At 46.9% G+C, this 66455-nt stretch overlaps 1 protein-coding gene and 2 long non-coding RNA genes across 4 annotated transcripts; 1 reads left to right on the forward strand and 2 right to left on the reverse strand.

Moving 5' to 3' along the window:
- Positions 1 to 21022: 21022 nt before the first annotated feature.
- Positions 21023 to 25567, reverse strand: LOC129059734 (uncharacterized). Its single transcript, XM_063724440.1, has 2 exons — positions 25098 to 25567; positions 21023 to 23225 (listed from the first exon to the last, which is right to left on the reverse strand). The coding sequence occupies exon 2, from the start codon at positions 22450 to 22452 to the stop codon at positions 21670 to 21672; it is 783 nt and encodes a 260-aa protein (XP_063580510.1). The 5' UTR covers positions 22453 to 23225; positions 25098 to 25567; the 3' UTR covers positions 21023 to 21669.
- Positions 25568 to 29188: 3621 nt separating this feature from the next.
- On the forward strand, positions 29189 to 40344 carry LOC129059733 (uncharacterized). 2 transcript variants are annotated; one of them, XR_010140092.1, is made up of 7 exons: positions 29189 to 30331; positions 33883 to 33920; positions 34282 to 34407; positions 34496 to 34601; positions 36089 to 37811; positions 39696 to 39861; positions 39977 to 40344. It is a non-coding gene; the product is annotated as an uncharacterized LOC129059733 (long non-coding RNA). The 2 variants fall into 2 exon arrangements; XR_010140093.1 differs by lacking the exon at positions 29189 to 30331 and having other exon boundaries at positions 31660 to 33920; positions 34340 to 34407; positions 36089 to 39861.
- Positions 37795 to 41837, reverse strand: LOC129059735 (uncharacterized). The gene is made up of 3 exons (XR_008525781.2): positions 41727 to 41837; positions 40599 to 40730; positions 37795 to 37908 (listed from the first exon to the last, which is right to left on the reverse strand). It is a non-coding gene; the product is annotated as an uncharacterized LOC129059735 (long non-coding RNA).
- Between the last annotated feature and the right edge of the window lie 24618 nt (positions 41838 to 66455).

Raw genomic sequence — 66455 nt, forward strand, 5'->3', positions numbered from 1 at the left:
ACTTGTCCTTGACTAGATATTTTACTAACAGGTGCCATCCTAGTTATTCCACATCCTTAGAGTCATCGTAGATATAGAAAGATCTGGAAGTAGTTCTGTGGAGACCAGGTGGAATGCTCAGAGGACAAAATAGGAAATACAGTAGGATGGAAAAGAGGTTTGGCCAGGAAAAGAGGAAACAGGAGGAGTTTGGAGAGCTGAGCCTGCAATATTTGGAAGGAGTGCAAACAGCTTGTTTGGTTTCTATTGAGGTCCAGGTAAGAGTAAACAGGTTAAATTAAATTCAACCAATGTAAAGCTAGATCATCAGAGGCAGAGTGTCAGATCTCAGGCTATCAGTCCCTCAAAGAATTGAGTTTATTAAAGGTGGATGATGGAACGGTCAGGTTGAGGAGCATTTTATGCTTTTGTGAAACTGATTAAGGCAAGGTCTGCCTTGCCTCTCTCAAGTTCTTTTATAAGGACCCATGATAAATTTCCACCAGTGTATAGTTCCAGAGGAGAAAATAATGTGGTTCCCACAGAAAGCTATGTATGCCTTCCATGTCAGAAGATAAAAACTGTGCACATGGGTATCTTTTTTTTTTCTTAGCTGTTAGAGAATTCAGAGACAGATCTTTGGGTGTTTACATCTGCTCAGTTATGGTGCCTGAAAGGTGCTATTTCTGATTCTTGTAGTAGATGAACTCGTTTCAGGCCATTGATAATATTAATATGTCTTGTTTTTCAGCCTGCCATTCATCTCACATCTTTTCGGAAGTGAGTAGGCTCAAATCCCATATACTCAAGATGAAATGGAATAAAAACGAAAATTATTGATTGAAAGAAACATGAGGTTCTAGGATAGATGATTTCTATCACTTGAGATGACCAATAATGGAGGGCCAGTCATCTGACTCCACATTCTTGGCCATCATTAGTCACTGCTGCTGGTGTTGTGCTGTGTTGGAGCCTCTATATTGTCCACTCCTTGCACAATCTGTGGTTTTACTTTCCATGGTTTGTTACTTGGAGTCAGTTGTGGTCCAAAAATATTAAATGGAAAATCCACAGATAAATAATTCAAAGTTTTAAATTGTGCACTGTTCCGAGTCACGTGATGAAATCCTACTTTCTCCACCTGGGATGTGAATCATCCCTTTGTCCAGGAGGGAAGGGAGCAAGATTGGAAATGCAGGACAGTTAGGAGGCTACTGCTGTAGTGTAAGGGAGATGGGATGGTGGACTGAGCTGGGGTGGAGAGAAAAGGAGAGAATCTGGCCGTATGTTATAGGTTCAGTCAGAAAGAACTTGGGCAAGAGTTGGCTGTGGCCAGAGAAAGTGGTAAAGATGTCAAAGGTTCCCACAGAGGCAGCTGGAAAGTTGGGGAGGATGGAGGTGCCATTTCCCAAGAGAAAGAAGAGAAGCAGATTTGGGGTGAGCAAAGACGTGAAGGTGAAGAATGCCAGCCGAGCGTCTTGAGTTTGAGATGCCTGCAGACATTCACCTGGAGTTGACGTGAAGAATTCCAGCTGAGCATCTTGAGTTTGAGATGCCTGCAAACATCCACCTGGAGTTGACGTGAAGGTGAAGAATTCCAGCCGAGCATCTTGAGTTTGAGTTGCCTGCAGACATTCACCTGGAGTTGACGTGAAGGTGAAGAATTCCAGCCGAGCATCTTGAGTTTGAGATGCCTGCAGACATTCACCTGGAGTTGACGTGAAGAATTCCACCTGAGCATCCTGAGTTTGAGATGCCTGCAAACATCCACCTGGAGTTGTCAGACAGGTCGTTGTGTCTATCGCTCCATCTGCAAGGATGGGCTGAAAGCCTCATCTGTGTCACGCCCTGTGGTGGGTGTGAGAGATAGAGATTAGACGAGATTCCTAACCCCTAGGAACTTACTGTCTATTGCTTGAAATGACCTATTGGAAAATACAGCAACAAAAAGTAGGGAATGATAAAAACCATTAGAGAAGGAAATAAGACCTACCATAGGAGTTAAAAGGGGAAGAAAGCACTTTCTTTTGAGATGGCAAATGTCAAGGTAGACGTCAAAATGAGAAAGCATATTGAGGCCAGACTGGGGATGAGGCAGAATTCTCCTCGCCTGGAACAGAGAAAGCCTTAGCTGCCCTGTTCCTGCCTGGCTGTATTCTGCAAATACCCCTAGGCCAGGTGCAGGATGGGAAGTGGAAGGGTAAGGGTGGAAGCTCTAGCTGGGCCAAGGCCAAAGGTGGGAGAATTGACATTTTGATGCTTAAGTGGGGCTTTGGGGCTGCCTTTACAGTTACAGCTCCCATCCCTGAAATATCCACTGGGTTCCTTCGGAATATATGTATCAGGAAACAACACCTTCCACCCCTCTGCTCTGTGTTCATTAGGTGCTGTCAGCAAAAGAGAGATTGGGAGGGTCTGAGGATGCTCTTCACAATGGTGCCTTTTTAAAGTGGTCCAGGTGGAGTGGGTATCAGTTTATGTCCATGAACTGATGAGATGGATGATGACAGATTCCCTATTTTCTCTAAATCAAATTAAATCCAACCCACAGCAGCCCTGACCTGACTTGGCTGGCATTGACAGGAACTGAATCTCACCTTCGATTAGGCCTCCATCCCTCCCTGCTCCCTCCCGATCCAGAGAGTCATACAAAAGTCCCTGGGGACCTATGCTTAGCAGTGCATTCATGGTGACTCCTCTGGTCTTAGGCCTGTTGTGGTCACTGCTCATAGGTTCATCATACAATTGTGCATATCCCTTAGAGCTGGAGGCTTTGCTGGTTTGGTAGTGCTGGGCCCAGGGACCAGCCATCATAGGGACACTTACACAGCCATTCCTCTCCGGGGCACATCAAGGCAGGAGTTACTGATCTTTGCTACCCAGAATCTTAACTCACCCCGTCACCCAGTCTTGGGAGTCTCTTTTCACCCTTTCTTTGCCTCAGTTTCTGCCTCTTCCTCCCTACCAGCAGCATTTGCCTCTCTTCCTTCCCCCTTGCATCATTCACTCACTAGAGATGCTCTTTAAGGCTGTGGCTCTTACCCTTGAGCACCCAGCAGAGTCCCCGGGAAGGCTGGTTAAACATAGACCAGTGGGTCTGCCCCCAGATGCTCCGATTCAGTGGGTGTGGGGTGGAGCCTGAGAATGTGCATTTCAAACAAGCTGCCAGCTGCTGCTCCAGGGCCGACACAGAGAACCACTGCTCCAAGGGGAGGAAACAAAAGCCCTACCCCCATGGAAGTGGCAGGATAAGGGGAGGGAGAAGGGGGAGGAGAATTACAGGAAGGTTGAGTTACAAATAAATATTTCCACCAGCTTCCCTGCCATCCACCACCTCCTGTTGAATGATGAAATTCTACTGACCAAAACATGATTCAGATGCGGATTTGGGGGAACTCGTCTGTGTGCAGAGGAAGACCCAGGGGAATTACATTCTTTACTTTATCCCCGGTGACCCATATGCCTTTTCTTAGCCTGGATTTCAGGACTTCTGGTTTGGGACTCCCAGACTCTGGCCCACATCAGGCAGTTTCCAGAAAGTTGCTCCACCCCCATCCCCAAGCTCAGACTATAAATTTCTGTTGCCCCGGCCTGTCATCGAGAAGATTGGAATTATCTGCAGAATGTATGTGCAAGTAAAATGTTGAAGCAGCAGGAGAGAGGCCTGGGAGGGGGCAGCTAGATGCAGTGAACTGTGTCAGACAAGTGGCCCGTGGGAGCTGGCGGCCCTCTGGCCGGCTCTTCTGCTGGGAATAGAAATCCCGCATCCCTGCCTGCAGGGCTTCCTTTTTCCCCTTTTCTCAGTGCCCGGAGACAGGGCCGTGGTCAAAGTTGGTAAGCCAAAAGTCAGCCCTTCTGCCTCATCTCCCAGCAGCCAGTACTGCTGAGTGGTCAGGCTGGAACTGTCCTGACTTCAAATCTTACTGGTGCCATGTACTAGCTGAGTGTGGTTTCAGATGAGCTGCTTCTCTCCTGTGAGCCAAAATGTTCTCATTTGTAAAAGGTGGATAATAATGGCATCTACTTCCCAATGTTGCTTGGAGGATTCAAAGGAGAACTGTTTATAAATTGCTTAGCTAGTATGTGGCACATGGACATGTGCCAGTAAAGGTGGGTCTCCATCGCTCATGACTATTATTCTGTTGGATATTGGCATTCATATCTTAGTTTTCCTCATGGACCATGAGCTGCTTGAGAGGAGGAGCCAGGCTTGATTCCCTTTTGAATCAATTCAATCACCAAACACCTGTTGAAGCCCTACTGTGTGCCACTTACTGAGCGAGGGGCCCATCATCCATTGCTGCACAGTGTGTAAGTGTTACTTGATGGTTAATGAGTGAAAGGGGAGAATTGTGGAGAAGGCTTACGAGAGATACATTTTATTGAATACCTACTGTGTGCTACAACAGTGCTTCTTAAACTTCCGGGCCTAATACCACCTGCAGATCTTAGAATCAGATTGATTCTTCAGCTGTGGGCTGGGGCTTGCGATTCTCCAGTTCTAAGAAGCTCCCAGATGATGCTAATGCTGCTGGCCCACAGGCCACACTTTTGAGTAGCAAGATAGAGACTGCCGTGCGTTATGTTACTTATTGCTTGCAAAACCTTATGGGATGAACTTAGAAATGAGAGCTGATAGAGATTAAATAGCGTGCTTAAGATCACACAGCTGGTTAGTGTTGGAGTCAGGTTAGCATGCCTCAATTTTGTCTACTGAGCTCACTCACCCTTAAGAACAGTGGCTCCCAATGTTGCCACATGTGAAGATCACCCAGGGAGCATGAAACGTCGCCACGTCAGGAGAGCTGGGTGGCAGATAGTTCTAATGTGCAGCGGAGTTTTAGGACTATGGCCTCAGCACCCAACCTCATCCAAGGAACAAGAAAGGGAGATTAATTTTGACATCTAATTTCGGGTACCAATTTGTAGACTTTCAGAATTTGGAGGTCTAGGTCTCTTTATGATGTTATAGATGAGGAAACTGAGGCCTATAGTGGTTAAAAAGTTCACCCAAAATCACTTAACTCATTGATGGCAAAGTTAAGACTAGAACTCAGGCCTCTGGGCTCTCACTTTTGACATGGTTCCTGTGCTGGAGGAGGAATCCAGGAACAGAATATCCAATGGAAAGGCATCTCCATGCTCCTCCACCAGCTGGGACCTTGGAAACTCAGAGGAGACCTAGGATGAATCAGGGAAACATTCACTGACCTCAGAAGAGCTGGAAAGTTTCCTTTGCAATATTCTGCCAATCTTGAAATGGCAGTGTGCAACAGAACATACTTTGAAGTTCTAAGGCCTTAAAAATTCCAAGATGAAATATATAATCCCATTATGGTAGGAACATAATTGGTGGCTTGATTTAGTGCAATTAAGGATTTATTGTTTTAATCATAACGTAATGTACATTGGTTGTGTTGGGGTGATCAGACCCAACACCAGGTCGTGGGGGTGACGAAGTCTGGCGAAGTCAAAGGATTGAGAAAAAGACAGTTTGAGAGACGGTGAGACCAGGGTGCCGTCGCGGGCACGGAGGCTGCGGAGGCCCGGAGCTCTGGAACGCCAGACTATTTATTGGTGATGAAACAAAGAAACAGGTGGTGAAAGTGTGGGGGTTGAAAGGGCAAGTGCATGATCTACAGCTGTGGCAGTTTAAGGTTTATATGGAACATGTTCTGCTGCTGGAGATAATGGGAATACGATCGATCTAGGAGCTTAGGAGGGCAAAAAGCAAGGAGCCAGCAAGTCCAGACGCATTCCAAAGGCCACGAGGGGTTTTATGCTCTGAGCCTTGGATTCTTACATGAGCCCTGCCTCAGCTTCTCTCAATACTCATCAGCTTTTTCCCAACAGGTTAGTTGCTTCATTACAAAGATATAATGGGCTGCAAATGTGTACAAAAAGTTTTTTTTGGGGGGGGTCAAGGGAATGGCATGACTCAGAATCTAAGAGCCCCAAATCTTAGCTATGCCTGTGTAGCTTTACCATATAACCCATTGATAACTTAGCTCTGTGATGTGCTGGAATGCTTAAGTGTAACCATTTATTGAGCACTTAACTCTGAGCAGAATGGCATTATCCACTTAAGGAATGTAATCACATTTAATCTATATACGATCACCATGAAGTCAGCATTACTTACAGAGGCCTGCACAGCAGTAATTGGAGGAGCTGTGGGTGAATTCAAATCACCACACTCAGCATCGGAGCTGGCTCCATACCCTTATATTACAGGTGAGGACGAGATAGGAAAAGCAACCCATCCTGGGACACAGGAACAGCAGGTGGCAGGACAGAGCCGAGACTGTGGTCTCCGTACTCTGGGACCAGTGTTGTTTCTTACTGCGTCCATGGAAAATCAGGCCAGAAAGAATGGCCGGGACTCCACAAGGTGTTCCCCTTCCTACTCAGGCTCAAGCCATCATGCAATGAGGAAGTTACTTTCCATACAGACCAGACTTTGTCTAATTTTTTTGAGGAACCTATTTGATTAAAGAGAGCCCTTCACCAATCCATGTCCCATCAAATTGGACTTAAATGAACACATGCTGCGTAGATACACTTTCACGGTGTATGTCCCACTGATTTTTCCATCTGAGATCATATTATATATCCATTCATTGAGCAAGTAATGGTGAAGTACTTCCTGTGTGCCAGGCACTGTGCTAGGTGCTGGGGATAAAGAGATAAGGAGAAAGTAGGACACTGAGCCAGTCTCTGCCTTCCCAGTCCTGAGGTCGACAGAGATAAGGTGAGTTCCTGAAAACTGCCATCAGTGCCGTGAAAGTGATATGCACAGGGACATGAGAGCTCAGAGGAGGGCCCCGATCCCTGCTAGGGGTGGCGGAAATCCCAGAAGCCTTTCCAGATGAAGTGATTTCAAATACGGGACCTGAAGTTCAGTAGAGGTGATTAGGTCAGTTGTTAAAAGGTAGGTAGATATGTATGTTGGCTCAGATGCTGAACAGTGCTTCTGGTAGAGGGAACAGCATGTGGTCAGGCTGTCAGAGGTGATCAGAATATGATGTGGATGTGCAAGTTGGAGGGGAATTAGTATAAGTTCTGTTTGGCCAGATAGTAAAGGTTAAAGGGAAGAGTGGAAGAAATGAGGCTGAAAGGGAAGAGGGGCCAGGCCATGCAGGGCATTAACACCATGCTAAGAGGGTTGAATTTTGACTCTATGAGTAAGTGGGATCCATTTAAGTAGGAGTGAGACTTAGTCTCATTTCCATTGTAGAGAGCTCACACTGACTGCAACAGGGAGAACTGATTAGAGGGGCCAGAGTGGGAGGCAGGGGATACATTCAGGAGGCTACTGCAATAATCCAGGTAGTCATGACAGTGGTGTCCGTGCAGCAAGAGTGTGGGGAGAGAAATGAACAAATTCAAGATTTTTTTTAAATTTCAAGACAAATTTCTAAATCCCCAGGGCTTGGTGATTTATTGAATGTGGGAGGAGCGAAAGAAAGGGTGGAACAAATGACTATGGCTGGACTGCTGCCCCAGCCAAGGTGGCTGGTTCTGAGAAGGAGCACAGAGGAATGAGGAAGAAAGGACTGAGAGGAAGGATCATGTTGACATGTTAATATGAGCTGCCCATGGGGTGGAAATGTCCAGGAGGAAGTTAGATGCTGGATGCACACGTCTGAAGCTTTAAGGAGAGAAAACCTTCCTAGAATTCTCTTTACTTATCAGAAAAGACCCCAAAGCTAACAACACTTTGTAATCTCATGATCTCATGAGAAATGGCCAAAAGAATTAGAGCTTGACCCCAATTGTAGACTGGTTGTTTCAGCTTGTAATATGGCTCAGGGCACTCGGCTAAACTTCAGCGCCCCTGTGAGCACTGGGACAGCTGAGAAGACCTTTGTCCTTTAAAACCACAGCAAATGAGGCAGTCCTCTTAACCTGTTTGATGGGAGTCCAGCCACTCCCCTCCTTGGGATATTTTTACTGAGTGCTTTCTATGTTCCAGGCATTGAGGATACAGGATTGGGAAGAAGGTTGCTGCCCTTGAGTATCTCCAGGGCCAGTGGGGGCAGACACATGAACATATGATTAAGGTACCACGTTGCAGGCAGAAGAAACACTGGAGGGTCAGTGTTCAGTGGGTCCAAGTGTTCTTCGACTTCGGCATGGTAAATGTCGCTGTGGAGTTGGTGCAGATACTTGTGGGATGGTTTTCATTTTTCATTTTGATAGATGTGCAAAGCTCATAACTGCAGAGAGAGTGAGACGTCAACTTAAGCGTCGAAATCTTCACATTTTTCAATTTTATCACAATTTTGATTCCCTGTAGTTATGAGGAAGGGTGCTCCCTGGGTTAGCTCACTTGATGCTGTGTTAATGGTGATGAGCAAAGTAAAAGGAGGAAGAACTGAGTGTGGTTAGAACACAGAGACAGACTGCCCTGTTCTACCTGGTACCGGGAGAATAGAGAAGGATCCCCAGGGGAAGAAATGGCACTTGTGTGGGTCTTTAAAAATGAATTACGCACTTTAGGAGGCCAAGGCAGGATAATCACTTGAGTCCAGGAGTTTGAGACTACTCTGGATAACATAGCGAGACTGTATCTCTACAAAAGATTTTTAAAAATAGCCTGATATGGTAGCATGTGCCTGTGGTCCTAGCTTCTCTGGAGGCTGAGATGAGAGGATTGCTTGAGCCCAGCAAGTCAGGGCTACAGTGAGCCATGATCATGCCACTGCACTCACCCTGGATATCAGAGTAAGGCTGTGTTTCAGAAAAGAAAAAATGGCCGGGAGACGGTGGCTCACGCCTGTAATCGCAGCACTTTGGGAGGCTGAGGCGGGTGGATCACCTGAGGTCAGGAGCTCAAGACCAGCCTGGGCAACATGGTGAAACGTCATCTCTACTAAAAATACAAAAATCAGCTGGACGTGGTGTCGGGTGCTTGTAATCCCAGCTACTTGGGAGGCTGAGGCAGGAGATTCACTTGAACCCAGAAGGTGGAGGTTGCAGCGAGCTGAGATTGCACCACTGCACTCCAGCCTGGGTGGGTGACAGAGTCAGACCCCATCTCAAAAAAACAAAAAATGGACTTCGTTTGTGTCAGCATCCATGGCTTTTGCAAATGCCAAGGAGTGAAGAGAAGTTGAGAGTAGGTGGTATGTAGGACAGTGGGGAGAATTCACAGAGTGGACAGCTTTGCATGTCTTTCTGCAGAGGCATTCTCCAGAGGGGAATGGGGGAGGCTATTGGGAAGAGGTCACACGTGCAGTACCCACAGGGTCCAGGCAGATAACATCAGTGAGAGAACTAGGTGGGGTGACCAACTGTCCTGTTCACCTAGGACTGAGGGGTTTCCCAGGAAAAGTCCCCCAGCAGACTAAGATGAGTTGATCACCCTAGAATGAGGCCAGGCCTTGCCTGCCTAGAAAGGGCCTGTTCTCTTCAGGGGGCGTCTCCTCGGAAAGACTGGGATTGCTGGATCTTCCAAATGTCCAAGAGAAACTGAATATCCAAAATTTAATGCAAATTCTTCTGGTTTTTAAATGTTGACAACAAATTCAAATGTTTTAGAAACATGATGCCGGCCAAACCAAACATTTCTGTGGGCGCATGAGGCCTGTAGGCTGCCCCTTTTGAGGGTCTTTGGCTACAGTGATGTAAGTGAAGCCTCCCACGTGCCGTGAAAGCCGTGTTCAGACCATCGTGAAAGCCGTGTTCAGACGATTTTCGTTACGCAGAGTGACTTCAGTGATCAGTCGTTTGGTTTTTAATTTGATGTTCCTAACCAGATTTGGGTGCTGTGCACAGAATGTAATGGACAAAGCGGCAATGAATAGTGGTAATAGGGACATGCGTTTCATTTTTTTTGAAAGATAAAGTAATTGCTGAACGGCTTGTTCTGCCCCACATCTGGAAACCTATTTGGTCAGAAAAATAAGAATGTATTTTTCAAATATCAGCCTTAAGGTGCATTTATCTTGGGCACCTGGACAGCCCCCTGGCGAAATAAGGCTGGGAAAGAACAATCACTTTGTGGGAAACTTGGAGGTTCAGGGGACTGCTGTTTGAAGGTGGTGGAGGGTGATAGAGTTAACACTGTGATCATGTGACTGGGTTGTAATGTGACTATAGGGAAACCACCCAATCTCTCTGGTCCATGGTTTCCCCATCTGTGCTGCAGGGCAGCTGGCTTGCAGGATAGTTCCCAAGAAGCATCCTCCCCATCAGCTCTCTAACTCTAAGCTTTAACTTTGATTAGACTTTTGCTGGGATTTCTCTGGCCCTGCCAGGGTGACAGAGTCAGGGGAGATTTTGAAGAATGAATCAGTCCAGACAACTGTGACATCTTTTATTTTCTAGATGGCATTATTAGATATGGGGCTTTAATAAGTTGATCTGATATCTGGGCTCCACCAGGCCAGCTTTCTGAATGGCATTTTTCACTCTGTCACTTGATTTTTCTTTAATTGAATGTGGATCAGAATATAGATATGGGAGCTGGGTGCAGGAAGAAACCTTCAAAGGCAGGGGTTTTGCAGTCAGGGAACTATACTCTCCAAGAGATGGGAGGGTAGGGCATGTCGGGGAGGACCTGCATTCATGCCAAGCTGCAGTGTCACCTTTATTAATGATGACGGAGAGGGAATCAGCAGGCAGCTAGTGTGGACTGCCAAGGGTGGTAATCGGGAGGTGTTACTACTTTTCCAAAGGACAGGGAAGTGGGACAAATGGAAATTTAAGAGGCGAGAAGTGAACAGAGGGAGAGAAAGGCAAAAAAAAAAAAAAAAAGAGTATGATGTCATCTGGAAAATTGCAAACAAGTGAATCAATGAAGTATCATTCCCAAAGCAGGGAGGCTTCCAGAGAAGGAGCCAACCTGGCGGGGAGCTGGGGCCTGAAAGGAAGCACAAGCTGGGTTGGCTATGCAGTGCTCTAGCCAGAGATAAACCACAGCCGGCACGTGAGCCCCAGGAATGGACTTCCACTTTGTTCCACTTTCTTCTGCCCCTTTCTGCCCAGAGACCCCCCCTTTTTTTTTTCCCCATGAAAGACATCAGACGGAATGCTCTATCTAAAAGGGCTTTACAAGAGCTCATTAATGTGAAGCATTGGAGTCAGCTTTTTAAACAGTTATCTCTGATTTCAGCTTCATAGGATTTTTCTCATCATGGGGATCAGCTTCATAAAAGCCAGAGCATGATGATTCTGCCAATTTTTGCTGTTAACAGATGAAATAGTACTCCCTTAAAAAAATAAAGTGCAACGACTTCGCGTAGCTTTTTTTCCAGGCATTCACGTCCATCCTCATCATGATCAGTTTCAGTGTTCCAAGCTGTCCTCCTGAGGCCAGCGTGGTGGTTCACTGCTGCTTCTACTGGGCCCAGCCCAGGTTTTCCCAGCTTCCCTCACTGAGACCAGCGCAGGTGTTCACAGCTTTCTTCATTGGGCCCAGGCCATGGGTTCATAGCCATCTTCATCAGAGAAAGCCAAGGTGTTCACAGCCGTCCTTTCCGTGTCCAGCTGAAGTCGCCCTCACGTGGGCCCAGCCCAGGTTTTCCCAGCTTCCCTCACTGAGACCAGCGCAGGTGTTCACAGCTTTCTTCATTGGGCCCAGGCCATGGGTTCATAGCCATCTTCATCAGAGAAAGCCAAGGTGTTCACAGCCGTCCTTTCCGTGTCCAGCTGAAGTCGCCCTCACGTGGGCCCAGCCCAGGTGTTAATGGTCATCCTCAGTGGGATTAGCCCAGTTGTTCACAGCATCTTTCTCGGGGTGAGTTTAGGTGTCGAGAGCCATTCATCTTGGGCCCCGCCAGCTGTTTGTAGGCATCCTCGTGGGGGCAGGCCCAAGCACTCACAGTGGCGCTCACTGAAACCAGGGCAGGTGTTTTTGGCTGTCTTCATTGGGCCCAGCCTAGACATTCACAGCTATGCTCATGGCAACCAGCCACGGTGTTTACAGCTTTCTTCATGACACTGATCCCTGGTGCCACAGCTGTCATTATTGGTATAGCCCAAATGTTCTCATCTGTTCTCTTTGGACCCAGGCCAGGTTTTCATAGCTGGACTCACTTGGCCCAACTCAGGGGTTCACAGCTGTTTTCTCTGGGCCAAGCCCAAACACTCCAAGCTGTCCTTATAGGGCCCAGCCAAGTTGTTCACAGCTGTCCTCATTGGTTGCTAGCCCAGGTGTTAGTACTTGTCCTCACTGGGCCCAGGCTAGGTGTTCACAGCCATTCCCATCCAGGTCAGCCCAGGTGTTCACAGCCTCCCTCGTTTGTATGAGCTTAGCTCTTTATAGCAACAGATTTTTATAGCTATCAATATCAAGGTAAGCCCAGGAATTCACGCTTCCTCTCAGTGACACAAAGCCCAGGGTAAGAGCCGTTTTCATTGGCCCCAGGCCACCTCTTCATAGCCGTCTTCATTATGTCCAGCCCAGGGCTTCCCCGCTGTTTTCATCCAGGCCTGCACCGGTGTTCACAGTGATCCTCATCTAAGCCAGCCAAGGAGTTCTCTGTCATCCACGTGACAGCCAGCCCAGATGTCCACAACTGTCCTCATTGAGGCCAGCTGGTTTGTTCACACGTGTACTAATTGGTTCCAGCCACCCTTATAGAGGCCATCCCAGGTAATGACAGGCATCCACACTGGACCCAGCCTAGGTGTCCACACCTGTCCCCATTGGGCCTAGCCCTGGTGTTCATGACTTTCCTCGCAGGACTTCTCCTCGTTGGTTCCAGCAGTTTCCATGGTCCCAGGCCAGGGCTTCCCAGATGTCCTCCACAGGGACAGCCCATCTGTTCACTGTTGTCTTAATTAGGCCAGTGCAGATGTTCATGGCTGTCCTCATTTGGCTCAGCCAAAATGAAGAGAAAGGTGTTCCTGAGCGCACACCAGGTGTTTCTAGCTGTCCACATTGGGGTCGGCCCAGGTGTTGATAGCCGTAGATTCTGGGCCCATCCCAGTTATTCCAGGCTGTCCCCTTGGCCCCAGCCCAGGTGTTCACAGCCATCCTCATTGGTCCCGGCACAGGTGTTCACAGCTATCCTCCTTGGCCCCAGGCCAGATGTTCACCCTCAGTCTCACTGGGCCCAGCCCAGGTATGCAATGCTTTAATTACTGGGAATAGCTCATGCTTTCACACCTTTCTTCATTGGTGACTACCAAATTTGTCAAAGCTGTCGTTGGCCAAACCCCATTGTACATATTCATCTCCATTGAGCAGAGCACAAGTGTTCACAACTATCCTCATTGGACTGAGCCCAGTTGTTCGTTGCAGTCGTTACTTGGGGAAGTCCAGGTTTTCTCTCATGTCCTAATTGGGGACCAGCCCAGAAGTTAATAGCCCTTTTTATCTGGGCCAGCCCAAGCATTCACAGCTATCCTTGTCATGATCGGTCCATTGGTTCCAAGCTGTCCTCCTGGGCCCAGCCTAGCAGCAGTTTTCACTGGGCCCAGGCCGTGTGTTCATAGCCATCTTCTGAGAACACCCAAGTTTTCACCGACATCTTCATTTGTGTCCAGCTGAAGTCGTCCCCAGGGGGGCCCAGCCCAGGTGTTAATCATCCTCAGTGGGATTAGTCCAGTTGTTCCAGCGGTCTTCATTGGGGTGAGTCCAGGTGTCTGTCAAGAGCCATCCATATTGGGGTCAGTGAGGTGTTTGTTCATAGCCGTCCTCACGAGGGCAAGCCCAGACTTTCAAAGGGGCCTTCATTGGCCCCAGGCTAGCTGTTCACTGATGTCTTCATTGGGCCCAGCCTAGACATTGTTAGCTGCGCTCATGGAGGCAGCCCACATGTTTACAGCAGTCTTCATTGCACTCAGCCATGGTGACACAGCTGTCCTTATTGGCTCATCCCAAGTGTTCTCAGCTGTTCTCTTTGGACCCAGGCCAGGTGTTCACAGCTGTCCTCACTGGCCCAGCTTAGGTTTTCATAGCTGTCCTCACTAGGCTCAGCTAAGGTTTTCACAGCTGTTTACTTTGGGATTAGCCCAGATACTCCAAGCTCTCCTCATAGGGCTTATCCAAGGCATTCACAGCTGTCCCCATTGGTAGCTAGCCCAGGTGTTAGTACTTGTCCTCACTGGGCCCAGAACAGTGTTCACAGACATCCTCATTAAGCCAATCCAGGTGTTCAATGCTGAGCTCAATGGGCCCTGCCTAGCTCTTCATAGCTGTCCTCACTGGGCCCAGGCCAGATGTTCACAGCCATCCTCATCAAGGTCAGGCCAGGGGTTCACAGCCGTCCTCATTCATATGAGCTCAGTTTTTCATAGCAGTCAATATCAGAGCAGCCCAGGTGTTCACCCATTTCCTTGACGGCATCAAGCTTAGGGATTAAGAGCCATTTTTACTGGCCCCAGACCACCTGTTCATAGCTGTCTTCATTGTGCCCAGCCCAGGCGTTCACAGCTGTCTTCATCCAGGCCTGCACAGGTTTTCAGTCATCATCACCTAAGCCAGTCAAGGAGTTCTCTGTCATCCGCATGACAGCCAGCTCAGATGTCCATAGCAGTCCTCATTGAGGCCAGCGAATCTGTTTACACCCGTGCTAATTGGGGCCAGCCACTCTCAAGAGGCCATCCCAGGTACTGACAGCCATCCTCACTGGGGCCAGCTCATGTGTCCACAGCTGTCCTCAGTGGGCCTAGCCCAGGTGTTCAAAGCTTTCCTCATTGGACTTAATCTAGGTGTTCTTAGCAGTTCCCATGGTCCCAGGCCAGGTGTTCACCAGTGTCCTCAATGGGGATAGCCCAGGTGTTCACAGCTGTTTTAATGGGGCCAGGTGCAGATATCCACAGCTGTCCTCATTGGATGCAGCCAAAATGACACAGCTGTCCTCCTGAGCCCAGCCCAGGTCTTTATAGCTATCCACACTGGGGTCAGCCCAGGTGTTCATAGCCGTATGTTTTGGGCCCAGCACAGTTATTCCAAGCTGTTCTCCTAGGGCCCAGCCCGGGTATTCATAGCCATCCTCATTTGTCCCAGAACAGGTGTTCACAGCAGTAGGTCAGATGTTCACATCCAATCTCACTGGGCCTAGCCCAGGTATGCAAAGTTGCCTTTACTGGGAGCAGCCTATGCTTTCACAGCCATACTCGCTGGTGCCAGCCACGTTTTTCAAAGCTGTCATTTGGCTGACCATGGTATACATAGCCATCCCCATTGCACACAGCTCAGATATCCATAGTCACCCTTCTGGGGCCAGCTCAGGTGTTCCCAACCATCCTTATTTGTCTCAGCACAGGTGTTCACGGCCGTTCTCATTGGCTGAGCTCAGTTGTTCATTGCTGTCATTACGTGGGCATGACCAGGTATTCACGGCTGTTCTAACTGGGTGTAAGCTCAGGAGTTAATAGTGCTCCTCATCTGGGCCAGCCCAGGCCTCCACAGCCGTCCTCATGATGATGGTCAGTGTCAGTGTTCAAAGCTGTCCTGCGGCCAGCCTGGGTGTTCACTGCTGCTTTTACTGGACCCGGCCCAGGTTTTCCCAGCTTTCCTCATTGGGCCCAGGTCAGGGGTTCATAGCCATCTTCATCAGAAGCAAAGGTGTTCATACCCAGGCCAGGGGCTCATAGCCGTCTTCGTCAGAAGCCAAGGTGTTCACAGCCATCCTTTCCGGGTCCAGCTGAAGTCGCCCCTACTTGGGCCCAGCCCAGGTGTTAATAGTGGCCCTCAGTGGGATTAGCCCAGCTGTTCACACCGTCTTTCTCGGCGTGAGTTTAGATGTTGAGAGCCATTCACCTTGGGTCCAGCCAGGTGTTTATAGCCATCTTCATTGCGGCAAGCCCAGGCGCTCACAATGGCTTTCGTTGACCCCACACCAGGTGTTCTTGGCTGTTTTCATTGGGCCCAGCCTAGCCATTCACAGCTATGCTAGTAGAGACCAGCCAAAGTGTTTACATCTGTTTTCATGGCAATCAGCTCCGATGCCACAGCTGTTCTTACTGGCTTAGCTGAAGTGTTCTCAGCTGTTCTCGTTGGACTCAGGCCAGGTGTTCACAGCTGCACTCACTGGGCCATACCTACGTTTTCATAGCTGCCTCCACAGGACCCAGGTTAGGTGTTCACATCTGTCCACACCGTGTCCAGCCCAGGTATTTAAAGCTTTACTCATGGGGCCCAGCCAAGGCGTTCACAGTTGGTAGTGAGCTCAGGTGTTAACACTTGTCCTCCTCAGCCTAGACCAGTGTTCACAGCCATCCTCATCGGGTCAATCCAGGTGTTCTAAGCTGTTCTCTTTGGGTCCAGGCCAGGTGTTCACAACCTTCCTCATTGGGGAAAACCCAGTTGTTAAATTTTTTTTAGTGGGTGCAGCCCAGTGTTCACAGCCGTTTGCATCTGACCCATCTCAGGTGTTCGTAGCTGTCTTCACTGGGACCAGCCCCACTGCTAACAGCTTCCCTCATCTCAGCCTCCCCAGTTGTCCATAGCCGTCTTCTTTGTTTCTAGCCAAGTTCTTCACAGCTGTCCTCACTAGGCGCAGCCCACTTTATCACAGTCATCCTCTTGAGGGCCAGCCAGTGTGTTCACCCCCATGCTCACTGGGCCAGCCAAGATATTATAGCCACCTTTATCCAAGCCAATCCCCGTGTTTATAGCTGTCCTGTTTCGGCCCCCTCAGGTTTTCACAGCTGTCAACATTGAGTCCAGCCCAGTTGTTGACAGTCATTCTCATTTGGGTGATCTAAGGTGTTCATAACAATCAATAAGGCAGCCAGCCCAGGTGTTCAGGCTGCTTGTTCATGGGGGGCCCACCCAGGGCTTAAGAGCTGTTTTCCTTGAGCTCAACCCACCTTTTCATAGCTGTCTTCATTGTGCACAGCCCAGGTGTTCACAGCTGTCCTCATGGAGTCCTGTATAGTTATTCCCTGTGGTTCTCATCTAAGTCGGCTAAGATGTTCTGTCACTCACATTAGAGCCAGCTCCAATGTTCATAGCAGTCCTCATGGAGGTCTGCCGATTTGTTCACATCCATGCTAATTGAGGCCAGCCATTGTGGACTGAAAAGCTTTCCCAAAGCTTTGCACTAATTCAAATGTTAATCTCACCCAGAGCCCCCTCTTGCATACCCAGCATAACGTTTGGTCAAATGTCTGTCCTCTGTGGGCCAGTCAGACAGACATGTGAAATTAACCTCAATGCAGGCTTTTAGGTTCCAGGCCCAGGAGGCCAGCATCCTCCAGCTTCCACTGATGTGTCCCGGGGGTTGCTGGGGACATGTTCTGCCTGGCTGCCTTGAGCTGTGACCTTGGTCTTTTCCAGGCTTTGGACTTGAACCTAAGCACAGGCTCTGTGGGTCTTGAGCGCCCAGCCTTCAGACTGGGGTGAACTCCATCAGCTCTTTCGGGGTTCCAGCTGGCCAGTCGCAGATCTGGGGACTGCTTCATCTCCAGGGGATGTCATGCCCTGATGCCTTACTGAGCATCCCTAGTAGAATAAAATCAACATTCAGGGGTAGGGGGTCAACCTCAACCACCCACCACATTTACTGCCAAACCTGTAGGTTTTTAAAAATTCATTTCTTAATTTGCATAGAATAAAACACTCTTTTAGCTTATACTGTGGGTTTTGATAAATGCATAATTTGAAAACAGTTGGCATCTTCTTAGAGAGTTATGTACACTCTCTCTGTACAACCTTGCAATCGCACCCCTAGGCATTGGACCCCAAGAGAAATGAAACATATGTTTTGGGATTCTGGCTTAACAAGACCTTTTCAAGGGGCCCTGGATTATTCAACTGGGAAAGGAAGCTGTAAGAGTTATCTAGTCCAGGTGATTCAAAGGGTACCTGTGAAGTCTCTTTCGGGGCCATGAAGTGGGGCTGGGGCTCTGGGGATTCTACCGTAACCCACCTGTTAACTTGTGAAAGACGCCTTCTGACCAATGATCACAAGATAAAAAACTTGGAAAGGCTCAAGAGAGTCTACATTACCCAAATAGATGTCAACTACCCAGTAAGTTTACATGGCCCTAATTAGACCCTCCAAGGGAGGGCAGCACAAGAGTGTGGACCCGGCGGTGGGTGTGAAGCTCTCCCCTGCTCCCTGCCCCTCACTACATTTCTTCCTCGCTCACTCCCCATGCGGGTGGCTCCAGGACTTGGCTCGTTGTCTGTTTCCCTTAAGGAGAACGCAGCTTCTTGCGGGCAGGGCATTCTCTGTTACTGCAGGCTATGTCCCCATCACCTGTCCTGTGGCAGCATCGGCATAGCTCACAGCAGGTGCTGAATAAATGCTCGTGAACTTTGGAAACTTGTCACCATGCAGGATGAGAAAGGGCCATCCTCTCCCAGAGACATGCATTTTCCTGTGTCACGGGGCCATGCGGTGATACACGGAAGGCTGGCTTCTGCAGGAGCGGGGAATCAACCTAAATGCCCATAATAACTGACTGGATCAAGAAAATGTAGTTCATATGCTCCATGGAATACCATGCGGCCATAAAAAAGGAGATCACATCTTATTCAGAAACATGGACAGACCTGGAGACCACTATCCTAAGTGAACTCACTCAGGAACAGAAAAGCAAATACTGCACATAGTCACCTGTAAGTGGGAGCTAAATGATGAGAACACATGGACACAAAGAAGGGAACAACAGACACTGGGGCCTACTTTGGGGTGGAGAGTGGGAGGAGGGAGAGGAGCAGAAGAGATAACTATTGGATGCTGGGCTCAGTACCTGGGTGATGAAATAATCTCTGTAACAAACCCCCATGACATGAGTTTACCTATATGATAAACCTGTACATGCACCCCTGAACCTAAGATAAAAGTTAAAAAAAAGGTTTTGCGCTAAGGAAAAGCTTGTTTTTCCATTCCCCTCCAGCTGTTAACTCATGGGGAGGCCCTCTTTCAGGGAAGCACAGAGGAAAATTAAGGGCTTCCTAGCGACAAGGCAGTTTGTCAGAAAGTCATGAGTGAGCATGGCAGGGCTGCACGGGAAGTGTGGGACAATATGATACACTGGCTTCTCACTCTGCTGCCTCTCTGATCAATAACACGTTTCCAGAAAGCCTTGTTTTCATGTATACAATGGAGTATAATTACTGCAAAGGTCCTCTGAGACTTTTTTTTTTTTTTTTTGGAGACAGAGTCTCGCTCAGTCTCCCAGGCTGGAGTGCAGTGGCGCGATCTCGGCTCACCGCAAGCTCTGCCTCCCGGGTTCACGCCATTCTCCTGCCTCAGCCTCCCAAGTAGCTGGGACTACAGTCACCCGCCACCATGCCCGGCTAATTTTTTGTATTTTTAGTAGAGACGGGGTTTCACCGCGTTAGCCAGGATGATCTTGATCTCCTGACCTCATGATCTGCCTGCCTCAGCCTCCCAAAGTGCTGGGATTACAGGTGTGAGCCACCGCGCCCGGCCCGAGACCTGTTTTTAAAAGTGCATTTGTAAGAAGCTGAGGATGTCCACATTACAAAGCAGATGATGAAACTGTCTAAAAAGCATTCAGGCCGTATCTGCTGGACACACAGGCCGAACAGGCTGGCCCAAGCTACCTGTTCTCCACGTTGCACAGGATCCAGAACTGGCCTTCTCCAGGGCTCCAGAAGAGGCACCCAGTGAGGCACAGGCAGGCCAGAGACCCGGTCGCACACTAACCAACCTCTGACCAGCGGTACCCTCGGGCTGGGGCCATCTCATGTGAGCAAAGTTCCCAGGAGCTTGGGTGGACACAGGCATGAATCAACCCACCACTCTGAATGTGTCATTACATGGTCAGAGGAGCAGTCCTCTGTAGCAAAGGGGGCACTGGGGTCCTGGGCTCGCTCGCTCTCCAGCCCTAAGAAGGCTGTGGGTTCCCTGGGGAGAACTAGAAGGCTGTGGCTGAGCCAGGACACACAAGACAGATGTGGGCTTTGACAGGCCAGTCTTATGTTTGGCCACCAGCCCCACACAGCACACAGGTGCGTGCTGTCACCTGTGCAGATGGGAAGCCCAGGCTGTTTGGGTCTAGGGCCCCCTGACCTTCTGTGCCACCTTCACACTGTACATTGGCCGCTTGGGCCTCATGGCCTCAGCTCCTCCAGCTGACGGGAGAGAGGCTGGCGACAGGGCAGATGGGCCCTGAAGGGGTCACAGAGCTGAGCCAGGCAGTCAGCCTGTCTGGTGTCAGCCAAGGTCTGGCCAGAGTGGCCCCTGGGAGGTGTGGGGAGGGGGCTATTCAGGCCCACCCCTTCCCTCTTCATTCCCCTGGGGACAATCACAGGAGCTTGTTTGCAGTCCAAAGTCCCCCAGGCAGCCCCTTCCTACCTGCCGAGTCCCTTCTCTGGGCATAGGCCTGAGTGTGCAGCCTGGGTAGCTGCTAGCACCAGAGATGGGGCTTGTCTGCACCCAAGGGAGTCCCCTGTGGTCATCTCCAGTTCCGGAAATCCTGGCGTGGGGGGTGGCAGGCAGCAGAGGGCCCAGTAGCTTAGGATACCTCTCTTGGGCTGGCTGCCCACACCACCTACCCCTCAGCAGGCCGGCTCTGGACACAGCAGTTGGCCAAGTCCCAGCTATCCTGTCTTGGCAACTCCTCCTCCTGCCTGCCAGGGTGACTTCACTTTTTTGGATCTGCTGAGTGATGGGCAGATCACTGATGCAGCCTGGGCTCAGCCAGGACACAGGAGAAAGAGGAGGGGCTGGCCCTGTGGCACCCCAGGCCCGGCTTCCTGGGCCCTCCCACCCCAAGGCCCCGTGGGCTTCCCTTCCTGCATCTCTCTGGCTGGGTGCAGGCCAGACCTCAGGAGGCAGCTGGGGGATGGGGAGAGAACAGAGACTTTCCCCACGGAGGCCCAGAACCCACATCCAACCTCACCCCAGGGCCCCCCAGCACAGGTCCATAGCTTCCCCTTGTTAGAGGTGGATGTGATCCTGGGCATCATTTCTTTGGGGGAAAATTGGGTTCTCTGGGGCTCCAGTTCCTCTCTGCTGCTGGCTCTCCTAGGCTGCCAGTCCCACATCTCCACGTTCTCCGAGGCACCCCCTCCACACTCCCCCCATGAGGCCGAAAGCAGCCAAATTCTCCCATAGAAGTTTACTGCTTCTTTGAATAAACATAAAAATTGATCCTCCCAGTCTTAAAGTTACATTTGTTTTATTGGAGTTGGTTTCTCCCCACACGCCAAGTGGAGTGTGGAGTGGCCCACACCCACGTCAACCAGTGGCCCTGAATTGTTGATGAGCAACACCGCCAAGGTGCTGACGGCCACTCTGTGTCCTAGTTCCCACTGAGGGTCCCCTGGAGGGCCTCGCTGGTGTCCTCCTAGTTCCCAGTGAGGATGCCCTGGAGGGCCTTGCCGGTGTCCTAGTTCCCACTGAGGGTCCCCTGAAGGGCCTCATCAGTGAACTCAGATGAGGATGCCCATGGAATTTGAAGGTCAGGCCACCTGCTTTTATCTGAGAGAAAGTTACTTTCTTAGCTTTACCTTCTTGAATTAAAATATGAGAATCTGTCTGTATATATCATAGGTGACTTAACACAGTGTGCTTGGTGAGGGGAATTCTGAATGAGAGCTTGTTCCCCACTGAGGCTTGATTTTAGGCAGCAGGAAAAAATGATAGCATCAGCCACACACTGTGTGGCAGTGAGCTTTTTCCTTAGCAGCTTGATTCTTTCCTTGGAACAAAATTATTAATTGCCAAGCCACGTGGACTTGGAGGAAACATACTTCAAGGAAATTCTGTCTGTAGCATGAGGTGGTTTCTCCTGTTCTTTTGTGTTCCCTTAACTTGAACACAGTTTTTCATCTGGTTTTCTAATGTCACCAAGTGAAAAAAAGACCTGCGCACACAGGACACAGCATGGCCTGTTGCTCCCAGCAATATGTTTTCTGCTATTACAGGAAGCTTCAGGAGTCAAGGAGAATGGTATGTGTGGGGCAATCCCTCCAGTGTGGACGAATAATCCAGATGATGAGGAATGTGGCACTGTCTCGCTGGCTTTCCCGTAGACAGGCAGCCGGAGTTGAGCTTCCTGTTGTGAATGAGGACCTAGGCTGTGATGGGAGAAGTGGTTGCTCCAGATAAGGAGAGACGGGCACATTCTGCAGTTTCTGGGAGCAGCTGCATTCTCTTTGTGGGGTGGAGTTGTGTGCATGGGGCTGGTGTGTGTTGGCCGAGGTTGGTCTATCCCACAATCCCATTTAACTGGAGGGAGCCTCACAGCTCCTGGCCAGGGCAGCTGCTTCACACTAGTTGCAGCAGAGGTGGGAGGGGAGCCAGTTCCAGTGCGGGATGAGCTAAGCAAAGGGCGGGGCTGCCCCAGAGTCCAGATGTTCCTCACAAATCTGCCCTGTGACCCATAAGACATCACTGCTTGTTTCTCTGAGATAGGCTTGGAATCATCAGTCCCAAAGTCTGTGACCTGCCACCCATGGGTGGAGGGATCCTGGTCATGGCTGGTCACTGTGAGGACAGAGGTCGTGTCCTTGTTCCTCCTCATGCCAGAGCTCGGCCCTGGGCAGCCCATCCTGGGGGGTCCCAGTGATGTTCTAGTGCACACAGCCATGCGCTGAGATAGACCAGAAGTGTGAAAAGGCTTCCTGCTCACCCTCTGCAGTCTGCTGAGTCCCACACATTTCTAGGTTCCTGTGTGGATTCTGATTCAGGGTCAGGGAGAAGTGTGTGGACTCCCCTCTGTGTTTGCTGTTATGGTCCTGTCTGCTCCTGAATTATGAAATTAAGGATTAAAATAGTAAATATTGTGTATAGCTCACCATATTTTAAAGTCCAATAAGATAACTGCAGTTGGAGCATAGGTATTTTTAGGAAAGTTAAATGACATAGTAACATTTTTACAAAAAACAGGATATTTACCAGGCCTCTTTCTGTGAGGAGACCCTGTCCTGGAGTGATGTCGTGCATTTGTGTGCTGCCTGTGTGAACACTGCCTACTTCACAGTGATGAGGGTGGCTTAGCCAGAGACCCGAGGCTGTGTCTCCCAGGGCTCTCCTGATGGTGTCCTTTGCCTGCCTTCACCACCCAGGAGGGTGGCCCAGCAGCAGCTCCGCCCGTGCTCTCACCCACCTTCTCCACACACGCCAGCCCTGCGTGCTCAGCACCCCAGGCTGCCAGAGGTCCTTCAGCAGCTCCCACGGCTGACAGTGACTCTATGTTTCCTATGCTTCTTCTACCACCAGGAGTCGGAGTTTCCGTCGCTGGATTCTTGGGACCTGATCCGGGCAGCACACTCGGTAAAGTCTTCTTTCTTTGTCTGAGATGGGAATTTTATCTCTCTTGGTTTCTTTCCATTTCATTTGAATTATGATATGGACACGTTACTACGAAACAGAGGAACAAAAGAATTTCTTGGTGGGGCAAATGTAAGAGTCCATTACCAACTAAGAACTGATTCAAGATGGCACCATAGGTGACAGCTTCAGGGACAGACTGCATGGCAGAGAGCATTTTCCTCATGAGAAGTGCTGGCTTTTAAAAAGAATGCAGAATTTGCAACCAAAAGACACTGGTCTAGATAGAAGCAGCTGGACCCCATAGTGTGACACGCGTTCATTTGAACATTCTACGGTGACCTGTCACTGAGGTCATCTGAAGATGGAGCCCTTGTCTACGGCTGTAGCACCCTGAATGCCCCCGATCTCATCGTAGGATGAAGGTCTTGCCTCCGTCCCAGCTGCCACTCTGTGAACTGCCATTTCACACTGTGCGGAGCTAGGAGACCAGTGATCAAGATGGGAGGCAACCTTTGCTGCTGTTGTAAAGGTATGTTCATTTCTATCTTCTCACTGCAGTTTCTTCAGATCAGCCACTTGTACTTAAAGTATCTCCCTGATTTTTTTTTTTTTTTTTTTTTTGAGACGGAGTCTCGCTCAGTCGCCCAGGCTGGAGTGCAGTGGTGCCATCTCAACTCACTGCAAGCTCCGCCTCCCGGGTCTACGCCATTCTCCTGCCTCAGCCTCCTGAGTAGCTGAGACTACAGTCGCCTGCCACCACACCCAGCTAATTTTATTTTTTATTTTTTATTTTTAGTAGAGACGGGGGTTTCACCATGTTAGCTAGGATGGTCTTGATCTCCTGACCTCGTGATCCGCCCACCTTGGCCTCCCAAAGTGCTGGGATTACAGGCGTGAGCCACCACGCCTGGCCTGTCTCCCTGATTTTTTTATTTCCCCAACTCCAGTTTGTCTATGTATGTACAAATTTTACAGTTTTACGACTCAATTTGTATTCTTGATTTTTCTATCAAGATTTTTGCCTTAAATATTTTCCTCTATTTAGAAAAATGTCCCATTTCCCATGCCAGTTTTATGCACACTTTTCCATAGAATAGATCCAGAAGGAACACAGCAACACTGCCTTCACCAGATCGGGAGAATCTTGATGCCAAGTGTGGGGTGAGACAGCCCATGAGAGGGGGATTACAGGCCGAAGTCTTCTGAATAGAGACATCCAAACCTGAAACCAAATATTAGAGCAAACTAAATGCAGAGATTGCTGAAAACAATAATGAGTTATTTCATGATTTGAAACAGAATTTTGCCTAGTTTAAAGGTTTTGGGGATTGTTTTAAAGAAAAATTTAAAAGATAAATGCAACTGAATGAATGTAAACAGTTATAAAATAGAGAAAGGTTATAAAAGACTTATGAAACATAAATGTTTTACAACCTCATAATTTCTAATCCCAATCAAAACTGAGATAGATTTGTTTATAAGGTCTTATTAAAACTAGCTACAATATTAAACATACGCTAATATCAAACCAAAGTTAAAAAGTAAGCTGTTCTTAAGATATCAATTTGTTTTCAATGAGAATACAAGAGGTAACAATTTTTCATTCTGAAATCTATTTCTTTCTTTCTTTTTTTTTTTTTTTTGAGACAGGGTCTCCCTCTTCTCTCTGTTGCCCAGGCTGTAGTGCAATGGCACAATCTCGGCTCAGCGCAACCTCCACCTCCTTCAAATTTTCATCAGCTCCGTCAGCTTCCCCCAGGTTCTAACTCTGTCACTGTAATACCAAAATGCTTGCCTTAAAGGTCTAAAAAGCCAACATCTGTCTCAGCTGTCACATGGTTTTGTGCTCTTGGCTTTTGATCTATCTGGGTTGTCTCCTGCGAGCAGGCGAGGGAGCTCGCTTCCTGCTCGCGGTCCTCTTCCTCAGGGCACCTGCTCATGGCCCGGGGCACACTTTACCTGTTTCTCATTAACCTCGAGGGCCCTGCCCATCAGGGTGGCTTCCAGGTCATTCGGTGGCCTTCATCGAGGCGCTGCCTGCTCTCAGGTAGCTGCTCAGGTCAGCCGTCAGCAAGATGGATGGGTCATAGATTGAATTCATCAAACCACTGATGCACCAGCCCCGATGGCCACGTTTTCAGTTAACTTCCGTTAACTGCTCGTGCAGGGTTGGTCAGTTGAAGGAAAGTTTTTTCCTGGCACAGCCGTTAAGTGGCAGTTGGCTTGGAATGTCCTGAGTTCTGAGCCAGCCTGGGGGCCAGACAGACCCCTGGTCCCTTGGGATGGTCACTGGTCATGTGCTCACCACAAAGCAGGGTCAGGGGCCGGAGTTTTCTGTTTGAACGATTGAAGCTCTTCTCTGGACTCAGCCACCTCCAGGCATCCACCTTCCTGAAGAGACCTGGGGCAGGAGGATCGAGAAAGGGAGTGAAAAGAGTTCCTGGTTCAGGGTCCAGACCATGATTTGGAGGTCTCAGGCGTTCAGGGACCTCTGTCCTCAGAAAACCAACTACATTCTTGTCCCAGATCCATCACTCCTGAGTGCTGTGACTCTGGGCAGGTCACTTCAAATCCCTCATTTCACTTCCCTGAGCTGTCAGCTCTGGGTGGCAGCCCCTGCCCTGCTTATCCCTCCAGGCTGATGTGGGTGTCACAGGAAAGAACAGAAACTCTCCCCATGGCTCTGAAGCATCAGGCCCATCTGAAGGAGGAAGAACATCCCGTCCCCCACTGCCCTGGAGCCCCCCGAGCAGCTTCTCTATATTCACCACCACCAAGAGCCTGATCTCTTTCTTTTCTTTTTGCTTTTTTGAGAGGAAGTCTCGCTTTTGTCACTCAGGCTGGAGTGCAATGGAATGATCTCGGCTCACTGCAACCCCTGCCTCCAGGTCCAAGCGATTCTCCTGCTTCAGCCTCCCAAGTACCTGGGGTTACAGGTGCCCACCACCACCATGCCCAACTAATCGTATTTTTAGTAGCGACAGGGTTTCACCACGTTGGCCAGGCTGGTCTCAAACTCCTGATCTCAGATGATCTGCCTGCCTTGGCCTCCCAAGGTGCTGGGATACAAGCGTGAGCCACTGCGCCTGGCCGAGCCTGATTTCTCCCTCAGGACATGGAATGACTGAATCTCACAGGGTACTCGCGAGCTTGATTTCTCCCTCAGGACATGGAATGACTGAATCTCACAGGGTACTCGCGAGCTTGATTTCTCCCTCAGGACATGGAATGACTGAATCTCACAGGGTACTCGCGAGCTTGATTTCTCCCTCAGGACATGGAATGACTGAATCTCACAGGGTACTCGTGAGCTTGATTTCTCCCTCAGGACATGGAATGACTGAATCTCACAGGGTACTCACAAAGTGCCGGTTATCTTATGGCCTTCTCTGTCTTCCTGACTTTGTCTCAATTGGACAAAGGTTGGACAAAGGACCAGCAAATCCACACTGACCCTCTGTTCTCACGTCAGTGTCTTTTGAGTTCTTGTTGTCTGAAATCTGTTCCTTTTCTGGAAGGGATCATGGGAACAGCATCCCTGAGGCTGTCCATGATGAGGTGGATGGCAGGGCCTTTCCTGTGGAGCAGTCGGCGTGGCGGGTTTTAGCGTCCTGGCTCATCGCACCTTCCTTGAGTGTCTTCAGTGTTTTTCTTCCATTCTTCCTGGCACAGAGTATTTCTCTCTCAGAGGTGGATGAGATTCTAATTTTCTTTTCTTTTTTTGATGAAGTCTTGCTCTGTCACCCAGGCTGGAGTGCAGTGGCACGATCTCGGCTCACTGCAACCTCCGCCTCCCGGGGTCAAGGGATTCTCCTGTCTCAGTCTCCTGAGTAGCTGGGATTACAGGTGTGCGCCACCATGCCTGGCTAATTTTTTTTGTATTTTTTAGTAGAGAACAGGTTTCAGCATATTGATCAAGAAGGGAGGGCGAGTTAGCTCAGGTCAGATTAGGAAGGAGGAGCCCTGGATGCTGCAGGGAAACACTGTGTGGTGTTCCTTGTTTGAGATGGGTTATTTTATTTCCAAGAGGTTGCCTTAGCTAGAGGACCAAGACTCTGTCTTCTGTGGCCTGTCTGATTCCTGCCTTCACCATTTGCCTTCCCTCACCACCATGGAGGATGGACTGGCAGAGGCTGAGTCTGTGCTGTGAACACACCTTTCCACACACGCCAGCCCCATGTCCACAGCTCCAAGATCACCTGAGGGATTCACTCAGTGGAGCTCATGTGCTTATAGTGACTCTGTTTCCCAGGTGACAAGGAAGACCTGGAGGAGGATGTGCCAGGGCAGACGTCCTCTGAGGAAGCCAAAGGGGTTCACGTGGCAAAGTCTTGTTTTTTCCTCTGAAATGGAGATTTTATTTCTCTCAGTTTCTCTCTGTTTCAGTTGAATTAAGATGTATACATCTTACCATGTACATTATAGGTGACTTACAGAATTTCTTGGTGGGCAAATGTCAGTTCATTGTCAACTAAAAAATGGTTTCAGATGGCATCCACATTTACAAACTATGTCAGCAGGCATTTTCCTCAAGAGAAATGGCTTCCTCTTGAGAAGTATTTGGAATTGTCAAACAAAAACAATTGAAAATCTTGCAGAAAAGTCTTGTGCCTTTCCACGAATGTCTTCTAGATATCAGGACCATTATCTCAACCACTATTTACCATCTGGCTTTTTAACGTCAACAAGTGAAGACCTGTGCACACAGGAGACAGCCTGGTCTGACCCTCATAGTGTTTTCTTTTTCTCTAGATGCAGGGGGACCCAGCCACACTGGCAAAGAGTAGGTATTCTGGGATTATCTCTGTTGAGGTGTGACATCTTAGTGTTGCAAAGGTGGCGCTGTTTCACCCGCTTTTGTTCAAGAGCCACTCTGGTTTGAGCTTCCTGCCAGAAATGAGATTTCAGAAGTTTGGTTTAAAAGAATATTAAAAGTCCAGCAAACAACTCTAACCATGCTACTGTCATCCCTGGAAGCAGCAGTGTCACGTAAGGTGCAGTGGCACATCAGGGTTGGAAGGGACAGAGGAGAGAGTCTATATGGAATGATTGTGGATGTCTTTGGGAGTGTGTGTGCATTTCCCCAGAAAACATACTCCCATGTTGAAAGCACAACACAAGGACCAATGTTCAAGGAAAATTCCATCACCACTGCACAGTTTGCATAAGTCAACCCATTCATCCTCCACCACGGCTGTACCTGAAGATAAGTTTACTATTCCCAGTCCTCAGATGGACATGCTGCAGAGTTGAATTTCCCAAGCTCTTGGTCTTTTAAATGGAAGAGGCACACGTGACCTCGGGGGTGAGTGGAAGGTTAATGTCATGGGCTAGTACACGGAATTTGTCACAAAGCCCTGGTATGATTTCTTGCTAGGCCAAGTTATTCCAGCACTTCTGTGTGCATGTGGGAGAATGAAAAGGTATTCAGATCCCAAACACTATCATTATCGGATGGTCTCAATGGTCAGCTAACTCAGGGTTTGTTTGAGTAGGTACATTGCACAGTGGGCTTTAGTGTGATCGTTAATGTAAAACACAAAGTCCACAGGCTTTTGGTCTACAGTGGTGAAGTCATTCTTCAGCTCCTTTTCAAAAGCAGACAATCATCAGTGGCATATTCTATTGTATTTAATGAAATAATCACTGCAAGTCTTAGAAATGGAGTAGAACCCAATCCCAAGACATAGCATCCGATAAAATTTCCAGTATCAACGTGGGTGTTAGCCTGGCCCCCATTTTCCGTGCTGGAATCTCCTGCACAGCTGGGCTGGAGGGTCAGTGCCCACCCCGTCCCCCTTGCTGCTCCCCATGACAGGCTGTCCCCGTGCTGGAGTCAGTGTGAGCATGAGCAGCAGTGAACCCCACAGTGCACACACATCATGTTGAAAAGGAAGAGTGGGAAGGACAAATCTCACATGCTAAGTAGGGGTCATCTTTAAATGGTAGGACAATTATTTTCAAATCTTGGTTTATTTGCCTTGTAACAGAAAGTTAGTAATAAAATCTTTTGGCTAGAATTAAATCTATTTTAAGAAAGGTGGCTTCTTATTCAGCACAAAATCTTCTAGAAGGGATGATAAACAGATCAGCAGCACACGTGGATTCTGAGGAGGAAACGACTTTGGCAGGGATCAATAAGAGGGCAAGTTAGCTCAGGTCAGATTAGGAAGGAGGAGCCCTAAGAGGCTGCCAGGGACACACAGCCTGCACTGCGTGGTGTGCGCTGTCTGAGATTGGCTATTTCACGTTTATGAGGTGGCCTGGAGCTAGAAAGCCAAAGGCCCTGATTCCCTTTCTTCCCTGTCTCTCTCCTGTTCTGCTGTCCTCTTCCCACACCCACCTCAAGCAGTGTTACTGAATTGTTCGTGAGCACCACCACCAAGGTGCTGACGGTCACTCTGTATCCTCCTAGTTCTCCCGGGGCATCTACTATAGGAGCGGTCCAGTGTCAGCGGAGAGGAGGAGGACCCAGAGGATGTGAAGGTCAGGCCGCCTGGATTTGTCTGAGAAAAACAGTTGCTTTCTTAGCCTTATTTTATTTGGGTAAAATTGAGATATGAGAATCTGACAATATATATCTTAGATGAGTTACACAATGTCCTTGGGGGGAATTGTAAGTGAGAGTCTGTTCCCCACTGAGGGTTGATTTAAGACAGTGGGAGAAAATGACAGCATCAACCACACATTGTGGGGCAGTGAGCTTTTGCCTTGACCATTTTGTTCTCTCTTTGTAACAAAGTCACTTACTTGCCCACCAACATGGAGTTGAGAGGAAACATCCTCTGAGAAAAATTTGTCTTTACTGTGAGTCGATTTGCTCTCTTTTTCTTTTGGGTTCCTTTGAACACTGGTTTCCATCTTGTTTGCTAATGTCACTAAGTGAAGAAAAGTCCTGTGCACACAGGACACACCATGGTCTGTTGCATAGCAATGTATTTTCTGTCATTACAGAAATCCTCAGGAGTTATATGAAAGGGTATGTACTGGGGAACCCCTCTCATACTGATGAGTATCCAGATGATGAGGAATGTGCCACGGTCTCGCTGGCCTTCCTGTAGACAGGCAGCCTGAGTGGAGCTTCCTCTCATGGATGAGGACCTAGGCTGTGATGGGAGAAATGCTTGTTCCAGATAGAGCGTGATGGTCACATTCTGCAGTCCCTGGGAGCAGCTGCATGCTCTGAGGATGGGGTGAGGTTGTGCGCATCGAGTTGCTGTGTGTCTTTGAATTCACGTGGTGTGACTCTGAGTGTCCAAAATACGTAATGTCAGGGTCATGTAGAGGCTCAGCGTCTATCCCTCAGCCTAGTTCTGTTTTCCGTGTTCTCTGCTCAGGAAACACAGCAACATGAAAAGATAACCAAAGGGTTTTCCCTAGGGTGTGAGTGGCAGGGTGAGCACTTGCCTTCCTAGGGGGATAGAGAGTGACTCGTGCATTATGGGGTGGGGAAAAACAAATGTCACAGTGGTACAGCAGAGGCTCCATGATGTCCCCATTGAACCCACTGTTGACAAAGGTTTTTGTTTGCTCCTGAAGGCATTTGCAAAAAACAAGTCAGGGTGGTTGGCTTAAGATCATATTAAAATAAAATTATGAAAATTTTGGATTGAATTTCTTTTGGGAGCATGCATTTGCTGGAAGTACATTGTATATGAATAGAAGTTGATTGCTGTGTAGGCGGCAGTACTTATCCCACATTTTAAGACAATGAGGTTAGTGTGATTTTAAAATGTTCCTCGTTAACCTCAGAAACTATTTCCTCATAGCCCAATTCCCCTAGTCATCTCTAATCTCTAGAATACAGGTTTTTTTGTGGTATTTGGGGCTTCTGTTGTGTGTGATCAAAGGCACAAATCAGCATTACCAACATTGAGGCTCTAAGAATTCACAGATAGTTGTCCAGTGGGGTCTATTAGAGAGTGAGCAGGCTACAGCCTTGGCTTGGGCCTGCAAAGGAACACGATTTGTAGGAGCAGAAGGAAGGCATGAGGGCAGCAAAGCCATGGGGGGAAGCCAAGGTGCAACATTAGCAGAGTCAGTTCTACGTCATCACCTGCGCGTGGCCAGGATGTTCATATTCCAACTGAGGGAGAATGGGTCGAGGTCTGACTTCATAGCTGGCTTTAGCACTATCTGCCTGTCTTTCTAGGAGCCTGAAGAGATAAGCTACTTTGTTGTTTCTTGTCTTCTCTGTTTCCTGTATGTTGATGACAATGGCACCACCAGAAATTAATGAGAGGCAGAGAACAGGAGTGAGTTCCCAAAATACCCAGTTTGGCCCAGAGACGACATGATCAGCAGGGATGGACTTCAGGTTCAAGCCAGATACAAAGTATTTCCCAGGCCTGGTCTCTCTGGCTGGGACAGAGATCAGCTCTTACTTTTCACCTGCTTCTGGGAGTGGCCTGACAGCTGGTCCTTGTGTAGTTGCTGTTGGCCAAGTGTGATTTGGCCCAGAATTCTGTGTGACTGGAGGGAGTGTCAGCTTCCAGGCAGGATAGCTGCCCCACACTAGTTGCAGGGGAGGTGAGAAGGGACCCTGCTTCAGTGCAAGGTGAACTCAGCAAAGGGAGAGGGGCTGCTCCAGGGTTGAGGTGGTCTTTGCAACTCTCCTGTGTGACCTGTATAACATCACTTTGCCTGTTTCTCTGAGATAAGTCTTATAATTATTAGTCCCAAACTCTGTTTTGTTTTACTCATGTGTGGATGAATCCTGGCCATGGCTGGTCACTGGGAGGGCAAGGACTATGTCCTCCTCGTTCCTTCTCATCCCAGAGGTCAGCCCTGGGCAGCCCATCTTGGGCCTCAGTAATGTTCCAGTGCTTCCAACCCCTTTGCTGAGATTAGCGCCAGTGTGAAAAGGCTTCCTGCTCATCTCCTTCAATCTGTTGTTTCTCCTGATAATCTAGAAACCTGAGTGGATTCTGATCCAAGGTCCCAGGAGAATAGGGTGGGCTCCTGAAGTCAATGAAGTGTCCCCCTCATCTCTACCCTGGCCACTTTGGTTCAGCTTTTCTCCTTGCAGAAGATGCTCTTTTTCTGTTTACGAGTCTACCTTTGCTGGACCAGGTTGTTTTATTTTTGTTGTGGCATCCCTGTACTTCACAGGGGGCCTGTAGCTTGTTCTGTGCCCCTGAAGTACCCATCCATGAATGCTTAGATCAGAGCAGCAAACCACTCTGCCAGGAATCACCAAGGGGGAGAGTCACATCTTCCTCATCTTTGGGTTTAGACCTGTGCATTCCAGTGTGGTCCTCAGTGGCATATGTGCCCATTCATGTTTAAATAAATGAAAACATTAATAACCTCCTCACAAGAGCCATGCTAGAAGTTCCCAGTTGCCAAAAGTCTACTCTTAAGAGAGCATCCTCATTCTCCCAGAATCATCTGGGAAGCAGCTGCTGTGAGTCTGGCCCAGGTTCTGTTCTCTTCACCCACCTAACTCAGTGCATTTGCATCAAGGCTGGAATCTCAGGTTCTCAGATTGGAGGTAAGAGATGCTATGAGCCTGTGTCAGTGAACAGTTGAAAGGGATTATTTCAGGTCCTCTGTCTCACCTGAAGGCTCACAACTGTGAGCAGTGCCTTCATAAAGGCCCGAGTTCACAGAGCCCAGGGAGGATCACAGTGGACAGAGCAGTAGTGCTGATGTTTGTGTCTCTGTACATGGGCTCATGGGCACCACCTCTGGATCCGTCCAGGAGGAAATAGACTGGTCAGGTAGGGACCAACACTCCAGGGTTGACCAGTGAGAGAAGGTTCTTGGGAATTGGGTTGCACTTGTTTTGGAGCCTAGGATGGGATCTATGAAGTCACCAAATATAAAAGGAAATAGGTGTACAAGTCTGACTTGTTTTTTGTTTGTTTGTTTGTTTTTTATTTTAATGAGAAAGTCGTAAGAGTTTTGTTCTCATGGGCTTTGTGCGAGTTGTGTTTGTCACCATCATTTCTTGCTCTGGAGTTTAAAGATTACATTTTGCAAAGACCTGCCTTTGCCACAGCAAGCACCAGAGCCCTGGGTTTTGATGAGGTAGCATTTTTTTTGTGAATTGAGATCACAAGAGGAGTATGCAGGTGTAAAGTTGAGTGTGGGGTGGGACACAGCCCCCAGCCCCTCACAGGCGCTACATGATCCTGAAGACAAAGTCCTTCATACGTGTGCCGGGAGGTGAAAGGAGCCCACAGTCTTTCTCTACACTCTCGGGACCTGCAACAGCACTTTGCTGTCCTGTCCTCACCATCTGCTCCTGCTCTAAGGGTGCTCCCTAGGTTGGATGACACAGGGAATCCTTACTCTGGGATTGCTACGTGTACCCCAGCATCCTGGAGTCCTGAGGGCAGAACACATGATGGACCACAGTTTTGGCCTCCAGTCCTCACCCAATCCCATCCAATCCCAAATCCTTGGGTTTCGAATGAAACCTAAATTGGCTTTCACTGGAGAGGCCCGAGTCCAGCTGTTGTTCAAGGCCCTCTGTGGTTGGCAGGATTCCTAGGGGATATGTGTGGAGGGGCTGCTGTGTTGCTGTAGGCAGTGGGTCTCGCCCTCCCTCATAGCACAGAGGAAATGATACAGGCTATGGAGAAGGCTTCAGAAATGAGCACATCAGAGCCTCTGGGGTTGGCTCCACAGCCCTGGAACAGTGGGTTCTGAGTGGTTCTCTCGACAATAACTCTCCCCTTTCCTTCCTATGGCCACCCCATCACTGCTGCTCCTCCGGACACTGATGCTTGCTTCACAGAATTGGAAGACTCCACCATTACAGGCAGCCACCAGCAGGTAATTGATCTCCTCTTATATGCTTTCTCTCTTTTATCCTCTTTCTGACTCATGAGCTCCTTTTTTAGCTCTGGTCCTTTTCCTCTTTCCCTCTCTTGTGATTGTTCTCCTGAAAGACCGGGTCTCATCCCACAGTGGAGGTCCTCGGGTCTTCAGTGTCGATAAAATCCCTCTCCAGCCCTCCTGGCCACTGCCTTGGCATTGCCCTGTTTACTGGCCCCCAGGTTGCAGCTTTGAATCTTGCTGAACAACCCTTCAGGGTCTGGGGAGGGGGCTGGGCTCGGGTCAGAAGAGCTGGACCCCACCCTACTGGAGGGACCCCCAGTGACATGTGGGTCAGCTCTGGGCACCCCCTTCACAGATAGCACTTTTCCTGCACTGGCGTCTCTGGACATGCACAGTTGTTCTCTTCCTCACAGATGTCAGAAAGTCCTTCCTCTGCACCTGCAGAAGAAGCAACAGAAAAGACCAAAGTGGAAAAGGAAGTGTGAGTGTGCAGCGGGCAGAATCATGGGGGAAGCAGATATGTGCCCATGTTATTCATGGCTACGCTCACTTTCTTGTTGTCCCATCAGGAAAACGAGAAAGCCTGGGAAGAAAACCAGGAAGTCCAGGAAGAAAACCCGGTGGAATGTCCTGAACTGTTGGGACATTTTTAATATATTTTAGAGACCTCTGAAGGTAAGTGAAGGATGCCCTGAGAACATGCTCCAGGAAACAGACACCCACTCCATAGCAGCCCCTGAGCCTGCTGGGCTGAGCCCTCCACAGGCTGCTTAGTGAGGGAGACACTGAGGTGCTGGTCGCACCCCCATGTGCAGGATTCCAAGGTCTGTGCACTGTGTTATTTGTCTGCAGTGACACTTCACCTCACCAACATCTCATCTGGGGGGACCTAGCTCTGTCCTCCCAGCCCCTTGAGGCCAAACAGGGAGCATCACTAGTTCATCCTGAGGAGACACTAGGGTTGACCATGAATCGCCCTCAGTTCAGGCCTCCTGGGAAAGGTGTGAGAGGGATGGAGGCACCCCCAGACTCCTTGTCACACAAGTAAGCAGCCCACCCGGCCCAGTATTGCAGGCCAGGAGGCACTCAGTAGGTCCTGGCATCAAGCAGAGAGCATGGCAGGATCCAAGAAGCACTGAAATGTGCCCAGTCCCGGGGTCCTTCAGCCTCTGTGGGGGTCTGGGGGCCTCCAGTCCCAGGGGTCCTTCTGCCTCTCGGGGGGTCTGGGGTGGCCTCATGCCCCATTTTTCAAGGTGAGGTTGGAGGTTTCTGTATGTAGAGGGCACTGGCTTGGGCATCAGTGGTTCTGTATCTGTGCCAAATACCAACAAAAAAAACCCCTGAAGACATTTCAGGGCCATGCTCACTTGGGAGGGGTTGAGGGCATGATTCAGGGAGCCTCTGTTTTTTAAATCTATTTTCCAGTCTTGAAATAAGGTACACATATAAATGTGTGTTTGTATCTATACACTGTTTTTCCCTCTTTCAAATGTATGTCTTCTGTAATCCTTTTATTATAGAATATACTAAAGTGAGAAATTTATGTCTTACCAAAGCATAATTTAAAAAATTACAAAGCAAAGACAGGTGCGGTGGGGATGCTAGAAAGACCAGGTCTTATTAGGCAATGACAATGACGTGCTCCAGGAAGCTACACATATTCAACGTGCAGTTCTTCTCCAGGAAGCTATGCATATTCAACATGCAGCTCTTCTGTCTGGATGACACACAGGATCTGGGTGGCAAGGCAGGGTCAGCACCTCCACCCTGTGTCATGAGCCCTCCTGCTCCTCTTAGGGCCCAGGGGCATGAGACTCTGCCTGTTGATCCTGGAATCCTCAAAACTCCGTTTCTCTGTGTCTGTTTTACTCTCTGGGGAACCAGCCCCTTGAAGGTGCCCATGTGAGCGCTCAGGTTCAGTTCTTCCTGCATGACACCCACAGACACTCTCTGTGGACAGATAACCCCTCAGCAGAGAGCAGCACACAGGGCTCAGTGCCTTGGCATCTGAGTAGACCTGACTGTGGGGAGCTCAGGGGCCCAACGTCACCTTCCAGGGCCCAAAGAGCTCTCTGAGACCTGCACACCCATCCCGGGGAGCCCCTCCTCCCTCCACCTCTGTGCCTCCCCAGTGACCCTTGCCACCTCTGTCTGTGTTGCAGATTCCTCGAACACCAGGAAGGGCCCTGATGTGGGGACGTCAACATGGCTCAGACTTCATGTGGATCGTCATTGTTTCGGGAACTGTGTTACTCCAAAAACTTTATAATCTTGGCTTAATTTGTTTTTAAATATTTTCCTGGCTGGGCACGGTGGCTCATGCCTGTAATCCCAGCACTTTGGGAGGCCGAGGCGGGTGGATCACCTGAGGTCAGGAGTTCGAGGCCAGCCTGGCGATCAAGGTGAAACCCTGTCTCTACTAAAAACACAAAAATTAGCTGGGCATGCTGGCGGGCACTTGTAATTCCAGCTACTTGAGAGGCTGAGGCAGGAGAATTGCTTGAACCTGGGAGGCGGAGGTTGCAATGAGCCGAGATCAGGCCACTGCACTCCAGCCTGGAGACAAAAAAAAAAAAAAAAATTTTCATGACTTTAACCTCTGTTTTTCAGAGAGCACAAATTGTTCTTTTGTTGTTTCTATTTTACATTTTTTCCTGAAGTTATTTTCCAATTGTTTTCATTCTTTCTGAAGTTTTGTTCACTCAGTTTTGAGTTTTTGTAATTTTGATAGACTTCTTTCGTGCTTTCATTTTCTTAATACTTTTATCTCATTTTTAAAACAAATCCATAGTACGGTAAGTTACATCAAGATGGAGTATTTTTGTTTTGTAGTGGTTTATATTCTGGATGTATTTTATATATGTAAGTGTTAGTGGCCTGGTGCAGTGGCTACTGCCTGTAATCTCAGCAGTTTGGAAGACCAAGGCAGGAGGATTGCTTGAGCCCAGGAGTTTAAGACCAGCCTGGGCAACATAGTGAGACCTCATCCCTACAAAAAAATTTTTTTAATTAGCTGGGCATGGTGGCATCTGTCTGTAATCCCAACTACTTGGGAGGCTGAGGCAGGAGGATTGCTTGAGCCCGGGAGGTGGAGGCTGCAGTAAGCCGTGACTGCACCACTGCACTCCAGCCTGGGTGACAGAGTGAGACCCTGTCTTTAAAAAAAAAAGTTTATTAATATTAATATCAGTTAGAAATCTAGTTTTTCGTTGCAGAACTAAACCAGCTTATAGCAGAAATAAGCACTTGGAGGGACATGTTACATTTTCACTGCAGGCCTTGAACCCTTAGCCACCAGCTGTGTGCCCTTCAGGGTTCTGTGGTTCCTGGTTCCAGAGAGATCACTTGCTCCACTGTAATGAGTGAAGAGTTCTTTAGGTGATGGCTGCTGGGCCCAGCTTTGCTGTTGTCTTTGCTGTCTTGTAAGCCTCGTGTTGCTCAAGTTCAGCTGTGTATGAGTGTACTAACTACTGTGAGCTTCTCCAAGCGTGTGCAAGCAATTTGAGAGGAGCCTTTTAACGATGTTTTACTGGGGGGGTCCGGTGAGGGAGATAACATGGGGGCAAGAAGGAAAGTTATTAATTCATGGGAAACTACCAGCCCTTCATCACCTAACTTGTGATTTACAGACACTGAGCGCATTGCAGGTTGAGAAGGTGCTTTGTCCTTTTTGTAGCCTTATGCTGTGCTCTTCAGAGCCGTGAGTGTGCTGCTTTTTCTCCCATTTTGTTTCTTGTAGATTGTTGTCCTTGATGCTGGAAAATATTTTGAAGACAAGACTAAACTGTGACCTATGCCACACTAGTTTATTGGAAAATGAGAAACTTACATTTTACTGACAAGCTTGGAAGTTTCTTCTGTCCCGCAGTGACCTGTGTTTCCCTGGTATTTACCTTACCACTCTGCTTGATTCTCCTTTTCTGTGGCAGTAGTTATGATGCCAACTTTTGGGGTTTCTTTGTTTCTCCTCTTTTCTTCCTACCTGCCAGCATTCAAATGGCCAATGCTATTAAGTGATGGAATTCAAGAATTTATTTATTTATTAATCCTGATATGGTTTCACTCATCCCTCAGTTTAACATTTAGGGTGCAAAGTAGTCACCTAGAGGTGCCACTCAGTATACAGCACTGTGTTTAGAAACTGAGGGAGCCATTAAATATTAGTCTCTGCTCTCTGAGACCTCAGCCAGGTGCAAAGAAGAGATGCAGAACCGCATTGCAGATTGTGTTATGTACACCCAGCAGCACCAAAATGTGCCTGGGAATCATGGGGGTCAGAAATTTACCTCTGAGGCAGGTATGGCTGAAGCTTTATGAAAAGAAATGGGGCCTGTGCCAGGCCTTAGATGTGGGATAAGGACGACATGTCAGGAAGCAGAAACAGTATCAGCAAAGGTGCTGCTGTGAGGCATGTGGGCCGTGTTTGGGGAACAGCCAGGGGCTTTTTTTGTCAGGTTTACAGCATCTGTGGGAGGCTGCGTTGGTAAATAAGCCCAGAGAAGTAGGCTGGGACTACTTACAGTAAAAGTATGCATGGCTTTGAAGGCCAGCTGAGTGGTATAAATAGAAACTATAAATAGTATCACTTTTATTGAGGACAGCTTTTGCTGCCAAAGGAGTTTTTAAACTTTTTTGGATTGTGTAATTGGTGGTTAAAGAATTATTGACCGAAATGTATCCGATCTTTGAGTGTTTTAGCATGCTAGATTATTGGAGGTGAAATGGCTAAGTCAAAGGTGATGAGTGTTTTTGAGACTCTTGATGTTAATTGCAAAATTAACCTCTAAAAAGGCAGTGCCAGCTTAGACCATGAATGAGAGCTCTTGTTTTATCTCGTCCTTGCTGAGCTGGGTATTACAACACTGAAACCTGCAGTGCACTCTCTCTCTCTCTTTCTCTCTCTCTCTCTCTCCTCCCTTCCTCCCTTTCTTTTACTTCTCTTAGGATAGGCTCGTCTGTACTTTTTTGATAGAGGTAACCATTTGCCACACCATTTTCTGAAGGGCCTGCTCTCTTCCCCATTCATTTGTGACGGCACATTTATCCCACCCTAAGCTTTGATAACATGTTAGGATCTTTCTGTCCTGCCCTCTCAAAGAGGTTAAATATTTTTTTATAATGACTTATAATTGACTGAAGTTATAATGGTTTTCTCATGTCAAATATAAAAACAGGCTGGGCGCGGTGGCTCACGCCTGTAATCCCAGCACTTGGGAGGCCAAGGCAGGTGGAACGCTTGAGTCCAGGAGTTCCAGACCAGCCTGGACAACATGGGGCAACCCTATCTCTACAAAAAAAAAAAAACAACAAAAAAACCTCAAAAATTATCCAGGCACGATGTTGCATGCATGTAGTCCCAGTTACTCGGGAGGCTGAGGTAGGAGGATGGCTTGAGCCTGGGAGGTGAAGATTGCAGTGAGCTGAGATCACACCACTGCACTTCAGTCTAGGCAACAGAATGAGACTCAATCTAAAAAAAAAATTGTACACTTTATTGACTCATTAATTACATAAATGAGTCAATAGGTATTTTTGATTACAAATTGTGTAGCCACTACTTTAAAGCTTGCTTTATTTTATTTTCTTGATTTTGTTGACTCATTTATGTCTTAGTCTTTTTTATTATAAATTATTTATTGTTTAGTCACTACCTTAGAGCCTGCTTTATTTTTTTCTGAATTTTATTGACTCATTTATGTCTTAGCCCTTTTTATTACAAATTATTTATTGTTTAGTCACTATTTCAGAGTCTGTTTTATTTTTTCTTAGTTTTATTTAAGGATGATATTGATGATGAAATGTCTTACGATGATCATTTAGAGGTTTATTTTGAACAACTGGGAATTCCAGGAATGATGGAATAAAACATATGAAGTAGAAGGACTGGAACCTCCAGAAAAAGTACTTTAAGTTACCTGCAGGTGATCCTAGTCAGGTATGTTATAGTCTTAATGGCTTTTCAGAAATTTGACAGAAAATCACTATTGATCTCACTGGATGTTTACATGAATTTTAAGCCTTTGGTTTTCTTTTAACTCTGTTTTTTACAGGTATGAATTGATAAGAAATGCCTGCACCTTCCCTCCTTCCTGTCTTTCCCTTGCCTATAGAAAATTAAAAGGCAAAACAATGGACATTCAGATGAACCAGTGGCTAGCATTTACCACCTTTTGCAGTTTCTTTCTCTTTCTGTAAGTACCTTCTTCTCTGAATCATTTGAAAGTAAGTTGCAGAGAGAATGATGTTTTACCCCGCTTCAGCATTTATCTCTTGCAAATAATGACATATTTCTACATAATTACAGTTCTACCATCTAACTATAATACAGTAATTTAATGTACAGCCCATATTCAGATTTACCTGTCTCCAAAATGTTATTTTTGTTTTAGATCCACAGTTTAATAAAAGATTAACCTTGCTTTTAGTTGTCACGTTTCTCTATTCTTTTACTTTGGAGTAGTTCTTTCAATACATGAAACATTTTGAAAAATCTAGGCGCTTTGTTTTACAGAGTGACCCATAATCTAGATGTATCTGGTTGCTTTTTTCTTCTCCTGACTAGAATAGATTGAGCATTTTGGCTAGCGTACAGATTAAATAGTGTTCTCCTGAGTCGATCCAGATTAAACAGTGATAATGCCTAATCCAGATTAGGCAGTGTTGTGTACTTACCGCCTCACACCAGGAGATGTTTGAGTCTGTTTGTCCCACAACTGATGAGGCTATGTTTAATAATTTTGGTTAAGGTGGTGTCAACTGGACATCTCCTTGTGAAGGGAGCTTTTCCCTTTTGTTATTAGTCATCTGTGGGATGAGACATCAAAGCACTGTGAACATCTTATTCCCCGGCAACCTTCACGAGCTGGTTTCAGCGTCATTGCTGAAGCCTCTTGGAAACATTGATTACACCCGTGGTTCCAATGGTGATTTTTCTCATTCCTTTTACATTGATTACCTGCCTCCTTCAGTGAGGTAGATGTTGTCTGCTCCCCATGTTTTCCCCTTCAAAATGTTTAATTTTAATTTAAATGATTAATACAGCTAAGTTAGTCTTTCAACAGGCAAATGAAAACAGTAGCCTGAAGTGTCAGTTTCGACCAGAAAATAACAGCTCTGATTTCTCATGGTTCACATTCTTCTGAAACGACTCAGGAAGAGGCTGAGGAAGGCCGTGTTGTTTGTCTGCCTGGGACTAGTAAGTATAGAAATAGGATTCCTTTGTTCTTAAATTCTACCTTTGACTTCATTTTTAAAATATCATTTCTTTGGTATGATTTTGCTCATGCCTGTAATCCTGGCATTTTGGGAGGCCAAAGAGGGAGAATTGCTTGAGCCCAGGAGTTTGAGACCAGCCGAGGCATCATAGGGAGACTCTACACACACACACACATGCACACACTCTCTCTCTCTCTCTCTCCCTCTCTCTCTCGCTCTCTCTCTCCCTCTCTCTCTGTCTCTAACCAGGAGTGGTGGCATGTGACTACCTGGGAGGCAGAGGCTGGAGGATCATTTGGGTCTAGGAGGTGGAGGCTGCAGTGAACCATGATTGTGCCACTGCTCTCCAGCCTGGGTGACAAGAGCAAGACCCTGTCTCACAAAAGAAGGAAGAGATCATCTGTTCGTCTTCTTGATTTTTGTCGAAATGTGATATGTGATAGTTGATAAGCTTTATGCATATGTCAATCTGTGGCCATTTAATTTTGAACTAAGGACTTGTTCTATTATAGCACAGTAATCACAAATAGTGACTATTTGTCATTAAAAACAATATATTTAGTTTTAATACGGTTGAGTACTCACAAATTTCTGGGGAAACTTGGTCAGGACATTTCAACTGAGAATTGTCAGGCACCTTCTCACTGATAGGCATGCTGCTCGGTGGTGCAGCTCATATGCAGACAACTCCCTTCATGTAATTTAGTAGGAAAATAACAAATACTTGTATATAAAGTAAAGCAAAATTCTGGTTATTGAATCACAGCACCTACTGTGCTCAAGTTCTCAAGTTCTGATTGAGTTCTAAAAGTTTTTTGAAGATTGGAATTCTTCATATGTAAGTAAAAACAATTCCTGATGACCCACTTCTAGTCCATCTTCTAAAGAAGTATTTAATCTGGGCCGGGTGTGGTGGCTCATGCGTGTAATCCCAGTACTCTGAGAGGCCGAGGCGGGTGGATCATGAGGTCAGTAGATCAAGACCATCCTGGCCAACATGGTGAAACCCCGTCTCTACTAAAAACACAAAAATTAGCTGGGTGTGGTGGCACGTGCCTGTAGTCCCAGCTACTTGGGAGGCTGAGGCACCAAAATCGCTTGAACCCGGGAGGCGGAGGTTGCAGTGACCCGAGATTGCACCATTGCACTCCAGCCTGGTGACAGAGCGAGACTCCATCTCACAACAAACAAAGGAGTATTTGAGCTGGGCGTGATGGCTCACTCCTGTAATCTCAGCATTTTTGGAGGCCAAGGCATGAAAATTACTTGAAACCAGGAGTTTGACACCAGTCTAGGCAACAATAGCAGGACCCCATCTCTACAGAAAATTTAAAAATTAGCTGTGCAGGAGACTGAGCTGGGAGGATCACTTGAGCTTAGGAGTTGGAGGTTACAGAAAGCTGTGATCATGTCACTGCACTGCAGGCTGGATGACAGTGAGACCTGGTCTCTCAAACACAAACAAAACTAACAAAAAAAGTGTTTAATCCATAAGATGACCACATTTATAGGAGCCTCCTGGCAATCTTTGCCTGAAGCCATGCAGGAAGACACAGTGTGAAGGCAAGTGCAGGCTGGCCTCTGGCAGCTGAGGATCAGGACAGGACTGTGGAATGAACATCTGCATCAAAGCTTTATTGCTTGGATTGGAAAAAAAGTTCCTATCTGTAGGTCAGCCTTAAAATACTTCATTTCATAAAATATTATCTTCCCCATATTTTGAGGCTATGCAGTTTGTGCTACCTGAGGGAACAGCATTGTGTCCTTGATTTGAAGAGGTCAGTAGCTTTCTTATCTTACTGAATGACATCCACTGAACCCAGAAGCTACATATTAAGCAAATTTATATCCTTGTTATACCATTACTGTGTATAAGAAATAGAGATGGTGGGCCAGGTGCGGTTGCTCACGCCTGTAATCCCAGCACTTTGGGAGGCTGAGGCAGGTGGATCACGAGGTCAGGAGATCGAGACCATCCTGGCCAACACAGTGAAACCCCGTCTCTACTAAAAATACAAAAAATTAGCTGGGCATGGTGGCGGGCGCCTGTAGTTCCACCTACTCGGGAGGCTGAGGCAGGAGAATGGTGTGAACCCGGGAGGTGGAGCTTCCAGTGAGCCAAGGTCGCGCCACTGCACTCCAGCCTGGGTGACAGAGCAAGACGCATTTCAAAAAAAAAAAAGACCCAGAGCAGGGCGCTCCTAGGGGTGGGGTGCTGGTGGGGCAAGAGTAGGAGCAGGGTACGGGTAGGATCAGGGTGTGGGTAATACTGGGGAAGGCATGGGTAGGGGCAGAGCGCAGGTAGAAGCAGGGTGTTGGCAAGGCAGGGTATGGGTAGGAATGGGGTGCAAGTAAGATTGGGGTTCTAGCGAGGTGAGCTTGGGTAGGATGGGGTGCTGCAGGACGGGTAGCAGTTAGGTGTTGGCAGGGTGGGGCGCGGGTAGGATGTGGTGCTGCCGGGCAGGGCAGCAGGTAGGAGAAAGGTCCACATACGTGCTAGGTGCTGCAGGCCCGGACTCAGATACGAGCAGGGCGGCAGCTGGGCCAGGCCCAGGAAGGGGCAGAGTGCGGATAGGAGCAGGGTGCTGACAGGGCAGGGTGCGGTTAGGACTGGGGCACGGATAGGTGGAGGGTGATGGCAGGGCAGGGCGTTGGTAGAAGCAGGGTGCAGGTAGAGCAGAATGCTGACAGGGCGGGGTGCTGGGGGGGAGAAGCGTAGGTAGGTACAGGGTACGTGTAGAATCGTGGTGCTGGAGGGGAGTGGGACGGGGTGCGGTAGGGGCAGGGCCGCTGGTACGATGTGGGTAGGAGCATGGTGCTGGCAGGGCAGGGTGCAGTGAGGGGCAGAGCACAGGTAGGTGGAGGGTGATGGCAGGGCAGGTCGTTGGTAGAAGCAGGGTGCCGGTAGTGCGTCTGGAATTGGTGGGTTCTCAGTCTCGCTGACTTCAAAAAATGAAGCTGCGGATCCTGGCGGTGAGTGTTACAGCTCTTAAAAGCAACCTGTCTGAAGTTGTAGCAGCGTGCCTGGAGTTGTTCCTTCATTCTGGTGGGTTTGGCATCTGGCTGGCCTCAGGAAGCTATAGACCTTCCCGGTGAGTGTCAACTCATAAAGGTGGCAGGGGCCCAAAAAGTGAGCAGTAGGAAGGAAGGAACAAAGTTTCCACATTATGGAAGGAAACCCAAGCGGGTTACCGCTGGCTGGGGTGGGTGTGTCCTGCTTTTATTGCCTTTTCTGGCCCCACCCACATCCTGCTGATTGGTCCATTTTACAGACAGCTGATTGGTCCGTTTTGACAGAGCACTGATTGGTGCGTTTACAAACCTTTAGCTAGACACAAAAGTTCTCCCAGTCTCCTACCCCTTTAGCTAGACGCAGAGTGCTGATTGGTGCGTTTACAAACTTTTAGCTAGACAGAAAACTCCAGGTCCCCACCTGACCCAGAAGCCCAGCCAGCTTCACCTCTCAATGGCACTCACCCCGGGAGTTTGTGGCATCTATCCTGGGCACTCAGGCAGCCCAGAGGGAGCTCTTCCCCCGATCAAGCCCAGCAGGCGCCAAGTGCGGGGCGCGGGGCGCGGGGCACGTTGTCATCTCTCAGTAGGAGTAAGGTGCAGGAGGCGGGCAGGTTCCGAACCTGATGCTGTAAAGGCTACCAGAAGTCTGGGTCCCAGCCCCTCTACAGGTGCAGCCGCTCGTTTCGCCCGGTGCGCCAGGTTGCAGTTCCTGCATTTGCTCCTTTTGGCTACACAGAGCAAGGAAGCAGCGCACGAATGCAAGGTCGGAATAGCCGGGGTGCGACCAAGGGGACTTCGAGAACTGCCCTGCCTCCCCAGGTTCCCCTGGCAGAGCGCGCCACCCCCCACCCTCGCGATTTTTCAGAGGCCAGGCCCTGTGGAGCTGGGCCTCTGCGGAAGGGGTCCGGGCAGGGCAGAGAGGAGGAGGGAAAGACCTGGGTAGGGAAGGGGGCCAAGAGAGCCTCAACATCCAGGTTAGTGGATAGGCTGGGGGTCCTGCAGGGCTATCTAGGAAGAAATGTAACCATGTGGAAAAACAGGAATTGGAGAGGAGCGAGGAAGAGGAGTTGGTTACCAGGCAGCAGGTGGTGCCTTAGGCAATCATAGGGGCTGGGAGGCTGGTTTCTCATTGTCAGGCCCTGGGCTGGTAAGTTTCCAGGAACTCAAATGAAACAAATGTAACTTTAAGACTAGCGGGATCAATTTCTCTGTTTATTCAAGGAAGCTGTATACATCGGGTCTACGGGAGAATTGGGCCCCTTTCAGCCTCATGCGAGGGAGCTGTAAGGGTGGGTGCCCTTCCCCCCTCTACACAGGGGCACTCTTAGGATGTGGGACTGGCAGCAGAGGAGAGCGAGCAGCAGAGAGGAACTGGAGCCCCAAAGAATCTAATTTCCCCCAAAGAAATGATGGCCATGAACATATACAGCCAGGGGGCCTGCGCTGGGGGATTGTGGGCTGAGGTTGGATGTGGGTTCTGGGCCTCTGTGGGGAAAGTCCTCTGTTCTCTCCCCATCCCCCAGCTGCCTCTTGAGGTCTGGCCTGCATCTAGGCACAGAGAGATGGAGGAAGGGAAGCCCATGCGGCCTTGGGGTGGGAGGGGGAAGGAACTGGAGCCTGGGGCGCCCCCGGGCCAGCTGCTTGTCCCTGCTGTGTCTTGGTGGGGCTCAGGGCTGAATCTGCAATCTGCACATCATTCTGTGGATTTGAAGTCAAAGTGAAGTCACCCTCGCAGGCAGGAGAGGGAGCTGCCAAGACGGGCTGCCTCAGACTCAGCCAACTGCTATGTCCAGAGCTGGCCAGCTGAGAGGGAGGTGGTGGTGGGGGGAGTCAGGGAGCGGGGGCAGCCAGCCCAAGAGAGCTAACCTGAACCACAGGACCAGGTACTGCCTGCCACCCACCCTCGCCAGGGTGGACAAAGCTGGAGTTGGCCACAGGGAGCTCCCCAGGGTGCAGACGGGCCCCATCTCTGGGGCTAACAGCTACCCAGGCTGCACACTCAGGCCTATGCCCAGGGAAGGGACCTGATAAGAAGGAAGAAGCTGGTGGCAAGGGGCGCATGGAACTTTTGGTAGCAAACAAGGTCCTGTTGTTGTAACCGAGCGAGTTATAGAGAAACGCCACACTGTGAGACTAATTCAGGAGTCCTTTATTGCCGGCGACTGAGAGATGGCTAGAGCTCAAAATTCTCTCAGCCTCAAAGAAGGGGCTAGATTTCTTTTTATACCTCGGTCTAAATAGGGGAGGGGGAGTCTAGCTGGAGCAATTTTTACAGAAGCAGAACAGGCAAAAAGTTAAAAGATAAATGGTTATAGAAACAGTTACAGGAAAACAAACAGTTCCAGGTGCAGGGGCTTAAACTATCACAAAGAGATAAATGCAGGGGCTTTGGGTACTATCAACTGAGCATGTGTCCAGGGGCTGCTGGTACAGCTTGCCTCAGTATCTTATCAGTAAGCGCATTCCTGAATGTGCTTGGAGTCAGCTTGCACCAGTTATGTCCTTAAGGGAGGGGGGGACAAGGGGCTGCAAGCGAAGAAACCAAAATGGAGTCTGTCCGGCTCTCTCAGCTAAGAGAGAATCAATCAGGTTAAAACAAGGTAGGGTATCACGTTTCCCACTCGTGTTTTTGGGGAATCAAATCATTGATTCCTCGGTTATAACAAGGGCGTTATATTGGGTTCTAAAATACATGAGTTTGACAGAAGCTATGTGTTGCTTTGTAAAGTTAAGAAACCAATTTAATATACAAGGTCCGAAGACTAAACAAGAGGAGAAGGGGTCCCGCCAACCCAGCAATTACAGTAGTTAGCCAGGGATTCCAGTTAAACAGGCTTTGGTACAAGGGGGTGTTACTTTCCTGTTCCTGCTGGCGTCTATCTACATTTTCTTGAACGTTTTGAAGAGTATTTTTTATGACTTCAGACTGATTGGCATAGAAACAACTTTCTCCTAGAGCTGCACATAACCCTCCTTGGGAGAGAAATAGCAGATCTAAGCCTTGGCGGTTTTGAAGAACTACTTCAGCTAGAGACTTTACCTGGGCATGCAGTTCATTTATGGCTGATTGGAGATTGCTTAAATCAGCACCTACTTGTTGAGATAGGGATATTAGTCCAGTTTCTCCTTGAATCAGGGCAGTTGTGCCAATGGCTGCTGACCCAGCTATGCTAAGGCCGGCCAGAAGGGGTACAAGGAGTGGGGCAGCTCGGCGAAACTTGGAATGCAATTCAGGGGGAGCAATGAGAAGTTGTCCATCTGGCCCACTGTACACGTAGACCTGGGGGAGTACATGCACCAACATGCATAGGAGAGGTCCAGGTTCAGTCCCATTGATGCAGCGAGTGAGGCCTGAAGTGCAGGCCAACCAGGTATTGTTGGGTGCCTGGTAGGAGACTGAGGTGTTTAAGGAAGTAAGTAGAGACTGATTACAGGTAGCCTGAAAGGGAGAATCAGATAAGTTATACCCTGCACTGATTAGACAGGAGGCATTCCCTGACACGTCTCCTAGTGTAAGGGCATGGGGGCGTGTATGACAAGAAAGAGAGTTAATTTTTAGCATGGCTTCTACTCCTAATCCATGGGGTTTGGCCTTTAGGCACAACCAGCAACCTCGGGCTAGTTTAGGTTGGGTGAGATTAAGGAGGTGATGTACCCCGTCCAGAATGGACATCAGGCTGGGTTGGAGGTGATGTCATTGCAGCTGAGGTCTAGGAACCAGGAATGATGGCAGGACAGTTAAATCGACCCTGTCTGGGTGTTTTTGGAACATAGGGTCACCTAAATCAGTTAAAGGTCCGATTGGCTCAGGAGGGCTCCATGGGACAAGGACCTTTTTCTGGATGGTGAACATAGTTCCAACATCGAATCCCGAAATATAAAGCCTTAATCCCCATGACATGCCATAATACCATTGAGTTAAACTAGGGTTACAGACAGTTATAGTAAGAGAATTGCAATTTCCTATAGTACACGGTCTAGGATGGGAAGTGCGAGCTATGGAAAGGGTTGAGGATTGGGTTGATCCTCCGGAGTAAGTGGCCAAGGTTACACATGTCCAGTGAGGGCAGAAAAACTGGTAAGAATCTCAACAACTAGAGTCAGGGTGATTTCCAGGACAAAGGTAAAAATCAACACTCTGAAGCTTTTTTTCTTCACCCTTAGAGTTTCCACATCTAGTCCAGCTTCTAGTGTGTCCAAACCCTGCAGCAAGGTCGACGTTCCCCGCTCCCGTGCTCAGCAGATTGCGTTGTTCTTCATGGTACGGGTAGGTTCTGGGAACAGAGCACGTAAATCAACTACAAAAGAGAATTCCTTGGAGGTTCCCGCTTTCCAGGTGGTGTTTGCAAAGACACATCCTGTGGTGAAGGAAGTGAGGAGAAAAGAGTAGGAAGGGGCAGAGGACGTAACAGGTGGAAACAGAAGAGGTAAATAAAAAGAATTAATTTGATGGCTTCACTCGACTTAGGCACAGTTTTAAGGGGCCTGGCCCAGGCTTGGGGACCCATGTTTCCTGCTGGGCTTTGTTGGCCTTTTTGATGCGAGAGTGATGAATCCGGGCAGGAATGCCATCCACCTTCAGAGCCGTCAGTGTGGTGAGGATGATAGTATGAGGTCCTTTCCAGGCAGGAGTGAGTCCTTCTGGAACTTTTTAACATATACCCAGGTCACCCAGCTGGAAAGAGTGGCAGGTCCCCGTCTGGTCAGGAACTGGATTGGGATGAACTCCCCGGACAAGCGGCTGGATGATGTCTCGTACCTGTTGGAGAGACTGCAGGTACTGTAACAAATTAGCCTGTGAGATTTCTGCTAAATGGGTATCCCTTAGCTTAGGCAAGATAGGCGGAGCCCTTCCATACATTATTTCAAAAGGTGAAAACCCAGCCCAGTAAGGGGTGTATCTTACTCTAAGGAGGGCTAAGGCGGAGATTTACCTAATTCTCATTAGTCTCTAGGATTAATTTAGTAAGAGTACTTTTTAGGGTGTGGTTCATGCATTCTACCTGGCCGGAGATCTGGGGTCAATAGGCACAATGGAGCTTCCACTGAATGTTTAACACCTTACTGACCAACTGAGCTATGGATGAGGTGAAGGCAGGTCCATTATCAGACCTTGTGGCAACTGGCAGTACATGTCAAGGGATGATTTCATTGAAAAAAAGCTTAACTACTGTGGTGGCAGTTTCGTTTTTGGTGGCAAATGCCTCAGTCTATTCAGAAAAGGTGTTTACTAGCACCAGGAGGTATTTATATCCTGCCTGGTGCAGTTTTATCTCTGTAAAGTCAATTTCCTACCTTTCTCTTGGCGAGCCTCCCCGGAGGCGGTGACCTGGGCTGGGCTTAGGACCTTGCTTGGTGTTTATGTGATCACAAGCCATACACCAGAGAGCTGCTTGGTTAGTTAAGTCCTGAAGGTGGGGGATCTTGAAATGGCTCCTTAGAAGCTGCGCCAGTTTTACTCCTCCTTCCTGATTTTTTACTGGCCTGAAGATCCGAAGCTTGTTTTTCTTCCTCTGGGGAGTATTCTGGATGGTCTGGCAAGTCAGGTTGTGGAAAGGACACAGCAGGCAGCAGGGTTAAAGGCATGACTGGGAGCCGAGCTGCCTCTCGAGCTGCAGAGTCTGCTCTTTGGTTACCACGAGAAACGGCCTTGTCTTCTCTTTGATGTACTTTGCAGTGAATTACAGCCACCTGTTGAGGGAGCCAAACAGCTTCAAGCAGGGCCAAAATTTCTTTGTTTTTTAGTCTTTCCTACTGAGGTGAGTAGCCCTTGCTCTTGATAGATGACTCCATGTACATGTACAGTAGCAAAAGCATACCTGCTGTCTATGTAAATGTTAATATGTTTGTCCTTACCCCATCGGAGGGCCTGAGTGAGGGCAACCAATTCAGCCCCCTGTGCGGAGGTACCTGCCGGCAGTGCCTGGGCCCACAGTATATCTGTCTCTGTAGTAACGGCTGCACCAGCCTTTCATACTCCCTGTTCAAGGATGTTGCTACCGTCTGTAAATACAGTGGCATCTACCTCCATTACAGGCACATTTTGGAGATCAGGTAGGCCAGTTTCCATAGATTCTAACAGTTCTTGGCAGTCACAGACAGGTGTGGTAAGGTCTGGATCAGGGATCAAGGTAGCTGGATTTAAACACTTTGTGGGAGAGAAAGTTAAACAAGGCTGATCTAACAGTAAACTCTGATACTGCAGGATGTGAGTATTTGACATCCATTTGCTAGAAGCACTTTGTAGCAAAGTCTCTACTGCATGAGGAGCCGTAAGGGTTAAATTCTGTCCCAGAGTCAGTTTATCAGCCTCCTGGACCAGGCTTGCTGTCGCCGTGATGGCTTGCAGACAACTTGGCCACCTGGAGGCCACAGGGTCCAGTCTCTTAGACAAATAGGCCACTGGGCGTTGCCATGGCCCTAAAGTCTGAGTGAGTACCCCTTTAGTGACTCCCTGGCTTTCATGAACGAAAGGGTGAAATGGTTTTGAGATATTTGGGAGGGCAAGGGCAGGGGCCTCTGTTAATGCCTTCTTTAGATTTTGAAAAGCCTTTTCTTCTTTGTCAGTCAAAACTAGTGGGCCATTCCCTCCGGTAGTGGTGTACAGGGGCTTGGCAATTTCCGCAAACCCCGATATCTATAGGCGACAGTACCCACTGCCCCCAGGAATTCACATACCTGTCTCTTAGTGGTGGGAGTGGGGATTTGCAGGATGGCTTTCTTTCGAGCACTAGTGAGTGCCCTTTTTCCCTCGTTTATCTCATACCTCAGGTAGGAAATGCTGGGAAGACAAAGCTGGGCCTTCATGGCTGAGACCCGATACCCGAATTCCTGAAGGAAGTAAAGTAGGTCCCTAATATGTTGCAGGCAGCTGTCAGTAGTTTCAGTAGCCAAAAACAGGTCGTCTACAACAGGAGAAGAGTGCAGTTAGGGTGACTGGCTTGGAATGGTGTAAGATCCTGTTAGAGGGCTTTCCCAAAAAGGGTGGGGGAATTTTTTAAATCCTGGGGTAACCAAGTCCAGGTTAATTGGGTGGTGTCTCCCGAGCCAGGATCTGTCCATTCAAAAGCAAAGATAGGTTGGCTTTTGGGGGCCAGAGAAATAGCAAAGAAAGCATCCTTTAAGGTAAGGACAGTGTACACCATATGTTCTGGTGGGAGCTGGCTGAGTAAAGTATAAGGGTTAGGGACAGTTGGATGGATGGTGAGTGTCCACTTGTTAACTTACCACAAGTCCTGTACAGGCCGGTAATCATTTGTTCTGGGTTTTGGGATGGGCAAAAATGGAGTATTCCAGGTGGACTGACATGGTGTGAGTATACCAGCTTGTAATAGTCACTGAATGTGGGGATTGATTACCTCTCTAGCCTGCTGACTCATAGGATATTGTTTTACCTGGAACAGCAAGGTGGTGGCCCAGAGTCCTACCATCACTGGCGGATGGTGCTAAGCCAGTCCCGGGGGGTTTGACTTGGCCTAGACTCAAGGACAGAGAGTCTGTAAATCCAGTAGGAGAGGATTAGTTTTATTTTCTGGTGGTTGTGAAGGTGAAACTAAGAGATATTCCTCTGACAGAAGGGTGGTTACCAGGAGCTGAGCAGTAGGGGGCGATGTGTCCCCTAACGTGAGGTGAGCTTGTTGGGCTGAGAAGGAGATGGACACCTGTAATTTATGGAGTGTGTCTCATCCGAGGAGGGGGAAGGGGCACTTTGGGACCATGAGGAATGAGTGGGTTACTCTTTTCTGTTCCAAACTCACCTCTTGTGAGTGGGTGACAGGATATTCCTGAATAGCTCCAGTAGCCCCTTGCACAGAGACCTTTTTATTAGAGACACTGCCCAAGGGTGTTTGCAGTACTGAGTATTCTGCACTGGTGTCAATTAGGAAGCGTGCAGGCTGGCCCCCCACTGTGGCGGTCACCACGGGTTCCAGGGGTCCAAGGGAGAGGAAGCCCAAGCCCCATCAATGATCAGATTCCTCCACTGCGGGGAAGGTGAGGATCTTTTTCTTTTCTGGTTTCTCCTCTGGCTTTAATGGGCATTCCTTTTTCCAATGTCGCATTTGCTTGCAGTAAGCCCATTGGTTTCATTGTAGGGGAGCCTGCTCACCTTTTTGGCCTTTCTGGTAGAGACCTGAGGTCCCCTGGCTGATGCTGTGTGATGGGGGCCCTTCCTTCTTAGCTCCTTGGATGGCAGCCACTAAGATCTTTGCTTTTTTGATGCTTTGTCAGCAGCCCTTTCAGCTGCCTGATCTGCCTGTTTTTGCTTTTCAAACTCTCGCTTGTGAAAAACTTTCTGGGCTATCTCTAAAAGTTGGCTGATGTTCATTCTAGCAAATCCTTCCACGTTTTGTAATTTTCTTTTAATATCAGGGGCTACCTGAGCCACAAATGCCAAATCAATAGCATGGCTATTCTTGGGAGCTGCTGGTTCAAAAGGGATGTAAGTCTGATAGGCCTCTTGGAGGCATTCTAGAAATGCTCCTAGTGACTCATCAGGCCCCTGGACAACTTCAGTCATCTTAGACAAATTTAGGGGTTTTCAAGCAGCTCCCTTGATACCCACAAGGAGATACTGGTGAAAATCATCCAAAGCTGTCTTCTCACCTGAGGAGTTTGGATCCCAATCAGGCCAGGTAGAGGGAAAAGCCTCCTCACAGAGGTCTTGGGCTTCCTCCTCTGGTCTACGAGCTGATGTAAGGAAATACTTTCTGGCTTCTCTTTATTGGGGAAACCAGCCCCCGATATTTCAACGTAGGTTCTTTTCTATTTTCCCTAAGTGTCAGCCGGTCTGAGAAATAAAGGGACAGAGGACAAAAGAAATTTTAAAGCTGGGTGTCCAGGGGAGACATCACATGCTGGCAGGTTCCGTGATGCCCCCCAAGCCACAAAACCAGCAAGTATTTATTATGGATTTGAAAAGGGGAGGTCGTGTACGAATAGGGTGTGGGTCACAGGGATCACTGCTTCACAAGGCAGTAAAATATCACAAGGCAAATGGGGGCAGAGCGAGATCACAGGACCAGGGCAAAATTAAAATTGCTAATGAAGTTTCATGTCCCACTGGGCATGCATTTTCATTGATAACATCTTATCAGGAGACAGGGTTTGAGAGCAGACAACCAGTCTGACTAAAATTTACTAGGCAGGAATTTCCTCATTTCTAATAGGCCTGGGGGCACTACGGGAGACCAGGGCTTATTTCATCCCTTATCTACAACCATATAAGACGGACATTCCCAGAGCGGCCATTTTAGGTACCTCCCGCTAGGAACGCATTCTCTCTCTCAGGGCTGTTCCTTGCTGAGAAAAAGAATTCAGCAATATTTCTCCCATCCACTTTTGTAAGAAGACAAATATGACTCTGTTCCATCTGGCCCCTCAGGCAGTCAGGCCCAATGGTTATCTCCCTTGTTCCCTGAACATCACTGTTATCCTGTTCTTTTTTCAAGGTGCCCAGTTTTCATATTGTTTAAACACACATGCTTTATGAACAATTTGTGCAGTTAGTGCAATCATCACAGGGTCCTGAGGTGACATACATCCTCAGTTTATGAAGGTGACGGGATAAAGAGATTAAAGTAAAGACAGGCAAAGGAAATCACAAGAGTATTGATTGGGGAAGTGATAAATATCCATGAAATTTTCATAGTTTTTGTTCAGAGATTGTAGTAAAGACAGGCATTAAGAAATTATAAAAGTATCAATTTGGGGAACTAATAAATATCCATGAAATCGTCACAATTTATGTTCTTCTGTCACAGCTTCAGCAGGTCCCTCCATTTGGGGTCCCTGACTTCCCGCAACATCTCTCCCTTTCTTTTTATATAAATGTGCCATGGCAATGAAGGCTTGTTCGTTGTCTTAATTTTGAGGCAGGATTCTTTGACTGGTCCAGCACACTAAAGACAAGCCGATTAAACAGAGAAACATAATTCAAAAATTTACTACAGTGGAGCCCCCAATAGACTTAATCCTAGTCATGGGGTTTAGTCCAGAAAGATTTTCTGCCACCTGATCTAACGCCTTAGCTCCAGACACAATGGATAAATGAGCTTGAGAGGCTTCAAAAATTTATTTCTTTAATTTAGTTATGTCCAGTGATATATTATCTTCCCTATCCAGAAGGTGTCCTTTGACCATTTCCTATGACTGATCAGTCTCATTGTAGGAATATGGGGTGATACAGAAATCCGAAGTATTCCAATCACACTGCATTTGCAAGCGATGTTTGAGACTCACTACCCAATCTCCAAGCCAAACAACAGACTGTCTTAAATCATTAATTTGATTACCCAATTTTTGATCAATGCCTTGTTGAGAATTCCACATTTGGGTGGAATAGGCTTGCCAATCATTAACAAAATGAGCCGTTTGAATAGATTGATGTAACGCCATTCTGGCAGTGGTGGCCAGTGCAGTGACTGTAATTAGGCCCAGGATCACAGCGATTAAAGTGAAAACAAATCGCTTAGATCTTTTTAGAATTTGCTGTCAACACTTCATTAATTAAATGTATCGAGGGGGAGGATTCCCAAGGTCTGGGCAAAGTTACCAGAATCCAGATTCCTTCTCGAGCTCGAACCAACATTTCACTTTTCCTGGAGTCAAAATGGGAGTTAATGCAAGTGTATAAATGACAATTAATGCATTGGACAGTTTGATTGTTTGTCCAGATTTTGATATTTCCCACTAACAGCGTGTAAGGAGGCTTAGCACAACTCTGTATGGGAGCAGTCAGGTTGGAGGTAAGTAAAACAGAATGTCTGGATCTACGTTGATACTGAGAGAGGGGGTTGGTAGTGGGGACAACAGACAGAATAGTTTCCCCTTCCCATACTCACAGTCCAGACATGGTAATAGCCAATTTCCAAAGTTCTGGGTGTTCTGGGCTCAGAATGGGGAGTATCATATGAGGCCTCGGGGGGGGGTAATGCCTTTATCTTCCTATTTCAAGGGAAAGAATAAGCTGAACCTCCTATGCAAAGTAGAATGATGATTCTTATTTTCCCGATTAGAAATAAGTAGCCTCCAGGCATTTCCTTCCGCCAGAGGAGCAATTGTTTTTTAAATAGCCCTTTGGTGCCCAGTCTATTACTAAACCATATGAGTCATTTTTTAATATTACTGCATGTGAGTTAACACAATCTTCCCAAATTAAAGTTTTAGATGGGCCCTCAACATTTTTAGGGCATGGTTTTCCTGCAGGTTTATATTGAAAGTATGGGGTATTGCCAATTACTCCCCCTTTCATTTGTTTTAAAGGAGAAAGGGAGAGGCCAGAGACCAAATGTCCCAGTTCCTCTGTAGCTGATCTCTCCAGAAGATAAGTGGCCCAGACTTGAGTTTCTAGATGGATACAACCAGGTGCATGTCTGAGGCACAGATAGGGTGTTTATAACCCATGGTAACATTAAATTCAGTGCCTTCTTCTGGTTGAGCAGGGCAATGGTCATCTGTAGCTCCAGGAATCCACACACTGTCATTAGTGTAGATTTCTGCAGGAGCATCCATCCAGGTGAGAGATCAAATAAGTGGAGGAAAAGGCACATAAACCCACTAAGGATAATTTTGTGTAGCAGGTAAATCAGTGTGAGAGGAAACTGGTGAGAAAGAAAGTATAAGGGGAGAATTATTAAATAAAACCTAGTGTAAGCAAGATTCAGTGCTGAAGGAGCAAAAGAAGAACAGAGGGATGTTATTTTTAGACCAATAGAAATGGTGAGATTTGTAGGTTTGTAAGGAGAAAAAGGTAATTAAGAGAAGTGGGATTAGTTAGCTAGGTCGGCGTTACCATCAGGGAGGATTGAATCAGACCCATTGTGATTTGGTGTGCCAGCTTCTGAGGAGTTGGCACAGATCTCACCATGTCTGATGGCGGTCTCTGACATGGACGTTTTTTCCCTGTGGTTTTTGTCGTCAGTATTCACATGAAGCTTGAATCTCCTAGTGGGTATCCAGACAGGGGATTGATGATCTCCTGGTGAAACACAAGCATATCCTCTCCTCTGCATTATAATTGTGCCAGGTTCCCAGGTATTAGTTTGGGAGTTTTTCCATAACACTGGCTTGCCTTCGTTTAGGGAGAATTTTTTGCCTGTATAAGGGCGTTTGGCTGCAGTTAGATTATTATCTTTAGGAACATTAAAAAAATTTAAAGTAAACAATGCCAAATGTAACTGGGAGTAGGGGGTAGTTAAATTATGTTTTTGTTGTTTAGACTGTTTGGACAATTGAGTTTTTAAGGTGTGATTGGCCCGTTCCACCTCAGCCTGTCCCTGAGGATTGTAAGGGATTCTGGTAATATGGGAAATTCCCCATTGTTGCATAAATAAATCAAAAGCCTTACTAACATATCCAGGGGCATTGTCTGTCTTTATTTGATATGGAAGCCCCATAACTGCAAAGCAAGAATTCAGATGTATTTTAACATGGGCCGTGCCTTCCCCTGTTTGGCAAGTAGCCCAGATAAAACCTGAGAAGGTATCTACAGAGACATGCACATATGAAAGTCTGCCAAAGGAGCTAACATGAGTCACATCCATTTGCCATAAATCATTAGGAGTAAGGCTTCTGGGATTAACACCAGATTCCTGATTTGGAAGTATGAAGACCTGACACTGAGGGCAGCTGTGAACAATAAGCTTAGCCTCTTTCCAGGTAAGAGCAAATTTATTTTTTAGTCCAGCAGAATTGACCTGAGTGAGATTATGGAACTCCTGAGCTTCTTGAATTGCAAAAGAGACCAAACAGTCGACTTTATGATTGCCAGCAGACATGGGTCCTGGTAAAGTGATATGAGATCTAATATGTGTAATATAAAAAGGGTGTCTACATTGGCGAACTGCCTGTTGTAACCTTGAAAATAAAGAAGCCAATTCAGAATTATCAATATATTTGATAGCGGTTTTTATATTTTTAATGGCATGTATAACATAAGCAGAATCAGAGACGATATTTAAAGGTTTGGGGAAATCCTCTAAGGCAGTAATCACAGCAATTAACTCTGCCTTTTGAGCAGAGGTATAAGGGGTAGAAATAAGCTTGTCTGTAGGACCCACATAACCAGCATTGCCATTACTGGAGCCATCAGTGAACACTGTAATGGCCTCAGGAATGGGCTGATCTTTGGTTAATCGAGGGACCACCCAAGACGTCATTGTTATAAAATCAAACAATTTGTTCTTTGGATAATGACGTCAATAATGTCAACAAAATCAGCCAAGTGAATTTGACACAGTACAGAATGTTGAAAGGCACCTTGAACTTCGGGCTGATTTAAAGGAACTACAATTAAATTTGGATCAAATCTGGAAATTTTAAGTATTCTACACCGAGCCTGTCCAATTAAGATGGCTATTTGGTCCAGATAAACAGACAAAGTTTTTGACACAGAATGAGGAAGAAAACACCACTCCACTAAATCATTATGTTGAACCATTAGCCCAGTAGGGGAGTGCAATGAAGTGAAAACTAGAAGCTGAAAAGGCTGAGATGGCTGTACTCTAGATAACTGGGTGGTCTGGATTCTTTCCTCTATGAATTCCAGTTCCAGTGAAGCCTCAGGGGTCAAAGTCCTGGGACTGTGAAGATTGGAATCTCCCCGCAGTGTCGAAAACAAGTTAGACAGCGCATAGTTTGGAATGCCTAAAGTAGGTCTTAAATAATTAATGTTACCCAAAAGTTTTTGGAAGTCGTTTAAAGTTTTCAAAGAATCTCTCCTAATTTGAACTTTTTGAGGTTGAATACGTTGTTTATCAACCACCGTTCCTAAATATTGAACAGAAGTGGTTTGTTGAATTTTATCCTGAGCGATGTGTAATCCAGCCTTTGTAACATGGCAGCTCAAACTTTGATAACAGTTAATTAATTCTTTATCAGTGGGGGGCAGCAATTAAAATATCATCAATATAATGAAGAATATAGGCTTGGGGAAATTGGGCTCAAACTGGTGAAACACCTGTCCAACATAAAGCTGGCAGACTGTAGGGCTATTCAGCATTCCCTGAGGAAGTGCTTTCCATTGATAATGAGCTGCAGGCTCCTGATTATTGATAGATGGTACAGTAAAAGCAAATTTTTTGCAATCTGATTTATGTAAAGCAATATAAAAAAAATCTTTAAGATCAATAACTATGAGAGGCCAATTTTTAGGTATTAAAGCAGGGGCAGGTATGCTGGGTTGGATGGTTCCCATAGGTTTAATTACAGTGTTAATGGCCCTTAAGTCGGTTACCATCTGCCACTTGCCTGATTTCTTTTTTACTAGAAACACAGGAGAATTCCAGGGGGAAAGAGCAGGTTCCACATTTCCAAATTGTAACTGTTCAGAAACCGAGTGAGTTAAAGCCTGCTGAATACAAACGGGTGTGTCAGACTTCCATTGTAAAGGAATAGGATCAGGAGGTGTGGCAGCGGCCATCATTAAAAAGGATAACCTAAACCAGCCCTGTCTTCTTTTACAGTAATTGGAGGGGTTTAGTAATCCCTTCGTGTTTTGGACCAAGACCAAGTCCAAGAACAAACCCCATGTTTTCCATCATATGCTGACTGGGAGCACTATAAGAGTTATGTGGAATAATTTCAGCACCCCATTGTGCCAGTAAATCTCTACCCCAAAGATTAATGGGGATTGGTGTGATATAAGGCTGAATTGTACCCTTTTGACCATCAGGGCCAGTGCAAGGCAAGATAAATGTGCTCTCATAAACTTCCTTGGCTTTTCCAACACCTACTAGTCCCATGTTAGTGGGATGTTTAAGCCAGGAGGAAGGCCATAAACTAGAGGAAATAACAGAAACATCCGCCCCAGTATGTACTAGGCCCTCAAACTTTCTTCCTTGAATGTGTTTGGTGCAGGTGGGCCATTGTTTAGAAATTACATTAATCCAATAAGTGGCCTTTTCATCACCAGAGCCCATCGCAGGGCCACATGTCTTATCTCCTTTGTTTAAAATGGTACTAGCTAGTAAAAGCAATTGAGCAATTGACTTACTGGCTGGAATGGAAACAGGAACCTTGGCAGACATGATTAATTTAATCTCATCAACGGAATCAGAATTAATGAGACCAGTATGAATGGTAATTCCTTTAGGAGAGGTGGATGCCCTACCTAACACCAGGCCCACTGAACCTTGAGGTAAAAGGCGAGTGACCCCCGTGGGGACAATTAAAGGCAAAGAGTTAGGTAGTAAATTTAGAGGAATAGTACTACAGAGATTGACCGCTCTGCCCCCTACCATGGAGGTGGACAAGCATTGTACTGAGACAGAAGGAGAGGCTAGGACCCATTTGGGTTGGCTGTAGGTAAATTTGTTTGGCTGGGGTCTGCGTTGGGACCACCTGAAGTGGAAACACAATGTTGGTCTGAGTCTGAAGCATTCCATTTGATATTGGGGCCTGAGACTGGCCCCATTCCCTGTTTCCTTGGTGTTGTGGCAGGGGGTTTCCATCTATATCATAGTTAGCGTGGCAATTATTTGCCCAATGTTTACCTTTGTGACAATGTGGGCAAACAGTAGCAGCAGCATTTGGCTGTGTTTGTTGAGCCAGCTTGGCCACTTGTAAGTTTTTAACAGTGCAGTGTTTTCGAGTATGACCAAGTTGACCACAATTATAGCAGGCTCCAAGAAAAGAATTAGTGGGACCAGTTTGGTTGCTGTCCTTCATGGCCTGTGCCCACAGAATAGCTTTGTGGGTCTCTGATCCAATGCCTTCACAAGCTTTAATATATGCAGGCAACACCTCGTGATCGGGTAAGTTTTGTCATTGGACAGAATGCATGGCCATTTTACACTCATGGGTTGCATTTTCAAAAGCTGACATACGAAGGAGAATACCTTCAGCATGCTCATCAGTGACAGATTTTTCAACAGCATCTTGTAATTTAGCTAAAAAGTTAGGGTATAATTCAGTGTGACCTTGTTTAACCATAGTAAAAGAAACAGGAGCTTGGCCTGGGGCATGTAATTTATCCCAAGCTCTCATACACACTCTTGTTACTTGTTCTGTGGTAAGAGCATCAAAGTTTAATTGGGCATAAGTATCAGAGAAACTACTGGAGCCTGTGAGCTGAGCCTGAGTAACTAGAATGCCATTAGTCCGATTTAGCTGAGCCTGCAAACCAGCCTCCTCTGAGCACCAGGTATGAAGTTGTAAATGCTGAGATGGGGTTAGAACAGCTTTTGCCAAAGGGTCCCAGTCTGAAGGAAGCAAAATGACCTCTGTACAAAAAGTTTGTAATACCATTTTAACATAAGGAGAAGTAGGGCCATACTGAGTACAACCATCCTTAAATTCTTTTAAAAAGGTAAGATCGAGAGGTACATAACGACACATTTGTAACCCTTGGAAGTTGGGAGGTTCTAGTGCGACCAGATAAGCCCACACATCTAATCCACTTGTTTCTTTGTTTTGGCATAATAAGTGTTGCAGTGAAGTTTCAAGAGTAGGCATCTGAGATGGAGTCGGCATAGAAGTGACAGGAAAAGCGTGTAGATAAGGGAAACTGAGGGTGAGGGGGTCAGACTGGAATGAGAGTGTGAGGAAGGGGCATTGGGGGAGCAGGAGCAGAAGTATACTGGTGATTAGTGGCATCCATGTGTGAAGAAGGGTACAGAGAAGCAGGCTGAGTGGATGGCAAAGTGACTGGTTGAGAAACCAAAATGACAGGAGGGTGAGGGGCTGAAGTGGATGGGGGAGGGCCTGAAGAATTATAGGTAAATTGTAGTTTGGTCCCAGGGCCATTAGGTGACTCCAGAGGTTTGAAGAGAGAAGAATTAGCATATCTATGGTTCTGGGCTGTCTGAGTTGGGGCTGCGGGAGCTACAAGTACCGGCTCTTTGTGAAAAGAAATAAGATCATCAGCGGATGACCTTAAGCTGGGGTCACTGGAGTTAGACATTGAATTTTCAACATTGTCAGGTGGGGGAGGAGTAGGCAAAGGGAGAGGCTGATCAGATAACGAAGGCCCTGCAGGAGAGGAAGGTCGAGGAAGAGGTGGACGGTCATCAGATTTAGAAAACTGTGGTAACTGTAGGGGGTCACGGGATTGGTATGTCATTAGGACAGCATGTACCAAGGCCCAATCACCCCAAACAGTGATGGGAACATAATTCCCTGTGGATACCAGTTCCCAGAATGTTGCACCAACATGATCCCATAGTTCTACAGGTAAGATTCCTTTTTCAGGAAACCAAGGACAGTATTCTTCCACTGCCCTGAATAGAGTGATCATATTTTCCATAGGCACTCAACCACCACCCTGTTTTAACAGGAGTTTAATATAGCAGAGATAAGCATGATGTTTAGACTCCGCCCGACCCATAGCTAACCCAGACCATACACAGACTACTCACCAGTCATCAGGGAGTTGAACAAGCGTTTCTGTGGACTGAATGAATGACGTTTCTCTGCACCTACCAAAGGGAATCGGGTTCCCACTTGCACTTGGGAAAAAACACCATGTGGGCACCAGGTATCGGGGGAACCAGCCCCCGATATTTCAACATAGGTTCTTTTCTATTTTCCCTAAGAGTCGGCTGGTCTGAGAAATAAAGGGACAGAGTACAAAAGAAATTTTAAAGCTGGGTGTCTGGGGGAGACATCACATGTTGGCATGTTCCCTCATGCCCCCTGAGCAATAAAACCAGCAAATTTTTATTAGCGATTTTCAAAGGGGAGGGAGTGTAGGAATAGGGTGTGGGTCACAGGGATCACGTTTCAGAAGGCAATAAAATATCACAAGGCAAATGGGGGCACAGCGAGATCATAGGACCGGGGCAAAATTAAAATTGCTAATGAAGTTTCATGTCCCATTGGGCATGCATTACCATTGATAACATCTTATCAGGAGACAGGGTTTGAGAGCAGACAACCAGTCTGACTAAAATTTACTAGGCAGGAATTTCCTCATCCTAATAGGTCTGGGGGCACTACGGGAGACCAGGGTTATTTCATCCCTTATCTACAACCATATAAGACGGACACTCCCAGAGCGGCCATTTTATAGACCTACCCTTGGGAATGCATTCTCTTTCTCAGGGCTGTTCCTTGCTGAGAAAAAGAATTCAGTGATATTTCTCCTATTCACTTTTGTAAGAAGAGAAATATGGCTCTGTTCCACTCCACTCTCAGGCAGTCAGACCTAATGGTTATCTCCCTTGTTCTCTGAACATCGCTGTTATCCTGTTCTTTTTTCAAGGTGCCCAGATTTCACATTGTTTAAACACACATGCCTTACAAACAATTTGTGCAGTTAACACAATCATCACAGGGTCCTGAGGCGACATACATCCTCAGCTTATGAAGATGATGGGATTAAGAGATTAAAGACAGGCATAGTAAATCACAAGAGTATTGACTGGGGAAGTGATAAATGTCCATGAAATCTTTGCAATTTACGTTCAGAGACTGCAGTAAAGACAGGCGTAAGAAATTATAAAAGTATTAATTTGGAGAACTAATAAATGTCCATGAAATCTTCACAATTTATGTTCTTCTGCCATGGCTTCAGCAGGTCCCTCCTTTCGGGGTCCCTGACTTCCTACAACAGAAGGCAAAGAGCCTGAGGTGAGGAAGAGCCTGCAGAGTTCCACTCCATTCAGTTTGGGGCTAAAGCAAAGGGCAGAGTGGGGTAAGTGGTGAGAGACAAGGCTGAGTAACTTGACGAGAATCACATTGACATGGGTGTTTTTTTCCATGGTGAAAAATTTGGAACTTTTCCTGAGATCAAATGTAAGCCAATGACACAGTAAATGACAGATGATTTAAAATGTCACCTGTCAAGTGACTGCTTATAAACAGTTATTACTTAGCTAAGTATTTCTAAATGAGCCTGAAGTCTGTTGGCCTTCAGTCTCTACCAAAACCCTGAGAAATTGATGATGCCTTTGTTTTCTGAGAATTTTCAGAAACTGAGAATTGCACAGTGTCATGGCTGACAGTTCCATGAGGATGGCAAAAGTGAAGAAAGTATAGAGCCAGTAAAAAAGAGAGGCATAGGCTTCTTGGAAATTTTTTAAGCTATGGAACATGATGAATTAATGGTGCATAAGGATACTCTTCACTGTGAAAGTTTTTGTTTTCACATCTTTCGTTAGATGTGTGTAAGAAAAAAAACACTTAACATAGCTTCTACTAACCCAACAATGAAAAGGAATGACATTTGCTATTTACACTTTATTTCTAAAATAAACCTAAATTTAATTAATAAATTTTGGCAACATACTTTTCTTTGTTTCTCTGATTGTTTATTCTACACAGTCTGGCTCCATCTAAAATAAGTAAAAATAATAATAATGTTTAAGTTAAATGAGAGACATTATCATGAGAATAATATATCACTTACAAAATATGGCCTTTAGTATTTTTAGTGACTAGACATAATTTGAAGTTTGCTTAAATAGAAAAATAATTACACAAAGTAAAATTTCTACTTATTTTAAGTTTAGATAATAGAGGATATTCCTGTGTAATGCTGTTTAATCTGACAAAAATAGTTAATATTGATCTATTGCATATACATAATTTTAGAAAGGTGGTGTTTTATTAGTACTAAGGTTAAACAATGGCTGAGTGCAGTGACTCATGCCTGTAATCCCAGCACTTTGGGAGGCCAATGTGGGCAGATCGCAAGGTCAAGAGATGGAGACCATCCTGGCCAACATGGTGAAACTGCAGCTCTACTAAAAATACCAAAATTAACTGGTGTGGTGGTGCACGCCTGTAGTCCCAGCTACTTGGGAGGCTGAGGCAGGACAATCACTTGAACCTGGGAGGTGGAGGTTGCAATGAGCCAAGATCACACCACTGCACTCCAGCCTGATGACAGAGTGAAACTCCGTCTCAAAAAAAAAAAAAAATGTTAAGCAATTAAAGTCATATTTTGCAATTTTGCAATGAATGCATTGCTTTGAAATTCTTAGCAAAACTCTGCTCTTTATAAAAGTTTAATCCATTTTTTACTTCAATAAATGTTTTCTTAAAAAGAAATTTCTATTGTCTACTTATAGTAAACTTTTTTTGTAGTAAATTGTTCTCTTTTTTTTTCTAGTTTGTATTCTAAATTAAGGTGGTAGCTGTGCAGGTTTCTTCCAAAGGTATATTGAGGGATGCTGAGGTTTGGAGTCCAATTGAACCCATCACACAGGTAGTGAGCACAAGACGCAATAAGTAGTTTTTGAACTCTGGCCCACTCTGTCCCTCCCCATTCTTATTTTCCAGTGTCTATTGTTCCCATGTTTATGACAGTGTACACCCAATGTGTAGCTCCCACATATGAGTGAAAACATGAGATATTTGGTTTCTGTTTCTGCATTAGTTTGCTTATGATAGTGGATTCCAGCTGTATCCATGTTGCTGTAAAGGACATGATTTTGTTCTTTTTATGGCTGCATAGTATTCCATGGTATATATAAAATTTTCCAATCTACCTTGGATTTTCAATCTACCTTGGATGCACCTAGATTGACTCCATGTCTTTGCTATTTTGAATAGTGCTGCAATGAACATACATGTGCATGCATCTTTTTGTTACAATGATTTATTTTCCTTTAGGTATAACCCTAGTATAGTAATGGGGTTGCTGCATCCAATTCTTAGTTCTTAATTTCCAAACTGCTGTCCATGGTAGCTGAACTAATTTACATTGCCACCAATGGTATGTGTTTCCTTTTCTCCACAGCCTCCCCAACATTTTTTTTTTTTTTTGACTTTTTAACAAAAGTCATTCTGACTGGTGTGAGATAGTATCTCATTGATGTTTGGCATTTCTCTGATGATTAGCAATGGTAAGCATTTGTTAATATGTTTGTTGGCCACTTATATGTGTTCTTTTGAGAAGTGTCTGTTCATGTCCTTTGCCCATTTTTAATGGTGTTATTTATTTTTTGCTTATTGATTTGTTTAGTTCCCTTATGGATTCTGGATAATAGGCCTTTGCTGTATGCATAGTTTGTGAATATTTTCTTCCTTTCTTTAGGCTGTCTGTTTAATCCCTTCATAGTTTCTCATGCTCCACAGAAGCTCTTTAGCTTATTTAGATCACACTAGTCAATTTTTGTTATTCTTGCAATTGCTTTTGAGGACTTAGCCATAAATTAATTGACAAGTGTGATGTCCAGAAGAGTATTTCCTAGGTTTTCTTTCAGGATTTTTATAGTCAGAGGATGTACTCTTATGTAAGAAAAGCACAATGCTTTTTTCTTTTTTTGAGATGGAGTCTCCCTCTGTCACCCAGGCTATAGTGCAGTGGTATGATCTTGGCTCACTGCAACCTCTGCCTCCTGGGTTCTAGTGATTCTCCTGCCTCAGCCTCCTAAGTAGCTGGAATTACACATGCCTACCACAAAGCCTTGCTAATTTTTGTATTTTTAATAGAGACAGGTTTTCATCATGTTGGCCAGGCTGGTCTCAAACTCCTGACCTCAAGTGATCTGCCCACCTCAGCCTCCCAAAATGTTGGGATTATAGGCATGAGCCACCACGCCTGGCCAAGTACAAAGCTTTTAACATATAAATGGAAATGAATATTTTAGTGTTTTGTTTAATTCATAAAATGCACTTATTTTGGATTCTATTAAATAATAAACATCCATATGTGGTTAAGTGTTTGGATGCCAGTCATTCACTTGTGATTATGGGTGGGAAGAGTTGAGATGATGCAAAGAAACTTTTATTTTTTATTTTTGAGACAGAGTTTCACCCTATCATCCAGGCTAGAGTGCGGTGGCATGATGTCCACTCACTGCAACCTCTGCCTCCAGGGTTCAAGCGATTCTCCTGTCTCAGCCTCCTAAGTAGCTGGGATTACAGGCACCCACCACCATGCCCGGCTAATTTGTATTTTTAGTAGAGACAGGGTTTCACTATGTTGGCCAGGCTGGTCTTGAACTCCTGACCTCATGATCTGCCAACCTCGGCCTGCCAGTGCTGGGATTACAGGCATGAGCCACCGTGCCCGGCCGCTATTCCTCTTTTAAATTCTCTCAGGACTTCTAAAATCTCAAAATTTTGACCCAGATTCCCTAATCTACATTTCCAGCTCTGACCTTTTTCTTGAGGCCTATTCTTTCTAGTACACATATTATAGACAATATTCTGAACCACATGCTCATACATTGCTACTTGGTGCAGATTACTTTTGTAGATAGTGGATCATGTCTATTTTATGTTGATTCTTATTGATGTTACTTTGCATATAGTGTTATTTTCTAATCTCGAAGGGGGATTCTCACCCTTAGGATATTGACCAGTATACTTTGTCCTTTTTTTTTCCTTTTCTTTTTTTGAGATGGAGTCACA

Source organism: Pongo abelii, chromosome 4 (genome assembly GCF_028885655.2).
Source record: "Pongo abelii isolate AG06213 chromosome 4, NHGRI_mPonAbe1-v2.0_pri, whole genome shotgun sequence".
Lineage (NCBI taxonomy): Eukaryota > Metazoa > Chordata > Mammalia > Primates > Hominidae > Pongo > Pongo abelii.

Excerpts from the sequence above, each read along its gene's own strand:
- LOC129059734 (XM_063724440.1), bottom strand. The coding sequence starts at position 22,452 with ATGGCTGTGTGCACTAGAACATCACTGGGACCCCCCAGGATGGGCTGC.